This window comes from Anser brachyrhynchus (assembly GCF_964034855.1).
Source record: "Anser brachyrhynchus genome assembly, chromosome: 1".
Lineage (NCBI taxonomy): Eukaryota > Metazoa > Chordata > Aves > Anseriformes > Anatidae > Anser > Anser brachyrhynchus.
In genome coordinates this window covers 107,499,546-107,571,634 of record NC_137694.1, presented here as the reverse complement: position 1 = coordinate 107,571,634, position 72,089 = coordinate 107,499,546, and the positions used below count along the sequence as shown (strand labels likewise).

Below are 72,089 nucleotides of genomic sequence, written 5' to 3'. Positions count from 1 at the left end.
TGTAGCATAATGGAGAACAGAGATGAGATCTCTGAAATGGCATCTACCTGCACTAGTACTTCTGCAAGGTGTGCCCTGTACAAAACTAGCCAGATGTAGCAGGGTGGGTTGCAAAACTATTTAATTGCATCCATTAGCATAAGCAATAACCCTAAGGAACTTGAATTGTTTTCTGTGTCAAGTTTAGTTTGATCATTACTGGTTTGACGATCTGTGCACAGCTCTTAAATTCTGTGTAGGTGTACTTTAATAGATACTCAGAGGCACTTGTACTCAAGGTACTTGACTCTTATATGGGAAAACTGTGCAATTTAGGCATCTACAAAGTTTTGAGTTACATAGGTAGATATTACGAAGAAGTTCAACTAAAGGGCTACAGTCAAGATCTGTAGTTGATTTCCGCCATCAGAGATTGAGGGATTTGGAAGGAGACAGGAGCACTGTTTGATAACAAAAGGCTGTGTAATGCTCTTGCTGGAAAAGCTCAGGATTTTTATTTTTTTTCCCAGCAAATGCATTAAATGTAGCAATAACATTAAATATTGTCCAGTATATGTGCACTTTTAAAAGAAATGGGGGGTGACCTGGCAGTTGAAAGGGGACAAAAGCCTCACTTGGTCACTCCTGTTCAGGAAGAAATGATCTTAACACAATGGAATATGATCCGTGCTCTACAGATGTCCTTCCTTTAGCTGGCACAGGAACAACATTGTCTAGAAACTCCAGGCTGTCTCAGACTGATTCATATGGACCATTTCAATTCCTCTGTATGCTACAACAACACTGTAATTTAGTTTATAAAATAGGTCTAGGAACAGGAAAGCTGAATTTGCCCCAGTGGATCAGCCCTGACATCTGTCTGATCAAGAATCCTATTCCTGACAGTCACCAATATCAGGCATGTCAGAGGAAAGTAAGATTGACAAAGGAGGTCAGTTCATGTGATCTTCACGTGTGTGTCATGGTTTCTGCAGACTCAGTATTACACCTCCCTGTAGTGCAAGGCTTAATGTGCTTTCAGATTGTTATTCTTTACAGTCGTAACTATTGGAGACACATGGCAAATGTTTTCCCCGAAGGTGTCCTTTTAAAAACACCTAGAAAGCAGACTTTGCAGAAATCTGTCATCTTTATATGTGAGAAAACCCATATCTCAACATGACTGATTTGTGAATGCAAACCAACCTAAAACAACTACATCCTTTCAGTGCATCACTAGCCAGCTCTATCATATCCAGACGCTCCACTGCACGCAAAAGTTATATACACGCAAAACAATATTAATAAAAAATGGGTCCGGGCCAGATTTTCAAAATCTGGGGAGCAGAAATGAGCCTTTTTTTTCCTCCTCGGGAGGCGGCCGCAGGTTCTGCAGCTAAAATAAATATGCAGTCCTGCTGCCCTCCTGTGGGCGAACGAGATTGTAGGGCATCACGACTGCATCTCCTCGGCTGGCTGCTGGGTGGGAATGCCTGGCATCAGGGAAGGGAAGGGAACGCCTTAAAAAATGTATGAAGGCAAGTTTTCATATGGAAGTTTCCGTGCAGAATAAATCTAATCTGCAAAGTGCTCTCTGCTCTGCTATGCCTTTTCTATGCATAACAATGTGATGCTGCTATATATCATACAATAAATTGTTTCATTATTAAATTTAGGGGAAAAACTGTTTTAACAGCATTTCTATTCCTGAAACATTCAAGATTGCTTGTTGCCATTAATAAAAAAGAAACCAAACTGAACAGTACCCTTTCAAATGATGTTGCCTATTTCTGCAAGTTTTATTTGAAGGAATAAAAATGCCCATATTTCCCATAGGTAGCTGATCTATAAAGTCGCCAGAGACTGATTCATAGTGCAGACATCTCCTCCCAAAATACTGAATATGATTTCAACTTTGGGAATGTCTACACCTTTATAACTCAAATGTTCAAATTACTTCAGCTGAGGTAAGAAGCATATGATGACATTTTTGGCAATTCAGTAGAGCTTGCTTTTTTTTTTTTTCCTTCCCAGTCCTCTATGTTTGCACTTCCTGTTTCTGGAGGAATACCACTTCTGAAATACTATGGGAACCTCTTCTTTGCCTGGCCAAGATACAGTTGCACCGGAAACACAGCAAGAAAATCTTCTTTAGCTGTTTCTAGGCCAAAGGTGTCTGGATAAGCAACCATATTTTTCCAAGTTTATCTTGGTCTTAAATTTCATGCAAATAAACCACTGGTGTATTACTGATGAACCAGACACAGGAGCTCCACATCTTTTTGAGACCTGGAATTTTACAGCGGGGATGTCTTAAGGAATTGAACCAGCTGATAAAAGCTGAGGGGCCAGAGCTATCCTTTATCATTGTTTTTAAACAACATAAAAGAGCATACCTGATTTTCTTCTTTTTCCATAGTTTTCAAGGAGTCTTTGCTGTTTTAAGATCCCAATTCTGCAAATAGAGTAATTTAAGCAGTCCATACTGGACTAAAAGTAAAGCTGTACAGTGGTGAGTGGAATAGCCTACAGCCTTGTTCTCAATAGATATGTTTGACAAAATTGATCCAACCCTTCCATATCTCCATTTCTGTTCATGAAACAATAAGGTTCAAGTATCCCACCATTCACAGGGGTGTTACAATATAAGGGTTTTTAATGACGGTAAAATTGTCAGAATAATTAAGGTCACTTACATGGACATTGATGGTGTGAAATTGCAAGAAATGCAGCCTTCTGTTTAAATTGTTAAAGCCTGGAGTGTGACTATGTACTGCTTAGCACACAGCACTACTGAGTATTACAGAGGAAGAAATAACAAGTACTATTAATATTAACTGGTCATTAATATATAACGTTAAGTGATTTCTCGGGTTATTCTCTTAATTGAGTAAATTGAATCCTTTTACATTTACTTGTTAGCAACAGTGAATTGCTATGGTGCCAAAGAACTACTTAAATAAAATCTATTCTCTCACTGGAGTGAAGTAACTGGTCTTGTTATCCATATAATCAGCAGAGGGCAGAGCACATCTTGGAAAATACAGAAGAGGATTAATAGAGTCAAGAATATTGCCTGAATATTGCAGGGTTTAGAAGTCATTACTGTGGATTTTAAGTAGTATTTTTTTCTTTCTCCTTTCAACATTGTCCTTTTATTAATAAAGCTTACAATACTAAAATTCAACGCTAAATGATCACAACCTGTGTGTGTTTAAAAGGATCAAAATTAATGAAATGAAGGATTAAACTGTTGCTATTGATAGTACCAATGATTTGGTTGAATAAGTATCAACCAGGTTAAATATTAAACACTGAAAGAATTAAGCTTAAGTGACCATATTAAATTACCAAGTTAATTTTGATTTCTTTTTACCGATCAACTGGAACTACTTAAAGGCTATGTTGACATAGTATTCACAAAATTTTTAAACAGGAATGACTAAATGTGCACCAAATCTTTTTTTTTTTTCTTTTTTTCCTAAGAAATAACTCCCATTCTCTCCCCTCCCCCCCCAAATGTCTAAGGAGATTGAAACATTTTTCTCAGACTAACAGCCTACCTAACCTATATGCAGGTTTTCATATGTTTTGATTTCTTTTATCTACTTTAAATTCCTCTTACACTCAAGAAAATGTAAGGGCTGACAGAACCACTGGTCTTATTTTTGTATTTCTCCTAAATGCACTTCAAGTTAATAGCAGTATATAAACTAACATACACTTATAGCTCTGCAGAGAAGATTGAGCGCAAAAAATATTGCAACAAAGGGAAGTAATACACTCTAATTTAACAGATAAACTTTGCCTTTCTTATGTATTCTCTATGAATGTATGACTTTCTCAAATGCTTTTTAAGAGGCTTGTAAAATATTGATAACCTTGAGACATCAAATTCTTTGATATTTTGGTTTACTTTTTATTTAAAATCCATTTTTAGTATCACAGAATCACACAATTCCGTATCATTCATTTAAAAACTGCCAGTCTTGTGGGCTAAATGCTTCATAGGTAAAGTTAATAAAGATAATAAACACTTTTTTTTTTTTTTAAGGGACCCAAATTAAACAAATAATGTACTGTACCTCAGATTAACAGCTCCTGGCTGAAATGTCAATTTTATTTCCTTCTGTAAAGATCTGCAGGTTTTTGTTATGTGTATATAGGATGAAGGTTTCTGTCTAACAACAACAACAGGAAAAATACATCTTAGAAGACCACAAATGGTTTATAATAACATGGAAATCTGCAGTCATTTATGAACCTGTTCTGCTGTAACACATTACTTTGATTATTTCAAATCTTTGTGTATCACATTGCATACACACAGGTGCAACTCCAAAAATATATGTCAAAGTTGTGGGTCAAAACCATAAACATCAGTTCTAGTTCTCCAGAATCTGGACCTCACATTTCTGTAAAGCCCAATGTAGAAGGAAAGCAACAATGCATAAAGCTGAGTGCCTTGGCACTTCCATGGAAGTGAAGTGGACAAAATCCCTGCCCCAAAGAATGGAGAGGTGAGTGTCCTGGGGATTTGGATAGAACACATAGCTAGATATATATGGATCCAAGTGTGGTGTTTTTACTGTGCTAGGCAGCTGAACACCACAAGCACTCTCTCACTCCCCCTCCTTAGATGAGGAGGGGAAGAAGTAAAGGAAAGAACAACTCACAGGTTGAGATAAAGATGATTTAATTAAAGGAAAAAAAGAAATAATTATTAAGGAAAGATTATTATTAATTAAAGAATTTAAATAAACAATTTAACTAAACAAATAATTTAACTAAAGGGGAAAGAAAAACAGGGAAAGGAGAAAAGGGAGGGGGAAAGGGAAAACTAAACAAAACAAGTAAAGGCTATGTGGAAGTGCAGAGGAAAGAAATGACTCTCTACTTCCCACAAATGAGCGATGCTTGACCATGTCCTTGAAGCAGGGCCTCAACACACATAGCTGGTGTTTGGGAGGACAGACGTTTTCACAACGAGAGCCCACCCCTCCCCTCATCCTTTTTCCACCTTTTATTGCTGAGTGAGACATCATATGGTCATATGGTATGGAATATCCCTTTGGTTGGTTTAGGTCAGCTGCCCTGGTGATGTTTCTTTTCTCACATTTTTGCCCACCCACTAGGAGGGTTAGACAGAGTCCTGGTGCTGTGCCAGCACTGCTCAGCAGCAGACACAACACTGGTGTGATACCATTGCTGTTTTAGCTACAAGTGCAGAGCACAGCACTGTATGGGCTGATGCAGGGAAAGTTAACATCCCAGCCCGACTCAGTACACTAAGCCAGGCGTCTTATGAATACGCATGTAACTCCTAACAGAGCTCTTACTACCTTAAGCCTGGCCTTCAGCCCCAGAAAAGTGGTGTAGCACCATTCATGTTTTTATGCAACCCAGGCAAATGGTAACAGTTCTGTATGAGACTTTGAATAGTGTTAAAGAGATTTGGAACACAAGACCTACAGATTTGCATTCAGGGTTGGGTTCTAAACTCCATAAAGTGCTTTACAAAAAATTACTATATCATTATGGGCAAAAATTTTACGTGAAGATCTTTGCTCTGTTTCACAAGTGTTATTTAGAATCATTAAGTAAAAAATTCTGACAGATCATGCCAATGTGAAAAGCCTGTCTTTTTGTGTAACACCAACTGTGTTGCAAGTGATGTTGCCTCTCTTTTTTTTTCTTTTTTTTTTTTTTTTTAACTGGAAAGAACAAATGCAGAACTGAAGATGTCTTTAGAGGAGGCATAAGTGGTTAACAGATAAAGTGAGAAAACAGGTGTTATTTTTCACAACCAGGTTAGTTGCCTGCCTACAACCTTCTGCTTTGGTTTTGCTTCCCTCTTTTGTTCTCTTTTGTTAATTTCAGGTATAACATCTTGTGTTTTCATCTTCTTGTGACAAAGCAATTTGACATGAACTCTAAATCCAGGAATTCTTTGGATCTAAGATCCAAGACAGCTTTTTAATCTACCTATCTATCTTCTGCTATGGTGAGAGGAAAGGAGAATTTAAAATTATTCAGCAACCTGTATGGTAGCCCAACCTTACATCGTAGCAGTTTTAGGTGTTCATTAAATTATCTTCCATGTTCTTTGTCATCCTGGAACTTCTTTGTTGGTCACCAGCTTGATCAATAAACTAAAAAAAAAAAAAAAGGGGGGGGGCGCATTTCTGTCTGGCTTTCTGCTAGGGATTTTAATACACTATCTTCACAGCTACTCTCTAAGTTGCTTCACTGTTGCCTACATTATACAGAGAAGTGTAACAAATTAAATCTGATTTGCGTGATTTCAACAGCTTTCTTGAGAAGTAGAATCAGCATTCATGTCCAAAGATAATCAAGCACTAATTTATCTGGAATTTACAGGGTAGGTCCTGTTTAACAAATTTGATTCCCTTTTATGATAAGATCACCCATTTAGTCGATCAAGGGAAGCCAACCGACGTAATCTTTTCGGATTTCAGTAAAGTTTTCGATACAGTTTCCCATAGGATTCTACTGAAGAAAATGTACAGCATACAGCTAGATAAAAACATCATAAAATGGGTGAACAATTGGCTGAAAGGTAGGGCTCAAAGGGTTATGGTAAATGGGGTTACATCAGGCCAGTCATCAGTGGGGTCCCCCAGGGCTCCATTTTAGGGCCAATTCTTTTCAATGTTTTTATAAGCAATTTGGATGTAGGACTAGAAGGTGTTTTGAGTAAATTTGATGATGATACTAAACTGGGAGGAGTCATTGACTATGATGAGGGTGGAAAGTCCTTGCAGAGAGATCTGAACAGATTGGAGAGCTGGGCAATCACCAACCACATGAAGTTTAACAAGAGCAAGTGCCAGGTCCTGCACCTGGGAAGGGGCAACCCTGGCTATACGTACAGACTGTGCGATGAGACACTGGAGAGCAGCCCGGCAGATGGGGATCTAGGGGTTTTGGTTGACAGCAAGCTGAATATGAACCAGCAGTGTGCCCTGGCAGCCAGGAGAGCCAAGCATACCCTGGGGTGCATCGAGCACAGCATCACTAGTTGGTCGAGGGAGGTGATTGTCCCGCTCTACTCAGCGCTGGTGCGGCCTCACCTCGAGTACTGTGTGCAGTTCTGGGCACCACAGTATAAAAAGGACATGAAACTGTTGGAGAGTGTCCAGAGGAGGGCTACAAAGATGGTGAAGGGCCTAGAGAAGAGCGGCTGAGGTCACTAGGCCTGTTCAGCCTGGAAAAGAGGAGGCTGAGGGGAGACCTCATCGCGATCTACAGCTTCCTCACAAGGGGGAGTGGAGGAGAAGGCGCCGGTCTATTCTCTTTAGTGACCAGCGATAGGACCTGCGGGAATGGTGTCAAGCTGCGACAGGGGAGGTTCAGGCTGGATATCAGGAAGTGGTTCTTCACTGAGAGGGCTGTCGCACACTGGAACAGGCTCCCCAGGGACATGGTCATGGCACCAAGCCTGTTGGAGTTTAAGAAGTGTTTGGACTGTGCTCTTAGTCATATGGTCTGAATTTTTGGGTAGACCTGTGTGGAGCCAGGAGTTGGACTCGATGATCCTTGTGGGTCCCTTCCAACTCGGGATATTCTATGATTCTGTGATTCTACTTTCTACTAAGCAGCGTTCTTTTCCTGTTTGTTTTTTTGTTTGTTTGTTTGTTTCCCCGCCTTTGTCACCAAAGTAATTGCTAATTTTATCCACAGGAGGGCAGCAAGAAGCTGAAAATCCCACATGACGCATGGTTGTGGTGTTGCAGTGAGCTATTCAAATTTCTAATTTACATTGCAAGGAAAAGTTCATTTAAAATCTTATTTTCATCCCAAGTCATCACAGGGAGTTCAGTTGTCAGTCTTTTTGTTTGTTTGTTTGTTTGTTTGTTTTCCTCAAAAGGAAGGATTTCTGAGAACATGAATTTTAAAATGTTGTTTTACTCTATCCTTATGTGACAGGTTCTACTCTTGGGTGTTCTGCAGTTTGGGTTCTTGGAGTCACAGTATTCCATATGGAATAGATATTCTGTGTTTCTCTTCTAAGTTGTTTTAACAACAAAAGAGAAGCAACCAACACAATTATTAAGACCATACCACACTCAGACCATAAAGACCAACAGAAGCATGGGAAACCAGGCCTGCCTTCCACAAGGCAGTTCAGCAAGTCACACAAAAATGGATCCTTGGAAACTACCTAAGAATCCTAAATATCTTAGCCTAGTCTATTCCAATCCAACATTAGATATTTTCTGGAGAGACAATTTAAAAATAGGAGAAAAATTAAAATATCCTCAGTTAAAAATCTCAATAACTGAAAAGTACCTTGTCTATTGAAAAAAAAAAAAAAAAAAAAAAAAGCACTGATATGAAATTCATAAAGATGTTCATTATAAAGATGATTTTCACCATTATTCAGTTAGCTGTACTTTTCAAAATGCTGTGTCATCCTGTGACCACCAATATTTAGGTTTATTTTAATAAATGCGCCTTCATAATCCCAATTCATACTCTTTTACTAATATAAAGGAAGAAATCAAGACATTATGGAATGCTGAGGTAAAAGGTTTAATCCATTCAGGATTGTTCAAATGGTCTCCACTATAATTTTTATATGCATCTGGTTACATTGGCTTTGTGCAGTACTTTTAATGAAAGAATATTGGTTTTACTGATTCTAGTAAATCAGAAGTGATGCATCATGCTAGAGCTCAGTCAATCCATAGCTCAATCTAACTCAGCTTCTTACCATTCACATCTCTCATTTCTCTTAAGTTCAAGCAAAGTAACCTACTTAAAGGAGTGCTGATAACTTCTCAGAACCAAATTCCACATTATAAATGTTTCAGAGTGCTAGCAAATCACTTATTAATCGCAATAAGTGCACAAGGTAGAGAGGGTTACAGCTTGAATATTGTTCCATATTATCCAGTGTGTGAATTGCAATCAAAGACCACTGCTCAAAGAAAAGCGTTGTAAATTGAGCTGCTTTGTTTATACTGCCATTACAGTCTCAGCTTCTGTTTGGTTGCTGAGTTTCAGAAAAGTCACAAGCAGTATTGATTCAACTGCTTGAGCAGGAGGCGCTTTTTTGATTCGTACAGGTCTTTCACATATCGTGTCTCAAAGCCCATGCCAGCTCTATTCTGAATAGAGTGAATGTCAGCAGAGCAGAGACCTCAACATGTCAATTCTCTCAACGTGAGAATTGCTTAGCATGCAGTGTCCAGAGCCATCCTACAGGACAATACAGTGACCGGTGACTGTATGCTTTGTTTTCATTTAAGTAATGCGCCAGTCCCTCACTCTGGATCATCGAACACCTTTGCAAAATGTTTTCTTGTTCTTCTGGCATTCAGGATCAATTTTGTTAAATAATGTAACTATGGAATTTGGCTGTAGGAATCCGTCAGGAAAAAAAAAAAAACTTTGGTATGCAACATTGTTATCTCATGCAACATTGTTATCTCATTTTCCCCTGTTTTTAAACAAAATTGGAACAGAGGCACTGAAGGGACAGAATCTACTTAGGTACATGACATTGCTCATAATTCATTTTATACACGCCGACAGAGAAACTCCAAATTGGCAATGACTGCTGCACATTTTACATTTAAATATCTGAGTTATTTGCTCATCAGTGGATTCAGTCATCTTGTATTAATAGATTTTTTTTCTGTTATTCTATACACAAGCAAATATGTAGTATGATCTTTAAGTTTTCCTGTGCACTAGAAGAAGCGTAGCAATAAACATCTTACAGTGTTTTTTCTGACTGGTAATGACTGAACCTGGATCCCAACATCACTGCCAAGCCATGAGGGAGCACATATTTGCTATGCTTGGGCTGATATTTCTCAGTTTAGACAGCAGCATTTGAAGTTGTATTGTCAGTGAAAATACAGTAAGCTTAACTCGAAAATTGCTGAGCCCTTTTAATGAGTCCATGAGGATGTCAAACATAGTTTGTCCAGTTCCAGTTCTCAAGCGCACACCCTGACAAATCTAAAAGCTGGTACTTTCATCAAAGCAGCCAACTACCATTCCCATGGGACTTTAATATCACAGTGTCAGTGCTTAGCTCCAAGTACGCAGGATCTGCCGTAACAGATCAAACAAGTGCTCCATCTGTCCCAACAGATTGTCCCTGGCAAGGCCTGACACCAGAGACCTCCAAGGAGTCTCTGTTGAGGACAGCTATGAATAACTTCTTCAGCAAGGGTTTCTTCTGATTCTTCTGAAATTCAGACATTTGGTGCTTTGTGCACTGACGTATGAGTGTATGTGTCCCCCATAATGAAGGAGTTTGAGGCTTGCTTGTTCTTTTACTCTTCCTTAGTGTACCTTGTGGCTCTTCGTATTATTCTTATGATATTTTGTTCCCTTGCTTTTAAATAAGTTGTGTAAGTGCCTATATTTTATTTTTTGGCAACGAGTTCCAAGGAATAATGTGTGTGTCTGTGTGTGCGTATTCTGCTTCCTATTTTTTAAACTACCATGCTTTATTTTATGCGAGGTCTATATCCATATACTTTAAATATCCTGTATATTATCCTATATATAAAGTATGCATTTATTAAGCTTTCTCATACCTCTTTGCTTTGTAGTCTAAAGCATTCTGACCTACCCGTTCTCTCACTGTAAAAATAGTGTGTTGATCATATGATGTATTTCTCAGTATTGTTTTAATTTGAATATTTTATTTGTGGGTTTTTGTTTGTTTTGTTTTGTATTTATTTTGACAATATGACTAGAAGTCAGCAGAATACTTGGGATGACATAAGCAGAGATGATGAAGCTCTCTACAAGGAGCTAACTTATTGAGGGAGAAGAATTTCGTGATTTAGCTGATCTGAAAGAAGGAAAGGCCGCATTAGCCTGTCTTCACTGATGTATTTACTTCTCAAATTGATGGTCTTTTTTTTCTTACTCTCCATTCCTCAGCTCTCTTAAAAGCAACGGAATTTTGCAGTTCAGGAGAGCCAGGACTTCACACTTCAGGTGCAGTTGATTCCTATAAGTAACAAAGAAACTACATACTCTTTTTTTTCGCAAGCACGGATACTGGAACATCAGCTATGGTTCAACAGATTATCCATCAAGATAATCTAGATTCAAGAAGTATAAATCCATAAAATGTGTTGGCACCTGTGTGAAATACTGCATATATAGGGGTCTAGTCCTGTTTAACATTTTAACATCTTCATTAATGATCAGGATGGTGCAGCAGAGTGTAACATCAGCAAGTTTGCAGATGACACAAAATTGGGAGGAGTAGCTGATACATGACTGGGTTGTGTTGCCATCAGACCCCAGCAGGTTGGCAAAATGGGCTGACAGAAACCTCACATAGCCCACCAAGGAGAAATGCAACATCCTGCACCTGGGGAGGAACAACCCCATGCACCAATACATGCTGGGGGCCACCCAGTTGGAAGGCAGTTTTGCAGAAAAGAAACTGGGTGTCCTAGTGGACACCAAGCTGAACATGAGCCAAAAGTGTGATCTTGCCACTTAGTATGCCACCATGGCACTCTAATGATGTCCTGTGATGCACTAGGCAAAGTATTGCCAGAAGGTCAAAGGAGGTGAGCCTTTCCCTCTTCTTAGCACTGGTGAAGTCCTGGGCTCAGTGATGGAGCACTGGCACAAATTGCCCAGAGAGGTTGTGGAGTCTCCCCCCTTGGAGATCTCCAGAAATTGTTTGGCCACAATCCTGGACAACCTGCTCTAGGTGACCCTGCTTGTGGAGGGGTGTTTTACTAGATGAACTCCAGAGGTCCTTTCCAACCTCAACCATTCTGTAATACAAATAAAATTTATGTTCTCTGCTCAATAACCTTTTGAAGCATCGGAATACCTAGTTCCAAAGACTGTTTTCCCTGGAGCTGCCTATAGTTTGGCAGCAATGTCCAAATAAGCTGCCCAATCGCAGACTAAATGTGAGCCAGAGGCCTGGATTTTCACTCCTTCCATCAGCTGCAGAGCCAAGTGTAAGGCAGTGATCTCACAGCACACCCATAGCATCAGTTTCAAACACTGCTTCAATTACAGCTTATGTAGTTTAAATTAAACTGATACATTAGAGGATATTGAAGGACAGAAAGTCGTGTCTTTGTCCTGTGCAGGGAAATGTTCTCATACAAACCTGCCCCATTCTATCGGGAGAGATGCAGATTTACAATCTCTCAGGCAGAGAAAGAAAATGATCCTGGATTTTGTACTGATAATTTTAAATACTGAGCTACTAGATTAAAAATAATGTTACTGTATCTGTCTCTTTACATGTTCTTTATTAAGTCTCTTCTTCATAAGAGACATGGAGATAGCTTAAAAAAGAAGAATAGAACTTGTGAAACCCAGAATAAATTGTTTTATAACCAAGGCAAGAATAGACTTGTTTGTTTTTAGTATTTCCTGTGGTTGTTTTCTGCTAATTCATCGGTATCATCCTGGGTGTCTAGTTCTTCTCATGTATCATAGAGGAAGCCTACACTCACAACTGAGTACTGACTGGGAGAGGCCAGGTGCCCTCAAGGTTACATATTGCACTACTAAGTGTTGTGCAGCTTCAAAGCTGCAAAACTTCTGGTTCTTTTATGTTTCTAGCTTTGAAGGTGTTTGCAGCATAATGATAATGATAATAATATGAAGAAGAAGTCAGGTTTTATTAGACTGATGGATATTGCTAGAAAAAAAAAAAAAAAAAAAAAAAAAAAGAAAGAAAAAAAAAAGGCCAAAATCCAAAACACATAAGCTTTACCAGTCTAATATATTACTTTTCCTCACAAACCTTGCTGATTATGTTCTTGCCAATGATGCAATCTAACCAGGAGATCTGGAATGAATCTTGAAGGAAAGAGAGAGACAGACAGACAGACAGAGAAAGAGAGAGAGAAAGAGAGAGAGAGAGAGAGAGAGAAGAAAGAAGAAAGAAGAAAAGAAAGAAGAAAAGAAAGAAGAAAGAAGAAAGAAGAAGAAAGAAGAAAGAAGAAAGAAGAAAGAAGAAAGAAGAAAGAAGAAAGAAGAAAGAAGAAAGAAGAAAGAAGAAAGAAGAAAGAAGAAAGAAGAAAGAAGAAAGAAGAAAGAAGAAAGAAGAAAGAAGAAAGAAGAAAGAAGACAGAAGAAAAGAAAGAGGAAAGAAGAAAGAAGAAAGAAGAAAGAAGGAGGAGGAAGGAAGGAAGGAAGGAAGGAAGGAAGGAAGGAAGGAAGGAAGGAAGGAAGGAAGGAAGGAAGGAAGGAAGGAAGGAAGGAAGGAAGAGAGGGAGGGAGGGAGGGAGGGAGGGAGGGAGGGAGGAAAGAATGAAGGAAGAAAGAAAAAGAAAGAAAGAAAAAGAAAGTAAGAAAGAAAGAAGGAAAGAAAGAAAAAAGAAAGAAAGAAAGAAAGAAAGAAAAAGAAAGAAAGAAAGAAAGAAAGAAAGAAAGAAAGAAAGAAAGAAAGAAAGAAAGAAAGAAAGAAAGAAAGAAAAAGAAAGAAAAAGAAAGAAAAAAGGAAAGAAAGAAAAAAGAAAAAGAAAGAAAGAAAGAAAGAAAGAAAGAAAGAAAGAAAGAAAGAAAGAAAGAAAGAAAGAAAGAAAGAAAGAAAGAAAGAGAAAAAGAAAGAAAGAAAGATTGATTCTCTTTTAAGTAAATCTGGTACAGATAAATTCTCTTTTAGCACATAGGATTATCACAGCTCTGGGCCATTCCTGGATGCTGTAACATATCCCTTCTTATGAGATTTGATATTGGAAAGAGAACACTCTGCTTTTGCCCTTAGGTAAACAATAGTTAATCTTTTACAGAGGTCTTACATTTATCTCCAGACTAATTACCATTAGCTGCAGTGTATTACAGGATGGTAACTCACAGTGCAGAAATAATGTACCTGGATGGCTGAAATGTAATTTAGTTATGTCAACAGCAAGTGAACAATGTTCAGACCCAAGAGCAGCGATGTTATGCATGTAGTACACAGTATAAAATAATTCTACACATAGTTGGATCTTGTTTGTATTTGCAGCATTTTTCATGATGGAGACACCCTTGCACCGGAAAAATGAAAGCAGATAAACTTATCTTTTGCTAGATGATTAGTAGTAAGCAAATCAACAAATCTATGTATGTATAATTGGGTTTTGATGCATTGAATGATTATGAAAGAACATTTGCGTTCAAGCCAAGATCTTTGCTTGAATGAAAAAAATATCCCCAGTGGAATCAAATGAGGTTATTTGATATAAGTATAGAAATCAATTCAATATCTCTCTCTGCCGAGGGCCTCTGGGTTTAGGCCTGCTGCTGTTGAGCTCATTGGGCAGATAAGGCTCATTGTCCTGTCCTTGTAGGAGATTATGGGCTACATCTATGGTCCTGCAGAAGGCTTCTCATCAGCACAAAGACCTAAATGCTCTGATAAGTCACTTTCACTTATGCACAGGCATAACATTACAAACACTTCTAATGCTATTTCCAATGCTGGAGCAAAATCCTACACTCAGACTTGTGTGCTATTGGATCATGCTGCGGTTGTGTGAAGAGAGTTTATCCTTGATATGATTTTTTTCTCTTCCTACTGTTTCAGTGGGAGGAAATTGCAATTAATCTTCTTCAATTTCAAAGGAGAAAAAAGTATTTATAAAAATTATAGTAATTGAGTCATTCAGCTGCACTTCAAAGGATATTCGTTCTTTAAAATCCTTGCAGAAATGTAGTTTCACATTTCCTAACAAAATGTCATTCCACCTACATCACTGGTCTTCTTAAAAAATGAATCTTTTAGAAAGGATTATGCGCTGACTATGAAGTCACTGAAATCAAAGGATACAATCCAATGACTGTGTTGTACTCAATAATTCTTGATGTAAAAAAAACAGCAGGGGGTTACATAAAATTCAATCCATATAGCTGGTGTAAATGAAAGCATCTTTGAGCTTTCTGCATACTCAGGGCCTGGATCGAAATTTCACTGAAATCATGGGAAAGTCTTCCTTAACTTAATATAGTAATATAATGTCCACAGGTTTCATGAGAACAATGCTTCTTTGAGCAATACAACTATTAAGCCAGGTTTACTACAGAACTATGTTCTTTTCCTTGAAATAATTTCTTATCACTCTCGTAGCCCCAGTGCCTCCCACATTGCTCTCGAGTTCCTTCCACACGTCCATGGGGTTGCAGCAGAGCACTGATTGCCGCCAAGCAGAACAGATAACAATGCTGTTCTCTTGTGTTTTCCACAGTGGGGGAATTAAAATCTTCTGTTTGTTCACTGATTTTCACCAAACTACTAGTAGTGACATGGTGTATTGGAGACTTTGAGACTTCTCTTCAATTTTGTCCAAGCTAATATGTTCAGAAATTACTTGATTATGGTGATGATGATGATAATAATAATAAATATAATACAGTTTAAAATGTTATATGTGTACTTTTATTTACCTCTTTCTCTGGTGTTGTAATACCCTGTCACTGCCCCTCTGAATCCACCCTTTAGGATCAGCTTAGGGTCATTTTTGTATGTTTGCTAACACACAGTATCCTGTGCTCTACTTCTCAAGGCCTGTTCTGTTGCACCAGGGTTGTTTCCCTAAGTTGTGTCCTTGTGTTAGTCATAAATATTTCATTCTGTACAGAATAGCTGCTTGTTACTACTATCTACATAAAATTATGCAAAGATAAAAACAACAACAAAATGATAATAGCCACCTGGTCATTAGGAAGATTGCTGTTACATCTAAACCTAGCAGAAACAAAGTTCCAGGCAAGACAAGACAGGTTTAAACAGAACACGTCTGACAGGCTTTGAGGTCTTTCAGCTTTGAGGTCTTGCAAAGTCAGTACAAATGCTGTAGCCAGATACTAGCAACAGTTCTTACCAAGCTACAAGGCTGCAGTACAATCACTGAAAACACTTTTCTTTAGAAAAGCAGGGTAATGTAGAGACAGAGACACAGCAAATTGTCTGTTTTCTTTACTATATTTCTGTTTATCTTTCGTGTATAATTGATTTTTCAGTGGGAAAAAAAAAAACGAAAACAAATAAACAAATAAAACATTTAAAAGGTTGGTATTGGTATGAGTAGGAAGATAGCCTGAGTACAAAACAGAAATAAATGTCTAATGGAAATCTCAGAGATGCAGCAATAAGACTATAGAACAGCATGAAAATTTGCTACAACCTTTCTCCTCACTTCTCCCTGCGTTTAGTGCCTATAGGTTTGGTGATGCCCAGACAGATGCTCCTGGGGTTTCAGCTGCAGGTGCTGTTCCCTGGTTCCTCTGAGATCAACATCAGAGACTTCTGTGAACCACAGATATTGCTGGACCGACCTTCTTGATTCGCTCCTCTCAGGATAACTCTCTAGATCTGATTCTCTCATCCTGGAAGTCAGGGCATGAGCTGTTTCTCTAGCACTTGCCTCGCCAGCACTGCAGCATGCCCAGCCAAAGCAGCAAGCATTCCCACCAGCCAGTCCTTCACACCACACCACATGCTTAAGTTCTTATTCCACCCCCAGACAGCCCAGGCTCTGGGAAGGAGCACCGCCAGGGCTGCTTTTGACCTTCCTGCTGGTAACCCACAGCACTGGCTGCTTGATCAGGATTTCCCCTTCGACATGGATCATGATATGGCCCCTACAGGGGTGCTGGATGGATATTAAAAGAGCCGGCCCGACCAAGAGCCTGCCCCCAGGAAAGGACCACCGGCAGAACGCCCCCGCAAGGCTCAGTCCTTGAAGAGACCTTTGAATCAGGAGGGCGCTGCCATTGCATGCAGTTCATTTCCTACTGATCCCATTCCATAAGTGGACGACAGATCTGTTGGCCCTTAATGCGGATTTTTGTGCTAATCCTTCACAGAGACTAAGGCAGCTGTAGGTAGGTGAAGGCAAAGGAACTGGGTTAGGAGAGATCCCTGGCAGAAAGCTGCTGTGAATTTCCTTGTAATTTATTCCATTTTCTACCTGGATTGTTCTTCAGACCTAACAAATAGGAAGTAAATATAGTTATGGGAAGGAGCTGCAGACTGCAAAGCTATTTAAAATTAAGAGACTGCTTTTCATGGTCTTTGTGAGAGGCAAGTAACAATTTTGACACTTTCTGTATATTCAAAAGGTCCATTTCCAAATGAGAGCAAACTTCTTGTGGTTTTATGGGCCCTGAAAACCTGATCTCTAAAACTGATGAATTACCAATTAAAAGCAGTAATGGCAACTGCAGCAAAGAAGACGGGTAGCAATAAGATCTTCTTTGTTTAAAGAAGAAAATGAAAAGCACATTTGCTCTCAAGAAATGGTGATCCTCATAAGGCATTAAGAATAGCTTACCTCAAGCTCCATGGGGAGCAGATGGAAGGAATAATAACACTTAAGCTTTGGGAACGAGTCCCCTGGGGGGCTGGTCTGCTGGAAAGATCTAGTTCATCATCCGTTGAAATGTAAATGTTATGTCATCACTACAGGGGAAAAATGGAGTGAGCCTTTGTTTTAAAAGACCGGGCCTCGTGTTTTCTCTAACCTAGCTGCAGGAAAACTAGCTTCAGTCTTTATTCTCTGTTAAAAATTTGTGCTCCAACATCTAAGCTTTTAACTAATAGATTATGTTTCTACACCTCTGCAGTGAAGCAAGTCTTCAAAATATTACCTTAGTCTAAACTGACAGAATATTTTTCTCCTTAAACAGCAAACATGATTTGAAAAAAGACCTATCTTAAGTCTTATTTTATTTTTTTTCACATTACTAGATGTCACAAAGATTCCTCAGAGGGGGAGGAAGTGGCCTGTGCACAGAAAATTTCCTGGTTTGAGCTTAGCTATCTGTTCTTCACTGGCTTTGCCTCAGCCATCTTTGTAAGGAACAGACCAAGTTTGTGTCTGATGTATAACTTGAGCACAGTGCATTATGATCATGCCTGCTTCCACAGGTCCACAGTCCTTGGTGTACAAATGGACATCACAATACACATATTTGTTAAGGCACCTTGTACACAGCATATGAATTAAAATAAGTTTTGAGGTTTCTTATCTCTTGCTCCCAGTGCTTTACATCTAAACCATTTATCACACGTGCTTCATCAGCTTCAGAAAAAAAAAAAAAAAAAAAAAAGATTGCATTGGTCTATCTTCTCTTGTAACTTATTTGTAACTTATCCTAGCAATGGCTGATAGCTAATTGTAAGTTAATGACCAATATTGAAATGCAATTATCACTTCTCCACTGCTCTTATTTTTATTCACTATATTAAGTAGAAAATCTGTCTTGCTGAATTTGTACATTTCACAGGCAATTTGATGTAAATTTATTACTTTAAAGTAAAAAATATTAAATAAAGTATATCATTACGTTAAATTTCAGCTCAGAATTTCCTGGTGTTATAAGGATTAAATTTAAAGTTCCTTCATAACAGGTTTTTGTTCTGTTTGATTTTGACTACTTCTTTTGTCAATGTTGTTTAATTACATGTGATATTGTTTAAGCAACTCCTTTTTAATTCTCTGAGAAAGTCATGTTCATAAAAAAAAAAAAAAATGTTTATTATGTCCCCAGCCAGGTGCCATGCAGAAGTTGAGTAAGACTTATTGTGAATGGCAGTTGTAGTGTTATGCATGCAGGAAGATGCTATAAATAGAGCAGCTAAACTCAGAGACACACCTGTTGCTATGCTTTAATCCTCCTGTGAGATGCTGAGCACTACTAAGTACAAAGCTCATAGAAATCACTTGACTTTAAGATGATCCATGTTTATATTGCAGAGTGAGGGTAATGCCAATGTTGATGCAAGACCACTGAAAAGAGTTATTTTGAGGCATACAAAAACAGTGTGCACTGAGCTCTGTGGCATGGTTCACAGTGCTTCCTCCTCTATTCTGAAAAAGCCTTGTACAGAAGACTAGAGGATGCCCAGTGAACCATGGCACCTTCTCCAGTGCAGTGCTATTAGTGCCTAAGTGTGAAATTCTCCCATAGTGCTTCCAAAAGCATCAGCTCTTCCCAAGAGTAAGCTACCTTGGTGACAGCCAGAGTTGAAATGCCCTCAGAACCGGTATTGAAAGCTTCTGTCTGGATCTTCATAGAAAAATTCCCATCCTGGTACCTTCAAAAGTTCAACATTTCTTTTCTTGGTTGTCAGTTTTTCAGCCAGTACAGTGCAACCTTGCTCTTCATTGGGATTTATAAGCCTGCACTTTAGCTTACAGAAAATACAATATCACACACATCCCAAGAACGGGGGATTAAACAGAAATGTCAGGTGTTGTAAGAAAGGGGACGCTGAAATGTGAAAAAGAAAAAACAGTGAAAGGGAAAAAAAATATTGCCTATATCATAGTTTCTTCTCTTTTGTGCATATGTGTGTGCGTGTGACAGTATGATGGTAAGGACAAAGTAATACAGAAATAAGGTAAGAATGGAAAAATTCAGTCAGAGAACCCAACACCCTACCCTCCCAGATAATTATATAATTTCTTCCATAAACTTCTGAAGCTCCTGTCTGAGAACTATATCTAGTGGTGGTGGTGATGGTGGTGGTGTTTTTTGTTTTTCTTTTTTGGTTGGTTGTTTTTTTTGTTTGTTTGTTTGTTTGGTCACACTTCTTTAAGTAACTTTTTTTTTCTCTAAGGATTAGAAACATTCTGCCAGATTTCAAGCCAAAATGTACTATGCCAGTTTATATATATATATCTTTTTAATACATCCACTGTTGTTCAGTTTGAGCCTTTCCCACAGAATTCATCTATTCATTCTAACAAAAAGGAACAATTGTATTCCTTTAGGCCTTCCTACTGCAAAATAAACAGAACAAAAGCTTATTTTCATACCTGCTAATAAACCTGTTATAATTAATAGGAAGAGAGACACATAGGGCAAAACACTAGTTCTGCCTAGAACAATGGCAAAACTATAATTTATTTTGCTAGGTTTAGAGTGTTATCTATCACATCCATAAAACACTCATAGGTCAAATAATCAAAAAAGGACAATGCAGAATCAAAGATGAGTATTTCTGTCAAATGCAGAAAAACATATTCATCTTATTATGCGCTTGTGTTTAGTAATTTCTAGCTGCATGAATAGGCAAGTATAATCAGGACTTTTCTGGTAACTCAGAGGCTAAAACCTTGACAAGCCAAATGAAATAAGCAAGCTGTGAATGCTTTCTGTTAGTCTTTTCACAGTATGGAAGCAGGGATGGAGCTTTTTGTTCTCAAAAGGAGACGAGGGGTGAATGCAGGTGGCTCTGTACGAAGACTGTGGACTGCCATGCCTGTGTGGAGCATGCATCAATCTGTTCATGCATCAATCTCTCCAAATCTGTTTTTCCTATAGTTATTTTGGCCTTTATTGTAGTGATGGAGAATGTCACCAGGAACTGTAAATTCACTCAGGAACTGAAGAGTGTCTGAGAGTTTTATAACACTGATTGGAAGAGTATTTTGTAGCAATCACTCATATACCAAGCCCGACAGCTATTACGTCTTCCGTTGCTTGACAGAGTCCCACAGAGCCTACCTGGGAGTTTGTGGAGTTCTCATTTCCTAAGATGGAAGAAATTGCATTTGGAAGAAACCCATAGGGACTTCCAAACTCAGGGAAGTAACACAAGTCAGGCAGCTAAGAAATCAAACAAGAAAAGTTGGACATAAATAAAAAGTTGTGGCAGAGCTTTTGCTACAGCGCATCGTTATCAGTTTCCAAGAGAGAAGTACTTTTGTGCAGCAGGTCAGAGTTGAAGGAGGAAGAAAAGGTAGATTGCTTTGACTTTCCTCCCATGAGTATCCGTGTGTCATCTCAATTTAAAATTGACATCATTTGGGGAAATTAACTTGTAAGTTACACAGTGCTTTATACTAATCAAAATATGTGAAGAAAATTAACACAAAGTCTTTCGCTCTCCTCAAGGGAGACAGTTTTTAGTGTTGTTTCCAGTTGATTTAGTTTTTAAATGAGTAAGGTTATAATTGGTAATTAAGCTGGCTGCATTTTTGGCATACAAATGAAGATGAAAAGTGGAGTTGCAGCTTCTGAAGGGAAAATGAGAATAAGCATATAGGAAGCAAATGAGGCTAATATGACACAATTCACAGCTTCATTAACATCAGTATGCAAGTCAGGCAGGCTCCTCTTGATGTTAACGCTACACATGCTGAAATTCATAATCAGATGACAAGCTCTGTTGCAACAGAAAATAAAAAGGTAGCTCCTAGATGAGAAATAACCTAAAAATAAAATAGTGACAAGCCTCATTCATACTCTGAAATGTAAAGCTGAGCCGGAGTCACACTATTGACTAGCAGTAGATCTGGAATTCTCCAAATCTTAGATGGCATATAAATCATGGCTGTATCTGCTGCAGTTACAAAATAGCCTTGGGTATCTTTATTCCTTCTGTTTTATACAATAAAACATTTGAATTTTTCAGCTTTGGTCAAACTTCCTTTACTAACACACTGACTGAGAAGCCAAATGATTTGCAGCAAGAAACAGGAAGTGGCAATACATCCACATGACAGCAAATAGAAAACAGAAAGATAAAAAATGAACATATTGCTAACTTTGGGCCAAAACCTACTGAAACGAATAGGAATCTTTCCATTGACTTCTTGAGGTTTTATGTGAGTGGACTGTATGAGTACCTGGCAAAACAAAAACTTAGGCTAATCCTGGTAGAAGTTGCTTCCTGATAGTGTATTGTACCTCCTGCTGTACTTTCCTAGTCCTTTCAGCTACGCTCTTCCTATATTTGGTTCTTCCTAACTTTATTCAGCCAGGCAGTCTTCACTAGGTTTTGGTATTAACATTTCTTGCACACTTTTCCCAAGGTGAACAGCTGCATTCTGGATCCTGTTACGTGCAAAAAGAAAGAAGAACCCAATACCTTGTCCTCTCTACACTCAGTAATATCTTTATTCTAGTCATGAAACAGATTTCTAAACACTAAAGATCTAATAAATCTCCAGCTCAACAATATTTTTCTGATAGCTTTTTTATAGATTGTTCAAAAATGTGTGCTAGATGATTATATCAGGAATGATAGTGAATGAGTGAAGTAGACTTTTTTTTTTTTAAGTTCTAACCAGAAATATTAAAGCTTGTAGGAGTATCTTGCAGACTTGTGAAACGTTAGATCTGAATCCTGCATGTCTTGTGAACATAAACATCATTTAAGTTAACCTGCACTGAAAACTAAGAGAATTTTCATTCAAGTTTTGTTCGTGGTCCTCAAGATTTCATTAAGCCAGTTATTACTTTTCCCTTCAAAAAAGAGTGGCAGTGCCATTTGACATACCTGCTTACTAGCTTACTTTGCCAAGACATATCCTAAGGAATAAATGGAATAAATTTCAAATTATTTCTCACAGTAAGACCGTTCCATATGGTCAGTACATGTCCTTCCTTTTTATATATATATATATATATTTATTATTTTTTTGTCAATAAAGCTGTGCTTTAAGTTTTGTTTGTTTGTTTATTTGCTTATATATGGGCAGGTGAAAGAAAGAAAGAGAGAGAGAGTAATAAAGAGGGATAGCAGGTACAGTAAGGAAGTCAGAAAAAGAAATAATGAAAATATCTCACCCTTGGACATGTTTGTCTCTGTTGTTTTTTATTTGTTTGGTTGGTTGGTTGGTTTGTTTTTGGCAGCCAGTGGCCTTGATTGGCACAAAATTGACTTCAGTTAGTAGCTGTTGCATCACTCTGATGTAAGAGGTGGCCTTGTGGGTTGTAGATACAGCTAACAGTTTTACAACTGAGGTTGCAAAAAGATGTGTCTGGTCTTTTTATGTTTCAGACTGCATGCTGATTTGGAGGCCACATATTTTTTCACTGAAAAAGAGCCTAACTAACTAACTGCATATAGTTAGTATACAGGTGCTCAAGTAGGTCCCGAGGTAGTACTGTTGTGCTGCTATTGTAGCATGTCTGTTCTTTCAATACTGCAGTCCATAGAGTAGGACTTCTGTTTACTGAAATATAACTTTATAGGTGATACATATCTACAGGTAGCAATCTCCTGTAGTCCATTTACATTTATGGATTCTGACAAGCATGACAACACAGTTACAAACTTTTACTCTTTTCTGAATGTTATAATGTTTAACATAACATAGAGAATTGTTATGCTTTTGATTCATCCATCTAGAATGTTTTACCTTTGAAGTTGTTGAGTAGAAGAAGGAAGAATCATTCAAACAACATGGAAAACTAGCAATGATTTGGAATGATGATAAATATCTTCATCGGATCAACCACACATGAGTCACTGCAATGAGTAACAATGTTCAAACACTGAAATGCATGAAAAATATCAAAACTGAGATGCTGTTTTTATGAATCCCATCAATTATGTGGTGAAGAGTCTGAATGGACTAGCCTTATTTAATTGATTTTTAATGGAGAAGTCACAAGTTCTCTATTCATGACATTGATTGTTATTAGGACATCATGTATTTTGCAAATATGCTACTGCAAACATTCTTTTGGCTGCTTGTATATGTGGACAGGCTGCCCTTGCCTTAAGATTAAACAAATAAAACAGAGGATGCTGAGGATGTTTAGGCTGAAGAGCTTGTTGAACTAATTATTACTGCAGGCATTCCTTTACATAGACAACTGTATATGCAGATTTTTATTTTTATTTTTAATTAAGTCTCAGCCCATTTTAACATGCTCTATGTTATATCAACATGTTTCTAGACTATACCTAAGATAAAGACATTTTTGAGAACGAGGATAAGTTTTCCAGAAATTCTGAAACAGGAAATTAGTGACAGTATAGTAGATACTGGGAGAATAAGGAGAATAAAGAGAATTAGGATGACAGTTGGTCTGAAAAATAAATAAGTAAACAAAATCAAACTACTGTGTTAAAATGGAAAGACAGGGAGCTTTGTGCTGTGGTAGGTTCAGGAAGGAACTGAGTACTCACCCTGCTCCTTTCCTAACAATTGGTGAGATTGCACTTGGAAAACTCTTCTGTCAAATGGTTCCTCACAGGCAAGGAAGAATAAAATAGAAAATTCTCTCCTAGCATAGATGTGGTCACACTTGCTTTTGGAGATTTCTGCCAGTGGGTGTAAAACATTAAAGAGCTGGGCTGTGTCACAATAGCAGTTCGATCAGTTTAAGAAGAGGAGTTGGTTCAAAGTTTTCCTCAACATGAAAATGTTTACTACTTTGTTTAACAGCAAATGCTGCTATTTTCTGAAATATCTTTTTCCATCTCATACATATATAATGATGTAGGTCAGCTATAAAAAAATGATCTTTGATGAGTGCCAGTATAAAACATTGTCTTTTATGTATATATTTATATTACATATTATATAATATACTACATTAAAAAAGGCATTGTATAAATACGTTTCTATTTCCTCTAATATCAATATATAGCTATCAGGCTAGTATTTGCAGTCAATAGAATCAGATCATGAAAACCTAATTCTTTGTTATTCTGGGCTGTGTACAAGCACTGATATCAATGGATGTAAACATTGCCAAATTAAAATGGTACACTGAGCACTCACTAATTTTGCTAACATGGCCTTTGGCATAGGGCAACAAAAAATGGCTCCCCAGTATTGTTAATACTCATTTTTGTAGGTTGCCAGTTGTTTATTGTTTTCCATTATTTGTTAAAGTTATAAGACAGGAAGTATGTTATGATGACAAGACAAGCAACATTCAAACACTGTTAAACTCATGTAAATGTTGTAGTTTAGGTCCTTGGCTGAGGTTCCATGTAGGAGTGAGGAAAATTGTCATGGTTTTTGATACACTGGATCAACTCAATAATATTCAGGAGCTAGAACTGGGTATTTTAGACTAGAAATAATCTGTGTATTTTTAACAGTGATCATGATGATTAACTACTGGCCTCTTTACTATGTGATACGTTTCTATAATAATGGAAAAACATCTGTCTTAATAAAAATTGGTGATCTTTCTAAAGTCTCTAGCAAGTAAAAAATCCATGTGCTTGAGAAAAGAATTTCTGTATTTCATTCCCCAGCCTGGGTTATGCATGGCGTCAGACTAGACTACTGCAATCATCTTTCTGTCACTAACAATTTGAATGACCTACAGTTAATATCTGTTCAATTACCTGAGTATTGTTCTCCATAATCTGGATAGTCTGTGCTTTAATGCATTACCACTTGGGTGGCATCACTGTCCATAGCAGGCGGGTTGGAACTAGTTGATCTTTAAGACCCCTTCCAGCCCAAGCTGTTCTATGAATCTATGATCTTCCAAGATCATTTGGTATGCAATATTGATCTTGTTAACTGGTTAAGGAGACAACTGGTAGTAGCTTTGTTTTGTTTTGTTTTGTTGTTTTTTGGTTGGTTGGTTGGTTGGTTTAGTTTCTTTTTTGAGAATTTTCTTTAAAAAAAAAAAGTGAATTGTGTGATCTGGAATGCCATCAATCCTAATGGCTTTCGTAGCCTTAAGTATAGTATTTAATATAATATAGGAAATAACATATGTAGTAATCACCATTGATAGTATGTTAGTAGTGCTATAGAATATAAGAGTAACTAAGACATTTTAGCATTAGTTAAAATAAGAAAATATTACAGTATCCAGAAATATCAGAGGTACAAGAAAGATATGAGTTTAGGCTTTCCACAGGCATAAGATTATTTGCAATAGCCTGTAGGCCAAGTAGCAAATAAACTTGTAAACTATTCCAGCATAAGTCAATTTGTAGTATCTTCTTTAGATTAAGATAGTACAATCATGTCTGATTATATTTTTATATAAGTAATATTTTTGTATTATTCATTAAGACAATCTAAGAACAAGTACCCCAAGTTTTCTTCTGTCTTTAAATCAGTTCTAGACCAGATTTCTTTCCCTGTGGGAAATTTTCTCACTAGTATTTTACTAAAAATATTTTTTTTTCACTTTATTGAATAATACATCCTTTACTTTACTCGTGATCTACTTTTCATCTTTCACATTTCATTTTCATTCTAATTTCATGTAATCATTGTTTGTTTACATTTCATAGTACTGAAGAACATGAATTTATTGTGTGATATCTGCATCACAGATATGCTTAGTGAAACTGGTAAAATTCAATATATCGCATGACTATTAAGTGAAAAACTTTTAATCTATTACCATGAAAACCAGATCTCTTCAGCGAATGTTTGCAGAGCACATGTGATTTCCTGGTTAATTTCTGGGGACCAATACCTTAGAATGCTTCACTGTATATTTCTGAACAGCTATGTCTGTCTGCTCAAAGAATTCATCTGTCTATTCATCTTCCATAACCACCATTAATTTTTCAGATCTTTCTCCAATTTCAACCACATTTGGCAGAGAGACAAAAGTCTCAATTTTTGTTTTTGCAAATTTAATGAAAACAGGAATCTATGATGGAAAGAACTTAACAGTACCCTTGTGCAGGAAGAGTGGAGTGTGAGATTATTAAACATATATTAAGTACTAGAGATGTGTGAAGACAGAGGTGTTTTGAATTTCTCTACCCTAAGACAGTCTTCAACATGGCTTTATTCCTTCTTACACACCAGAGAATTTATTCAGTAGGTACAAATTCATGGGAGATTTCATTAATACAAATGCTCACAAAACTCTATGCTAATTTTGTTTTCTGGGTATTTCAGTAGGAATGAAGTCTGGCATGCAGTTTGGTAATTAAGATGGTAGTTAGCAAACCATCTGTGGGCCAGTTAGAGAAGTAAGTAGCTTACCTCTATAGACAACACATCAAACGTACATTGCAGGAAATACGGCAAATTCGTTTCATTTCAGAAATCTATGATATGAGAATACAAGGAGGTATAGTTATCTGTGATGAGGCTTTTCTTACATCCTAAATTGTTGCCAGAGCTGTTCAAGAAGTAAAAAGTATTGCTACAGACTGAATTATTAAACTAGATATTTCGTGATTTTCTAATCCAAGGATGTTTTGTTATCTTCTGTAGTCTGGCTTGCACCTCATCAGATATACCTCTTTTGAGTATTTATTCAAGAAAACTTAATTCAACAAACACCTAAGGTGTATGTTGAAAGACAAATTTAGCAGCCATCACCTCAAAAAAGTTTGTATCCTTATGACACTACCCACAATGACAAGGAGAGTAACAGGTATCTTGCTGCTTCTGAATCAAGTACTAATTTGCTTAGCTTGGTAAGACTGTGTAATACAGGAATTCTAATCCTGGATCCCACAGCTGCTTGAGGAGATAGCCATATACTTACCAACCACTGCCCTTTCTGTTTCGGAGAATTCTATAGAGCTGGGAACTCTGCACTACTGGTGTCAGCAGTCTCTTCCCTGAGGCTGTGATGGTTGTGGTGATGAGTATGTCGGCAAGTCTCTTTCCACATGACTGTCAGACATAGCTCTTGGAACTTCAAGGGGAAGAGTGACCACTGTTTCCTGTCCATACCGCAAATTCTTGTCTTACTGCAGAAAACTTCATTCAGTAAAATGGAATTGATGATAAAGCCCTGCCCTATTTATATAATTATGTCATCTTAATAGAGAGATAAATACATAGAGACACATCCCCAGAAAATGAATCCAGATTTATATAGCTGAATAAGAAAGAGAGAAAGAAAGAGAGAAAGAGAGAAAGAGAGAAAGAGAGAAAGAGGAGAGGAGAGGAGAGGAGAGGAGAGGAGAGGAGAGGAGAGGAGAGGAGAGGAGAGGAGAGGAGAGGAGAGGAGAGGAGAGGAGAGGAGAGGAGAGGAGAGGAGAGGAGAGGAGAGGAGAGGAGAGGAGAGGAGAGGAGAGGAGAGGAGAGGAGAGGAGAGGAGAGGAGAGGAGAGGAGAGGAGAGGAGAGGAGAGGAGAGGAGAGGAGAGGAGAGGAGAGGAGAGGAGAGGAGAGGAGAGGAGAGGAGAGGAGAGGAGAGGAGAGGAGAGGAGAGGAGAGGAGAGGAGAGGAGAGGAGAGGAGAGGAGAGGAGAGGAGAGGAGAGGAGAGGAGAGGAGAGGAGAGGAGAGGAGAGGAGAGGAGAGGAGAGGAGAGGAGAGGAGAGGAGAGGAAAAGGAAAAGGAAAAGGAAAAGGAAAAGGAAAAGGAAAAGGAAAAGGAAAAGGAAAAGGAAAAGGAAAAGGAAAAGGAAAAGGAAAAGGAAAAGGAAAAGGAAAAGGAAAAGGAAAAGGAAAAGGAAAAGGAAAAGGAAAAGGAAAAGGAAAAGGAAAAGGAAAAGGAAAAGGAAAAGGAAAAGGAAAAGGAAAAGGAAAAGGAAAAGGAAAAGGAAAAGGAAAAGGAAAAGGAAAAGGAAAAGGAAAAGGAAAAGGAAAAGGAAAAGGAAAGGGAAAAGGAAAAGGAAAAGGAAAAGGAAAGGCTTTTCTATGTCTTAAAATATTTTAGGGTTAAAAAAGAAACAGACATAATGCTCATTAAGTGGAACCAGCAGGCATCTGATTTGAAATGGGATTAGTTCCCCCATCCTGCTGTGCTTTTTCATGTACATGGATGGATTAACAGAACAGGTTGGGTTTGGGCTTTTTTTACTCCTCATTTCAGTTCACGACTATCATTCACTACTTTTCATGACTAAAACTTTTAATGAATCTATCAGTGGAAACTAGGCCACTATCAACAATGAGCCTAATACTAGCTGACAATTTTTGGAGATTAAGGCTCAGCCTGTACATACAGTGATGCATCATTTTTATTTTAATTAACAAAAAAGAAGCAACTAAACACAGTCTTTACTTCTCATTAAGTTAAATAGAAGCAACATGAATTTGGCAGAAGCATGGAACACTACTTTCATTTTTCGGTCTGATAAGCTGAATCAGTAAAATACTCAGAAATCTAGCATGTTCAGGGAGGGGGATATGAAAGTCAATGAAAAAGAAAGTCACCTGGAGATGAATCAGGTAAGGAATATGAAAAGCAACAAGAAGGGCTTCTATTGGTGCATTATCAGCAGAAAGAAGACCAGGGAAAATGTGGGCCCACCACTTAACAGGGCAGAGGCTGATGACAAAGAACATGGAAAAGGACACTGTACACGATACCTTTGAGTACTAGTAAAGACCAGGCTGCCATTCAGATGGACCTCAACAGGCTGGAGAAATGGGCTGACAGGAACTTCATGCTGTTCATAAAAGAGAAATGCAAAGTCCTGCACCTAGGGAGGAACAATCCCATGCTGGAAGAATAACCAGTACAAGATGGGTATTGACTGGCTGGAAAGCATCTTTGTAGAAAAGGAATTGATTTTTCTGGTGGGCAACAAGCAGAACAAATTCCAAAAATGTGCTCAAGTGGCAGAGAAGACAAAAAGCTTCCTGAGCTTTCTTAGGCAGAGCATCGCCAGCAGGTCAAGAGGGGTGACCCTTCCCCTCTACTCAGCACTGGTGAGATACACATGAAGTATAGGAGCACAGTACAGGAGAGATATAGAGCTACTGGAGAGAGTCCAGAAAGGGGTCAAAATGACAGAGGGCTCAGAGCATCTGTCATATAAAGAGAGCTTGACAGATTTGGGACTGATCAGCCTCAAGCATTGAAGGCTCAGGGAGATCTGATCCATGTGTATAAATATCTGATGAGGGGAGTAAAGAAGATGGAGGCAGACTTTTCTCAGTGCTGCCCAGTGACAGAGGCAAGAGGCAATGGGCATAAACTGAAATTTAGGAAATTTCATAGAATCATGCAATATTGCTACTTGGAAGGGACACAAAAAGATCACCAATTCCAACTCCTGGCTCCACACAGGACCACCCAAAAATCAAACCTTATGTCTGAGCGTATTGTCCAAATGCTTCTTGAACTCCAGTAGGCTTGGTGCCATGGCAACTTCCCTAGGAAGCCTATTCCAGTGCCTGAACACCCTCTTGGTAAACCTTTTCCTAATATCCAGCTTGGACCTCCCCTGATGCAGCTTGATGCCATTCCCTTGAGTCACCAGAGAGATGAGATCAGTGCCTGCACCTTTGCTCCCCCTTGTGAGAAAACCGTAGACCATGACGAGGTCTCCACTCAATCTTCTCTACTCAGGGTTGAACAAGCCAAGTGACTTCAGCAACTCCTCCTTCATCTCATACATCAGCCACTCCTCATACATTTTCTGCTCTTGACCCTCCACCATATTTGTAGCCCTTAAACACCATCTTTGTTTCACTTAAGCATAAAGAGAAACTTTTTCATTGTGTGGGTGGTTGAACACTGGCACAGGTTGCTCAGAGAGGCTGTGGAACCATCCTTGGAGATACTCAAAACTCAAGTGGTTACAGTCCAGGGCTGACTCTGCTCTGAGCAGAGGCTTGGAACAGGCAATCTCTAGAGGTGCCTTTCTGTCTCAGATGGTCTCTGATGGTGTATGTGATTAGAAATGTTCCAAAGCATGTAGCACCCAGACAATTCTCAAATCAGCAGGCCACATTTATTGAACAAATTCTCTTGACTGAGTTTTCCTGTCTCACTTTCCATCTTCTCATACGTTTAGGCGTCAGAAGTGAATTAATACTGTTTTCTCCTAACACTGTGTTAGGGCACTAACTGATGTAAGTAGTTTCTGAGTGTATAATTAGTGCAAATGCACCACCAGAGCTGAAATGAGGCAGGGCTAAGTCAATAACAAGGACACAGGGATGCTAACAGTGATGCTACAGCGTAGTTATGTATGTGTAGACAAAAAGTCTTTATAGCAGGGAGCTTCAGTGAAGTAAGTTTTCTGGCAGGTCGACCTAGTGCAAATTCATATGGCTGCGAAGTGCTGTTTCCTTCTGCATTTCCTCTGATGCCCTATTGATTTTTTTTTCATTGAAGCAGTAACTTCCAAGTATGTGTATATATATAAAACACCTAAATGCTGACAGCAATAAGAGGCAGGAGTAAGAGCAAACATTGTCACTGGATAAATGAATTTCCAAAGAGGATGATTCTGCTGTACCAGTAATTGGAATGAGTGTTGCAGTGAAAAACTCAGGTACTTCAGCTCAGGTATATACTTCCTGACGCAAACACTATCACCACAGAAGCATCCTACAACACAGAGGATTATTCTCCTTAGAACATTGAGTGTAGAGAAGAAATACTTCAAACAATGGCATTCAAAAGTGTCTTCTTTTTGACAAGCTTCCCTAAATGTTTTTAGTATGTTGTATGAATACACACATTGAACAGGCAGATGATTTTTTTCCCATGTTTATTGTTATTTTTGTTTTTATTTTGTTTGGCCTGAACTTTAACTCTCTTCTCTGTTTCAACAGAAGAGGGAATGAAGCACTTAACAAATCATCCCCTACCAATACCCTGTCAATGAGCAGATCCATCATTAAAAAATAATAATACAGAAGGAGATCACTATGAAGATGTAATTCTTGTGTTTGCTGCTACAGAAGACTGCAATATGAAGACAATAGCCTGGTTTTGTATTCTGAGTACAACTAATGCTATCAGTTCCTAAGGTGTGTATAGAGCATTGGCTAAGATATTGAAACACCTATATACTTCAGAAGCAGTACCTCAGTCTTTTCTAGTAGACAGTGACATACATCTTACTGCTCTCTAAAGAACATAACTATCTTATTGTATGCTTTTCAGGCTGATATTTCAGCCTGAAAGCTATTAAAGGCCACTAAAGGTCTTTAATGCTGTGGGTAGGAGTATTACTCAGTGGTCCTCACATTTGGGAAGGCAGTGGACATTTGGCTGGCACTTCCCCAGATTGCTCACATATTATATACCTGTTAGCCAAAACTTGAATGAAACTTTTACTCAAGCAGCATGAGACTGCAGACTACTTAAGATGGTTTTCAAGACCACAGTTTAGCAACCAGAAGGCTTTGGTAACAACTGTGTAAGTATTTATAATAAAAAGAAGATGAGTTTATAGGATTTCAAAAATACAAATTGAACAAATGGATAGTACCAGTGAAGAGAATGAAAGGTACAAAGCATGAAGACTGTATTTTTCATGTTCAATTCTGGGCAACAACTCTGTCCAGCAATGCAGAAATAAGTCTTGGGTGAGTAACAGCATGAACTAATTTCTTCAGAGTTTGTGAGGAACTTCCAGCAAAGGAGGAGGCACTTTGTAAAAAGGCCAAAGGTGATTGCGTGAGAAATGCACTAACGAGACAGTGAAGACTAGTATTACTGACAGGGAATACATGAGGGCTGATGCTCAATGAGACAATAAAGCTGATTCAGTATAGAGTCAATTGATCAGAAACTTTGAAGAGGACAATGAGTTTGCCTTTGATGCTGATGAAATGAAAAGCCAGAAGAGAGACAGAGACATTATGTCAGCAAAGAAGATAATCCTCACAATGCAATTTTGAATGAACTTTAGAAGAACACAGTGAAAGGCACAGGAATTAGAGAAAGAAGCTGATAACAAATGAGGTGTGAAGTGACAGGGGCAGCTGAGACCGTCAACAAGGCTGAATCTTCTCATTCATATGTAGGAAGAAACAAATAATATAGACACAAACTTTATGTTTAGATCCAGAGAGAGCTATGCTGCCAGCAGTATTCAAATTAAAGGCCTAAATGACTGGAAAGATAGTTTGTCATTCACAATAAAAACGGGGAGAAAGAGAGAAAGAGAGAAAAAAAAAAAAAAAAAAAACATGACCTGAATGTACTGTGCCAAGTTAGTTGTGGTAATTGCCCTCAAAGAGGTGGCAAAAAGGTACTGATTTGGATCGGGTGAAGAAAGACAGATCAGCAATGTAGGTGTAGAACCATGAGTCACCAGAATAAGATGTGAGTTTATGTCAAGTTAATGGATAAGACAAATAGAGACAGGGCTCACGGCTGTGAGAACTTCAGGAGATGCATGACTGATCATGATTAAAAGCTGACTGACAAGAATCCACAGCTTTAAGAGAAATAGCCAGGAATTAAAAGGAAAATCAGACACACACACCAAAAAAAAAAAAAAAAAGGCTATATGAAAACTTTATTTTAGAAATGATGGAATGACTTACACTGTCAGAAGATATTGACTGAGAGGTCAAGGAAGATTAATGTGGAATAGAATTGTGCTGGAATTTGGGTAGGAGGACGGTGTCCTTCACTTGTGAGAGTACTTTCAGTGATTGGTAGAAATGCACAAATTTGTAAATTGTTTGGTTATCAAAGAGGAAAACAAGGCTGTGCCAGAAATAAGGCTGTGGCAGCAGACAATACATTCAGCTAAACTGGAAAGAATAAGTGTAAAAGGCTTTGGTTGATCACTAAGGGGGCAAGAGGCATTGCAAAGGATAGTTAACTCTATGGATGAAACATCACTTAGAAATTAAGTGCTATGTCATCACTACAATTAATCACTGAGGTCTTATTAGCATTAGGAAACCTTGTGTGTTCTTCTAAACAGAAAATCAGGATAAACAAGTTCCTAGGAAATCGTTTGCCATAACATGAGGGCAGAGAATTCATTCCTCTCCTCTGTCTGCTGTTCATGACTTGTTTGAACAGCCACAGACTGATTTATCGCATCTCTGATCCACTGTAGCCAGCAAACTGCCATAAGCCTTTGCTTATAAGGCACAAACATTTGTTGCTCCACCTTCACATTCTGTGACTGAGGAATATTTTTACGTTGGCTCAGCTTCCTCCACTTTGTGGCCTAGTAAATGTAGACAATTGGAGATTTCTTCTTCTAATCTCAGAAAATACAGAACATGTTTTTCCAGGGACTGATTTTTCATGCTATCTGGATTTTTATTTTTTTCTGGAGCAATTGTGAAGCCAAAAACCTTAACAATGAGCAATCTGCTTTTCTAGATTGGTCAGAGCTGTGATTAGACCATTGGTACTGTGGTTAGCTTTAAAAGCTTTCCTCAGCAATGTCTTTTCAAGTTTGGTGCTGAGTTTGCCTACTGTCCAGAACAGGCCTACATCTCCTCCTATCACTGATTAATGAACAAAACTAAATTTTCACAGGTGAAGATCTCAGTTTAATGAAGTTATGTAAGTGAATGAGTGGAAGAAGAAGATGTAAGTGATAAATACTGGTGGTGTGACATGACCATGAAACACTCTTGTGCCATAGAATGACACAAATACTCCACAGAGTGAGCAGTGAAGGAATTTCCTGGATTTGTATAGCAGAATAGGAAGGAAATTGAGAAAAGGAACTGGAGGAAAATGGCAATAAGGGGAAGAAAAGAAAAGCAGAAAGAGGCTGGAGAAGAAAGACTTAGGCTGTCATTACCCACCTATTGAGGAAGTCGGTTTAAATAGTTTCTGCTGCTGCTTTCCACTCCTCCTACCATCTTGACACAACTGCTGTGCCAAAATGAATGTTTGGGCAATCATGCAGTGAATTGTACAGGAATCTGGTTGATATTGGTTACTTCAGCGCATAACTCAAATTAAAATAACAGGAATAAAGAGGATAGAAGCAGAGAACACTTAAGCTGACACTGCTGCCAAGAGGACTATGGGATCATAGCCTGAAGGAAAAGCATAGAAAAGGGACTGGATAAATGTACAGAAGGACTGGGAGCAAGGGCTAAGACTGGTGATGCTGCATCTAGTTTAATGTAATTTCAGACTACGGAAAGGTCAGCCACATCCCCACCCCAAAAACCCTTACTCCAAATCTAGCAATAATGTATCTGAAGTTATAGTCATTTCAATGAGCTCACAAAGAGAAGTCTTGCTTTGTTTGTTTTCCTCTTCCGGGTCACCTCAGTGACTCAGTTCACCTTAGAGCTGCCATAAGGTCCAACGATTTTCAGATCCAACGAAAATTAAATGGCCAGATGAGGGAGAGAAGAACTGCCTCTTTGCAGTTAGGTTTTACATCACACACGAAGAGGGGATAAGAATAGTTAGTAAAGGTTTAAAATAATACATTACAGAAAATGTTAAAAACTGAGTAAAGTTAAAAGAGAAAGAATGTGAGTGAAAGAATAAGAAGAAACAAGAGATCACAAAAGAAAAGAGTCAAGACAGGGGATACAGCAAGGTATTTCTATCTCTATATATTCAGTCTTCCAGAGGTGAAAGCTAAAATAAGCAAGGAAAGTCTAGAGAACACAGAAACATCTGATTCATTAAAACAGGAACAAGTAAAAGAAACTATGGAAAACAAAACAAACAAAGAAACACACACAAAAAAAAAAAACACAAACAAATCAAAACAAACAAAAAAGAGTTGGAGACAATGTATTTGTGTTTATCAGCTGCAGACAGAGAACCGCCTGAAAAACATTACGATCCATAGAAATGCCTAGAAAAGCCCCAGCTGCCTGACCTATAGAGGGAAAGAAAAATATAAAAAATAATCCCCCAACCCAGGGGACAGCAGAATGAAGAGAACAGAGAGAATGAAATCAGGCTGATTTTGGAATGTTACTTTTTAGATGTTTTCAAGGTGGGAGACCTCACCTAGACTATGAATTCCAAATTCAAATTCTTTATAAACTTTTCTCCTTTCCTGCATCTCTTTTAATATACACACACAGATCTACACAGGTACTTTCACTTGAGCAGCGCTAATGCTACTCATTACCTCCTCTGGGAGTTTGCTGCAGTATCTTTATTAATGCCTAACATTATTGCTCTTCTCCCTGGACTCCTGTTTGTCACTGCATTTTTCAGTAAAAATATATTTTAACTTTAGAACTTCTGCATCTTCACAAAGAAAGCTGTAACTAGCATGTCCTCAAAAGACTGACACAAGCCTTCATTTCTAATTTTTAGCTCTTTAGAGTGAAGATACCAATGAAGTCAAAGCTATGATTTCATGATACAGGGGGCAGAGTACTGCTTTCAGCTGTGCATTATCCCTTCAGCTGCCTTTCCACCACTGCTTGTAGGGCCATACTGTGAAGCAAAACAGGGAATCAATCTGAGTTAGAATTAATTTTCTTTCTTTTAAATCAGTTATCCTGTCCCTTGTGTCATCTCATCAAGACTAAAACATGGTGAGGAAATAGCTTGGGAACACAACCAAGCAGCTAGGGGAAGGTGAAGCAGTGGGAATTACTAAAACATGCCTACTGCCAAAGCCTCCCTAAAATGTAAACACAGTCTCAATAAGGAGGGGGAAAAGAGAGAGATGACACAGATTTTTTTGTTACTAAAGTAATTTTCCAGTGTAAGTAAACTCCTAGCTAGAACAATGTGCAATGAGGAAGCAAGGGACTTGGGAGGAAATATGTATAGGTATACATACATACAAACAACATCATGAGTACTAATTAAGGTTGCTTGGGGTTTTTGTTTTGTTTTGTTTTCATAGTTTTGCACCTGAAACTTTTCCCTTCACTATTTTCAATGCAATGACCTCTGTATTTTAAAGTGATTGTTCTTACAAGGAAAGCAGTTCAATTGCCAAGAGCCATACTGTTTCCCACACGTCATTTGTTAACAAGATTCATAGCTTTTTCGCCATTGGATTTCACAGCTGCGGATACACAGTGGCAGTGGGGTGTTAAGACTCAATAGTCTTTGGATTTATATCAGATTCTGGAGGGGAAAATACACCCATATTTATAGATAGTATAATCCCTTCTCGTCATCTGCCCAGTTTCTCCTTTCTGTTTGTTTTGTTTGTTTGTTTGTTTGTTTGTTTAAATCCTCTGCTCCAGGCTTACATCTCTTTCTGTCTGAATATTACTTTTGCAATTAAGCCAGGCTGCTGCTTCTTTGCCACCCTTCAGGTGTATGAAAAAAGCAGCCAAGGGAAATGGAAATGCCATCCTTCTCGCAAGTCCAGCATCACGCAGTGGGAAAAACAATTGGAGGAAGATTTCAGGAAGTTCTGGGATATGTTCTGCTGCACTCCCACAGAAGCAAATCTAAAGTCTACGCACTACTTTAAGAGCTGTGAAGGAACGTAGTAACACAGAGTGACTTTTTTTTGTTTGTTTCTTTTTGATAGAGTTGCAAAAATGCCCTGAGAAAATACAGTGAAAGGAAAAATAAACTGTAAACGATAAGCTGTAGGAAAATGTGTTTAGAGAGAGGAGATTCTGGAAGATTACACATCTCTTTCGTACACAGCCCTATGTGACGTAACAGAAGCGTGCTGTGGGTGATTTCCTTGCACTGGGGAACTTCTCGGGAAGATATGCGCCACCAGCCACGGTTTCATGAGCAGAGCTACCATGGTTTTACTTTCCACCCCAGTACTTGGGGCTTCCCATTACGCCCAGCACGCACACTGGAGGCCCCAGCGCTGGTCGTGCCCCTTGCATGCTCCTGTCAAAACTCCTAACCCTGTTGTGAGGGAACTTTCTCCTTCCTTCCTTCCCTCCCTCCCTCCACAGGCACAAGGAGCGTGAGGCAACAGCAATCCCCAAGGACCAAATTTTTTATTATTTTCCCTAGAATTAGGTTAAAACAACAACACCACGCACACCCACTCACACTCACTCCCCACACACACACACGCACACACGCACACAGGCCCTGGGCGAGCCCAAGCGGCGGCGGCGGGCAGGGGCGCTCTCCGCCGCTGCAGCTGCTCGGAGGCCGGGCGGCGGCCGCCTCGTCCCGCCTCTCCCTCCCCGTCCCGGCCGAGCCCTTGGAGTCGTCCGGAAGCGGCGGGCGGCGCCGGGGCGGCGGACAATAGCGGGGCGCCGGCAGCGGCAGCGGGTGGGTGGCGGCGGTGCTGGAGCGTGGAGGTGAGCTGGGCTCGGCTGGGCTGAGGGGGGGACTCGGGGCGGGGGGCTGCGGGCTCGGGGTTCGCTCCGTGGGGGTCCCGCCCCCGTCGCGGCCGCGCCCCGCGGAAGTTCCCCGCGGAACTTGTCCGGGACGCTGCCTCCCGGAGGGGTTGTGCTGGAGCGCGTGGCGGCCGTTGGTCGCGCTGCGGCCGTTATTAACGGCTTGCGTGCCCCCCCCCCCCTCCCCCCAGGGTCAGGATGAACGAGGAGCAGTTCGTCAGCATCGACCTGGACGATGACAACGTGTGCAGCGTCTGCAAGCTGGGCACCGAGAGGGAGACGCTGTCCTTCTGTCACGTCTGCTTCGAGCTCAACATCGAAGGTAACGGGTGGTGCGCCCGGGGCTCTCTGGGGCCGCAAACCCCGGGTAAAGCTCGTGGTGGGGAGACCGCCGTGTTCAGAAGTTTTCCTGCTGAGCCAGCCGGTTTGTTAGGTTTCCAGCCGGTGGTTTTTCTGGGCTTCCTAACAGAGCGCCTCTTCCCTCCCGTCGGGTGTGAAGGTGTGCTCGTGTTTCACCAGCCTCGGCAGCCTCGCGGTGTTTTACCTTCTGGCGCTGAGCCCTGGGGTCTGTTCCGATGGAATGGAGCGCCTGTGCTGCCTTTATCAAAAGCTTTTGCTCAATGATCAGAGTGGGTTATATATGAAACTTACACTGCGAATTTCAAAGCAAAGTTGTTCTTGGAAGCAGATCAGTGTTTCCTTTTAAGTGGAAATAATCAAAGGTCTGTTTTGTGCTTTCATAAGATGGTAATACATGCAGCATGATAAAGACTGGATTCATAGTCAAACCTCCTTAAAATTTGCCAACTGTAAAGTAGGAGTTTGGGCTCTTTTTAAAAGACTGACCTTGTAAGCGTTGTCACTGGCCTCCAGAACAGTATGGATTGAGTAAAACTTGTGTGCTTCTAGAGCATGAAGCCTCATTTTCCCAACAAATTTACCTATCTTGCTCCTTGTCTTCGTCTGAAGTAAGTGTTGGGCATGAATGAACAGACTAGAACAGAGATTTACTTTCTTAAGTCAGATAAGTGTTTTTTTCTTCTTTTAATGCTTAAACGTTCTCTCTTGATTTTTTGGGGCAACAAAGTAAGATGTTCCTTCTTAAACAAGTGGTGTTTGCCAGTTCTGTATGTGTGACCACCTGGAGTAATCTAAACTTGTACGAGGCAATTAAATGTGAAGATCCTAAAGCTGTAATGTGAATAGTCTAATTTTCTTGATGACAGATAACAGTATTTGGTTTGTTTGATATATGTGAGAGTATACTGAAAGTCTGATCTAGTCTTTTTGAGGTGGAGTGCTGTGAGATATAAGCACCGTGCCCAGAGAGTGGTCTGGTTGCTTATTCTGAAACACAGAAGCATAAGACTGTCTGGAACGTAGGGGACTGTAAGCGTTGTGTTCAATGTACTGCTTCTATTGTGCATCTTACTTTTAGTGCATGTATAAGTAATAGAATTTGTTCTCACCTCACAGAAACCTGAAAAATGTATTAGCAAATTGGAATTCCTTTCAAACATAGACCCTGTACTTCTTTAATTAAAAAGTTGGGACTCTAATTTAAAAAAAAAAGTCTTCAAGGCATTTACTAATAGACGTGATATATATTTTAATCTGAACAATGCTTTCATGCTTGAGTAGTAATCTTCTTGCTTTTGTTTAGAAGAGAAATGCTTGTATATCTGCACTCTGTCATATAAAACTCAGAGCAACTGTCTAACCTAAATCAAGATGTCAGTGTGCTTTAATTTCCTTCCTGTTTTCAAATGATAGGTTTGCAGCAAAATTAGGATGCTTCTTTCTCTAGACTCTTTAATTAGAAAAAAAAGTGTTGCCATAATTAGAATTAAGTAAACCAGTTACATTCAGAATCTATTTTTGTAGTGGAAGTGGTGAAATAAATAAAACAGAGTGCATTAAATAAATTGCTGGATGGTTATTTGTGCTCTGTTTGAAAAGCTGTGGACTTGTCAAAGTTTCTTGTAATGGATATTACTTTACAAAATGATCATGTTTTTTAGCTGGAACCACGTTATATTTATTTTCCAGAATTCTAAATAGACTTGATAATAGCGAAGATGTAGTCTGTGCAGCAGTATACTCTGCATAATCTTCCAGATTTTCACTTAATTTAAAAAAAGATAACTTGAACAGAATACTGATGAAAGCTCACCTGAAACTGAGGACACTACATTCTTAATTTCTTATTTTGCATAGTTAAAGAAAAGTATTAATATCTTAGTCACTGCAGCATCAAAATACCTCAATTTCTGATATTGTCTTATGTGCTCTTTGAAAAGATGCACTGTTACTTTTATGGGGAGAGGAGGCTTAAGATCAGCAGAGGTTGTGTAAGTGACTTTGGAAAGAATCTTTAAAAGAATTTTTATCTGAACCACTGTATGAGCCAGTTCTTTACCGTATCCAGGATCACATTCCTTCTACTTCTGGCACATCTGTTGCATTCATCTCCTGTATTTGTCTATGACAAAGACAATGATTTATATGTATCTAGAAGAGCAGTCTTTTGAGAGCCCAGGGTAGGGAATGAAACAGATAATTCACAGTAACTCTGAGTGTTATACTGAATGTTTTCATACCAACTTGCTGCTTATATTGTAACAACCTTCAAATAACGACTTGTTGCACAGAATCAGCTGACTGTAAGTTGTCAACTCTGTAAACGTGCTATCTATCCCACACGTAAAAAAAAGTGTCATTCTTGCTAATCGCTTTTATTTGAAATCATATTTAAAAATCCAGGAAATTAAAACATTCTTTTTTTATTCATGTATGTTTTTAAGTGATTCAGGAAGTGAAACAGGCTATTTCACATTTATGCAATAGCTAGGACACTGCTTAAGGATCGCTCCTTTTTTGTATTGGTGTGCATCAAAGGATCTTGCAGGAGCTGAAGTATTCCTGCTGTTTGTGTTAAAAGCAGCCAGTGTTAACTTCTGTATATGAAATTCTGGAATTAGTTTCCCCAATTTCCTTGTTCAAAAGGATTTAGTATTCTAGTGCTTTAATGAAACCAGTGAGAAAATTCTGTTTCCGTTCCTGCCAGCATCTGGTTCCTTAAACTTGTCTTTGGTAAATCCAGGCACATGAAACGAACCTAAGCCAAAACTTAGCTGCTTGAACCCCATCTGAAGCAGACTTTCTCAAAGGTATATAAACAAAATCTGTTGTACAATAAATTGCACAGTCTCCAAAACACAAAATATAGTACATATATACACAAAATATAGTACATAGCTGCACATTATAAATAACTACTGGTAAATCTTTGTGGTTTTGCACATATGTGAGCACATATGTGTGTAAAAGTTGTAAAAGTTTGTGTAGATGACACAAACCGATTCTGGATTGTCCTGGTTAAGTAAGATGAGTACTTAGAAACAAATTTGAGAACACCCCAGTGTGTAATGACTGAACAGGCTTCTTCCTGGATCAGTACTGTGATGTACAGCCTTTACTTTCCTGATGTTTTCTGTTTTTTGTAACCTTTATTATGTTTGGACAATAGCTTAGTAGTGATGCATAATTGAAATAAACATTCAAGTTCTTTTTCTAGTCCTTTCATACAGACCCCCGTACAGAAAACTTAGTCTGTGGTCTGCATTAGCCAAGTAATTGTTGAGTTACTGAACAAGTAAAGCTAGTTATGTTGTCGTGAAAATTTTGTTTTTTGATCAGAAATATTGTCTCTATAATTTGTCTTTGAATACTAGATTTATAATGTTTAAATAATAGCTTATCCTAAGACCTGGTGGTTCTTACTGTGTACAGTTAATTCACGTAAGCTATTGGTTTGATTGCAGCTTAGAGTTGTCTGAGCTGTTATGTCTGTCGCTGAATTTATTCAGGAGTGGTGTGTATGGATTGTAGGGCCCGTTTCTCTAAAGTTAACTGAAAGATTGATATCAAAATAAGGAGAAAAGGGAAAACGGGCATACAGAATAAACAGAAAGCCAAGATGCAGGTTTAAACTGTCTCCTATTAAGTGTCATCAACTTTTCTTGAGGAACGGGGGAGATTGCTGTAGAGGAGAGTTTAGCAATGCTTTTGCTGTTATTCAGTCTAAAGAAGGGGGGGGACAAAAGGACAGTGTTTCTGTCTGTTGTGCTTGCCCTTTCAGCTCATTTAGTTTGAGGATTCATGCTCAGGGAAATGATTAAAGTATGTGTAAATACCTCATTTATTCCCCAACTAGCCAGAAGGATGATTATCAGGTGATTTAGCATGTTGGGATACTAATGTGATTACTTAGACTTTAAGATACACAAAGCCAATGCTCTGGGAAATGAAGCTGGTTCTGTACAGCAGTTTTAAAGTTGTAGATAGAGTTTAGAATATACAGGAGGTGAGGGTATGCTGGAATTGGATGTTGGCTTCTGTATGCCCTGTACAGGCAAAGTGAACATCGGAGATTGTTGTGTACTGTTTTGTTTTTCTGAGTAGGTGCAACAGTAGTAATCAACCACTGGAACAGGAAATGTTTTAAATTCATGTGTAAGTAGATTGCATAAGCCAGGAAGTGATGTGTTGTATCTCAGTTTGAGACCAGTTTCTTCTCAAGAACCATTTCATTGTAGCATGCGAAAGTGATTAAGTGGACCATGATAGTAAATATATAATACTAACAACAGATCTGAAGTTAGAACTGAAGACTGGATTATGGTGGTGAAATACACACATACACTTATTTCTTGTGTTTGCATATACATATAAACAAAAACACCTGGTAATGGCGTCCCTACAATCTGCTTTGAGATGCCAATTGCAGGAGTTTCTGTTTCCAGGTTTCCACAGGACAGTATCTGTTTGTGCTGTGCTCCTCCTACTAGAAGGATGTAGCCATCTAGTCCACGTTTTGCAGAGCATGGAGAGGTGGCTGGAGTGCTGGGCAGTCATGCTGCCTGCGGGGCTGCTCGGGGTTCTTTAGATACCTCTACATGGTAACACGTTGTGCAACACAGATGTGTCCCTCATTGATGCACTCTCTGTGATCCTCTGAACAATGTTTGGGGAAATCCCAGCTTTGGAAGCTTTAATACCTGAATGTATTTGTGCAGACATCGCGCTCGGCTCTGAAAGTTTCGAAGTTTGTAGTAATCACAGTTTAGTTTTCATTATTTGTCATAAATGGTGTATTTATCTTATCCTGTTTTATGCTATCATGTCGTAAGGCAGAATTGTTTAAAAAGTGTCAGTTTGGGGTTTGTAAGAGAAATGAAACTGTAATGAATGGGAAAAATCTGTTTGAGCTGATTTTTATGTACTGTTTCGCTTATCTGTCACTGCTGACTATGATAACATCTTGGAGAATACTAACTGACAAGCAAACTGGCTTGCTTCCTTTTGTGTTTAGAGGTGAAAAACAGCTGAATTGTAAATGACAGGAGTTGAAACCAAAATCTGTATTGCAGGCCTTCTAACATGAAAGAGGATGTGGGGAGTAGATAACCCAGCAGTTACACTGGTTAATGTTAAGTACAGTTACATTTCCATGATCCTTTAAAGTGCGGAGAGACTCGCAGCATTTTAAGCAATTTCAGCATAAAATCTAGTGCATTCTAGTCTCAAGACTGAGGCAAAGTTGCTATAAACAAATCTGTCTTAGCTTTTTTGTATGTTAAGGTCTATAAAATCTTGTGTAATGTTCTCAGTGTTCATCTTTGAAAAATGTGGTTTTGTTCTTAAAAGTTGCAAGCACTCAAAATTCACATTTTTTTCCCCTCTTATGCTGTACAGAAGAATATCTTACTGAAGTAAATTAGGTTGTAAGATGTAGCTGAGAGGATTGGAAACTGCTGTCTCTACTTTCATTCTGTTCTAAAGTACGTCTTTTTTATGCTAATAAAATAACAAAACTTGTTATTCTGGCAACAAAAGCTAAAAACTTTCGTTGTTGTCCTTTAGGGTAGACGGATGAAAACTTGTTGTAAGGTAGCATTTGCGGTCCAGGGGCATGACTCATTTCTGCAACTTGAATGGACTTGTGGAACTAGCTGCAGCTTCCAGTAAACCTCTTAGCTATGAGTTCAAGTTCAAACATAGTTGGAGATGCTTTCTTAATCCTTTGAGTGCCATATAAGTATTGCTGAGTAAACAGAGCTGTGTGGCTAGTTCTGAAACTACATTTTTGAACTCTCTAACTTAGGGAAGTTTGTACATGCAAGCAAGTAATTTGAGCAGGTAATGTTACTTACCCTGGCATCATCCCGAATACAGAAATATTGTCTCATGGCTTCCGTTCTCTTCTAGGTCAGCTTAGTAGATTTCTCTTACGAAGTGAGGCATCTCTGACATAGTAGTTTCTGTAGTAAAGTTTTCAGCAGAATGCATTGGCTCATCTCATACAGTAGAAAAATCTCTTCCTAGATAGTAGCTTATAGGGAATGTGAATTTTGAAAATATGCTTAAAGGCTCAGTTGGATTTACGTTGTCCTATATAGAATGTTTGCTATGTGGCAAAGTACACGTAAGTTGATAGAAATGTAATGGGAGGTTTTGAGTACACACTTGATGAATGGGGAACACTGGTTTTATCAAAAAAAAGCAAAGAGAGAATTTTAAGTTATGAAAAAGATAATATCTAGTCGTTACTGTTTGTCTGCTTTTGGAATTTAATGAATGGCACTGGCATTTTTCCTTCCAGCTAATCTAACAAATCAGAAGATTTAAATGAAACTGCGTGCATACACTTGAAGATACCATTCGGCTTTAAGTCCTGTGAGGCAGATGTATTGGAGATAAGTCTGTAATGGCCCCATTTTTCAGTGTTGGCAGGATTGTACAACTGGAGAATAACACGTCTCCCCATCCCCTGTCATTTAGATGTGAGGGTGACCTACTGTCACAGTTCGCCATGGGCTGGTTTTATTTAATGTATTTTGAAGAGGTCTTGTGGCAAGAGCCCTCCTCTTACAGCAGTCTGAGTGATCTGACTAGTGGATGGACACGAACATTTATGTCCATCAAGCAATTTTTTGGGAAGCATTTCCTTCCGTGTCGCACGTCCTAGTCCTGCACACAAGATAAAATCAAAATTGAGCTTGTCTGGTCTTAATGTTTTCAATGGAGATAAGTAGTTGTTCAGGGGTTGTTTCAGAGGCCGGTAAAAACATCGGTGTTTCAAGAGCAGTACTGTGTAGTCACAGAAGACAGCTGGGGAGAGCAGTAACTGGAATGTTTCAGGAAGTCAAAGCCAGTGCATCCTGTGAAAATCCCCAGAACTGACTGATAGACGGTAGTCACACATCCACACTGTGATATTACTTGTTGCGAAGTACAGAAGTCTTACTTTTATTTGTCTCTGTGTTCATAGTGTTAAAGTAGTCTGTTCTCTAAAACTGAATTATCTTTGTGTCATTTCATCCATGTCAGTTTACCAGGTGGTAGATTTTTCTGAAGTGGTGATGAAGAAAAATACAGAGTATTACTTCTTAGTAAAAAGAAATAAACATCTTTTCTGCCTCATAAAGCTGATGGTATTGCCCAGAAGAGAAGGACTTATGCCAAAGGAAAGTACTCTTAGTTGGGGCAATTCTGGTAGGTCATTGCTAGTCTGTGCTGGCACAACAGCTACTGTGAATCCTCAGATCCTGGGATAAGATTCTAAAATGTTAGTGGCAGATGTTATGCACATCCTCTGTGTGGGAAGGGACTGTCACCTTAGTACAACAGAGAGAATGTTTTTTGTGTATGTTTGTTAACATAGAAATTCACACCAGGTTTGTGAAAGCTGAAGCAATTCTGCTAGCCTAAAGACAACTTCCAAACCACTTTTATGTTTTCTGTTCCTTAGTTTATTGAAGAGTATCTAGATAGAACCACAGTAGGGTAAGAGAAGGAGGTGGTTGTAAATTCTGATGAGGGATGGGTTTTTTATTCTTGTAGATTGGAAGCTTTTGTAATAACTGGCCCTATGTTCAGAAATAGTGCTGTTATGGCTAGTATCCTGTGGCTTATAAACAGCAAAACTTAAACTTCTGAAGGAATGTTTTTTTCTTCTGTAATAGGTGTGCCTGAAATTAGCAACTGTTATTACTGCGTTCTGAAAACTTCATTTCTTTGAGCAGCATGCCTCTGGAGTGGGAAAGTTAACGATGCTCAAAACTCTTCTGGAAGATAAACTTAGCAGTAGGAAAGACTGTTAAATTGCTTTAAGTTCATGTCAGAGACATAAAAATCAGATGGGGCTTCATAAAGCCATGCTGCAGTTTCTCTTGTTCTGTATGACTGATAATTGTGTGTTTTCTATTTTGAGTAGTCTTACACCCTCTGGGAAAGAAGAGGTCATGCCTGGAAAATGGTCCAATTAAAGAATGATGAGACTTTCAGTGGTGTGGGTTTTTTTTTCTTCCTGTTGTTGTTTTATTCATACAATAGTCTTCTATCTCGTTGAAAGTGAGCAATAGGGAATTGTTTAACATCTGCAGTGAAGATGAAATGTGCGAGCCTTGGAACCTGATCTGTGTCCCTTAGCCAGCTGCATTTCTACTCTAGGATTTCCTATACGCTTTCTAGTAGAATTAGCTGGCGTTTGTCAGCACCTAATCCGGGCTGGGATTCTCTGCTTTTGTCTTCTGAAGGGTCAACCTCTGAATAAATGTGTTTAGAGTGTTTTATTAAAAAAAAATATCAGGATAGGGCTTCTTAGACCAATATATGAAAATTCTGTGTAGTGCAACGTACTCTAGTTCAAATGTGTTTCATATCTGAATTTATTTTGCAGAACACTTACAGAGAAGCTTTTGATACTTCTATATCATTAGCAGCCCCGTAAACTATTTTAAGACTATAGAGCTCATGTGTATTTGGCTTCAAATATTTTATATGGGAGCCTGAGGTTTTTACCTGTGCTTGAATATGAATGCATATGCAGTTTTGTGTACTCAATATCCAATTTTAAAAAATATTTAATATTCTTCTAGAATGTTTTTTCATTGTAGTTCTGTTTCTTACTTGCCTTTCTTCTGCTTTGTAAACAGAAGTTACCGTAGTCTGTCAATCAGTTGTTAGTACTTACTAGTTTATTTTCATACATTTACCATTTAATGTGTAAATCTTAATGCCCCAAAATCAAAGAGAGCATTTTAAAAGAACAACATTTATAAATTTGTTTGCTCTAATGCTGATTAGAACTTGTTTCTGGACAAGTAATGTGTTACTTTAACGGAAATAAAAAGGCAGAAATCCTCAGATGTGGTTTTTTAACTTATTTTAAGCAAAGCTGTAGTATTCTGTCATTTGTTGTGCGTTTCTTTTGTGATTGCCTCAGAGGTGATAGTGTGTATACACAAGGAAGCGTAGCCTCTCAGCCATCGGCTGTCAGCCATGCCAGACAGAGGAGCTAAGTGCAAGAGGCCATGCCTTGGGAACTAGTGCTTTCACTGAACTAGCAAGACTCTGTTCTTGTATTTTTAATAAAAACAGTGTTATAGTTCTTCCCCCAGTTTTGGGGGGATGGGGTGGGCTGGGAGAAGAGTAGAATCAGTCCGTGCAAAACTGTGTTTGCCCCAAACATCCTTAACTGTGCTTTCTGTGGTTCCCTTCTGTTTCCTTCACCAAATCTTCAAGTATTTGCTTTAGACTGGATTTCTCTGTCCTGTCACTAGAAGGCATTGACTTCATTCATTCATCTTAGGATGAAATTGTTAGGTGGGTTCCTGAGAGCTACTGTATGGAAAATTGTTCAAGACTTTTTTTCCTTCCAGTCTGTTGAAGTTCTCTGTAAGTTTAAAACAAAACAAAAAAACTACAAAGAATCACTTGGGTAAAGCAAAGAGCGTTGAACAAATTAGTCTTAGATTTTGTAGGGTTTGAAATGTGGCTGTCTTACAACTTCAGTTGACAGTGTTTTCTGTTTCTTCATGGCTTAAAGATTTAGTTTATATCATACTACCCAAGTTAAACATGTTTGCTATAATCATACTGATAAGCTCTGAAGATAAATGACTTGCCTTTCCTTGTTTTCACTAGAAATGTTTTTTTGTTTTTGTTGTTATTATTTTAAAGTCTCTAGAGGAAGAGAGAGAGGAAAATAGCCATTGCAAGCAGACAGATCATTTAGAGTTTAAGAAAAGTTAGTGTATTAGTGGGATTAGTGGATGTTTATTTGCTGAAAGAGGTGGAAAGATTTTTGAGGTGCTGGGTGAGAATCTTGACTTTATAGCTATGGAGGTGACACCTGTACTTTGTACTTTGTTTCCTTCTTGAAAACTGCCTCTGGCTAGGATTTGGTTTTTTGTTTGCTTCAATGCTTAGTTCCTGGACAGGAGGAATATCTGTTTTCATTACTTTACCTTTATCCTCTGCTGCTGAGCACAAAATAAATTCCACTCTCATCATTTTTCATTGTCCACTCTTGTCATTTTTGACCTATAAATTGTATGTACACTTCTACGAACATGGCCAGAACAGTAACACTCCTGAGTTTCACTGATGTTTACAGAGTAGAAAATAAAGAAAAATTGTAATGGCTCATCTCCATGTTTTACCTCCCAAATATGGAACATCAGTTACCAGTATGTGAGAGATTCAAAATAAAGTGCTTGGATTTGTTTTCAGGACTTTAATATTAAGAATCTTACCTTTGTTGACTTCAGTAAGCATTGGGCACTTTCAGCTAGTGGTTCTCAGAAATGCTTTTTGTTGTTTGTAATCAGGGACATAATTGTGTTACATTTGTTTTTTGTTCATATTGGGAACCTCCTAGTAGTGTACTGAGTGAGATAAGCCAGACTGCTCAGTATTCTTAACGCAGGTACTGAATCTACTGCATAGGTAAATCTGAACAAAAATAAGTATTCACTGAAGGTGAAAAAAGTTATTTTGTAGTGGAGTACTATTCACTTCATGAAATAGTAATTTCTCATGCCATCTGTCTTAACAACTGTTGATCTTCACAGATTGTGTTCCTTCTTAACATGTCAATCACTATCAATTACTTTTGAGGTTTGAGTAAATTACCTGCTGTAGCTATTTGAATAGTCTTTGAAGGAGGACAAGCAAAGAGGAGGACAAGCATCCATGTTACATGGAATTAATTTCAGGGCAGTTTAATGTTGGCAAATGCCAACAGTGCTAGAACTCAATTCTCAAGCTAGGCTACAGGCTTGTACTAATGCAAAATAATAAACTGTGACCAAAGTCTGAATTATGTTTCAGCACTCGAAACAAACCTGGGTGCTTCAATACCTGTGAACCAGATGGCTCAAAACATTATACATAGAAGATGGTTGCGTGAATGGCTGCTATCAGATTGCTCTTCAGTATTGTTCAGTGGAAATGTCTGATACATACTTAGAATTACTTAGGACAAATTATAAACGTCTGTATAGCTTTCATCCAGTATGTATGCGGCTGGCAGCTTGCTTCATCTGTGTTATCACGTAGGAGGCGCATGGAGGTAACCTGCGAGTCCCAAGTCGTGCACTAGAGATTACTAGTGTGAAGGATTTGAGATTGGGTGGGATTTCAGATCATTTAGGTTATCTAATCACATACCAGGTTTACTTCAATGATGAGACTGTTAATATGAAAGCATCACTTATTTTATTTTATTGGTTGCTTGTGAATAAAGGTTTTGAAAAATTAGTTTAGATAAACAGTAAGTGAACTCTGTTTTATTGTCTTTACAGGAGTACCAAAGTCAGATCTTCTACATACAAGATCTTTAAGGGGCCACAGAGACTGCTTTGAAAAATTCCACTTAATAGCAAATCAGGACTGTCCGCGGTCAAAGCTCTCTAAAAGTACATATGCAGAAGTAAAAAATATCTTGAGCAAAAAAATTAACTGGATCATACAGTATGCACAAAACAAGGATTTAGACTCCGACACTGAAAGCTCAAAAACATCCCAACACCCGTTTTTTAACTTCAGACATCAGACTGATAGAAAATTACTCCCACAGTTTGACTCCCCAGTACCTAGATACTCTGCAAAATGGATAGATGGAAATTCCGGAAACATCTCAAGCTGCTCACAAAATCTTTTAGAACAAAGAGAATCCTCTGATTTCAGACTTGGTATGTTACAAGAAACAGGTGCTACGTTCTGCTGCAACAATGTTTTGTGGTCTAATCACAGCCAAGCCCAGAAACCTGAAAAAGCTGAAAGTGATACACGCACTGGTGTTCCTCATCACAGGCATCCTCATTACAGCAGGGAAGAATGTAAGTATATATCTATTTACATGCAGCCTCGCAAGCTGGGGGGCACCTTCTGAAGTATCTCTTGACCACTGTATGTTACCACAGGGCATTAATTCACAGCCAGAAATGCATCTTTTAACAGTTTAGAATTACTGTAAAATCTGTGGGAAAATGTGGTTATGTAGTTAAGTAGATAGTTTTCGTGGGTGGAGAGGTGGGTTTTTGTTCACTTTTTTTTTTTAACTTTCCTGATAGTTATACACCAAAGCAATACACGGTCTGTCTAATTTTTGTTTTAAAGAAAGGATACAGTTGATTGCAGTCAGTCTTTAATACGTCAGTTGTGACAGTCACACTCCTGCTTATGCAGACTATTAAACTCCTGAAAGCAACCATCTTGTTGAACATCAGTAGTGTCTGGAGCTACCTTTTGGATAGAGCTGCCCTAAACAATAGAGGAAACTAGAGGTAAAGTAGCAGAGCAAACTTGTGAAGCAACATACAGAATTAAACGTTCTTAAAAGCAGTAGATTCTCCATGTGCACTTCTAGATTTTTTTTCTTCTGCCTGTTGAGCATAAGAAAAAAATAAGTTTTCCTCTTATTTCAGAAGAAGGTTACTGGAAGAGTCTTCAGACATACATTTAGGTTATTGTAGTCTTTAGAATCAAGTTACATAAGATGTGTCAAGTGCAGGTTCCTACAGATCCGCTCAGTTACCTTGATGCTTCTGAACAGTTCTTAGTCCTAAACTAGCATACATTAACTCTTTCTTTTGTAAATGAGGAGAGTAATTGGAGAGTGTTTTTGAATTTCAACAGACCCAAGAAAGAAGATGAAAAAGCTAGTAAAATGTTCAGTGGAAAACTTAGATAATGGAAAAAAAGGTAACAACAGAATTTGGAATGAGAGAGTGAGAGAAAGGGGTGCTGTAAAATTTGGAATTGGTTTCTTTAGACTCCCATTTTTAACAAACTAACAGAACTTGTCCTTGTAAAGTTTGGTTATTTCTCATTCCTTACAAGACAATTTTAACTGCTGTATGATGTTTTTTATTGTGTTTGTAGTAAATTAGCAGTCGCAGTGCCATAAATCAAACCAGATATGCTGTGCTGTTTGACCACCTGTTCTGTGGAGTCATAAATTGGAATTAAATCAGAACAGCATTTAACAGAGGAATTATGAAAGCTTGACCTGGTTTATGGGGTTATCTAACTGAAGTTAGTCACTTTGAATTTATCTCTCTGATCTTAGGACAGAGGAATATAAAACTCTTTTTGAGTGCAATAACTTTTTTTCCTATCTGCTATGACTGCATCATATACTTTTAAGGCATTTTTGCTTTGTGTTTTAAGTAATTAATTTTAACATTATTTATCTTTTCTGCCTTGTAAGATATTCATTTGGAAACTTTGTGCTTGTGTAAAGTTTATTTTAGAGAAAAATCTAGTAGGACTTTCTATGCCAAAATTAGGTCCATTCTTATTGCAGCACCAGCACTGTAACAGCGTAACATTCTATTTAAAAAAAAAAAATGTTGCTAATGTAACTGTAAATAGCTTGGTCAGTATTTCTTAAATTTCCTCAGCTGTGCATAGAAAAACTTACTTTAATTTAGTATTCTGTTCCTGTATCAGAGTTATGTGACATAACAAAGACCTGTCCTGATATACACAAAGAGGGGGGAAATGTGTGAACCTGCCTACCTGCTGCAGCTAATGAAATGTTGATGAAAATAATGAAATAGAAAGTGACTTCTTACCCCTGGGTATAGAAAGAAGGGAAGACTTATTGATTTTTTTTCTTTTGTTCCTTTGTAATTATTAATTACCATATTAAATCTGATCAGACCTTTCATGGACCTTAAAATGCATCAACTTAAAGTATGGTGATTTGTGAGAAAATCTGTTCTGTGGAGCTGAAGGTTAGGAGGAGCACTGCTGTAATCGGCTGTTGGAGGAGACAGGTGGATCTGTTCTTCTGTTAAGTGGCCTTATGTCTTGAGCAGCTACAAGCAGGCTATCTTAGCTGTTGCCAAATTCTTTAGTTTGGCAAGAACAAGAGAAAGTTAATAACCACAATTGCAAGATGTGAGAAAGATTGGAAGGGAAGGCTTAGGATAACAGAATAGTCTTTTGGGTAAGTAAAAGTCAGCCTCGTCAGAACTTATGTTTTAAAATTAACAATACAGAAACTTCTGGCATTCAAAAATCCCTGAACAAAAGCTGTGTGATTGCAGTATGGTCCCCGCCCTGAGGTGTGCAGTGAGCTTTGCTAAGCTGCAGCACTCAGGGGCAGGATTTACAAGGTCTTAAAGTTTGTTTCAGCATCCCGTAACCTCCTGTGTTGGCCAGGCTTGTCAGTTTTTACCATCCTGCCCTGGGGCATTTCAGCAGTAGATATGGCACCAAGCTCTGACCACCACACCCGGGTTGAGGGACTTCTAGGAAAGAGGCCTCTGCTTCTTTGCTTGCTACTGTGATTGAGATCTGTGTAGAATACTTTCAAAATTCCCTCCTTTGAGGTTTAATGTGCATTTTGTCTGAGGATGAGCAGCGTGCATGTCTTAGAATAGTCTTTATATATAGGAGGAGTTTTGAATGATGCAGAGGGTCTTTTAGTTCTCACTAGGAATGTAGCAGAAGAAAGTGAGAAATAAACTTTTTATTTTTTTCATTGTTTATCACCAAGTCACAGTATGGAAACTGTATACAGTATTTCTATATGCATAGGCACAAAACTTTATAGGTAACAGATGTAGCTGCATGCTGAAAAGTCTGTTCAGAAGCAATTTTCTAAGGGCTTGCAAATGAAGCAGGACTCACTTCAGTATTGTCCACTTGCCTGCAATTAAACAGATGTACTTGCAGGGATAACACTGTGGAAAACATGTTTTGCTGTCAGAACTTAAGTCCAAGAAGTGTTAAAAGGGGACAAGCAATTCTGATTCTAGACACTTGTATTTTGAGTGCCTGAGCTTGCATCTTCTTGATGCCAAGGAAGGGGCTTTCCTATGGAATAGATACTTGTCTATGTCAGCATAAGAAAATTTTCAAACTTTCCAAAATAGCTAATAAACAGTGTGGCCTCTAATTTACTGTCACACACCTGTTGATCATTTGAAAGCAAATAAAAACAATTTGATAAAATGGCAATCTGTTTAGAGGTACTTATGTTACTTTGGAAGTGATAACGGATTTTATTCTTACAGTGAATATGATGACTCCTGGAGAGTTAAAGCAACTTAATGAAAAACTTCTCAAGCAAATCCAGGGTGAGAATTTTTCGGTACTCTTTGTTTTGCCTTTGAGCTGCTTTATGGTAAATAAAATCTTGTTTAAAAAGAATCTAATGGCTTTGCTATCAGTTAATTTTGGAATTGAGATCTCATTACATCTAATTCCTACATAAAGCAAGAAGCTTCTGTGTGCTTTTATTATGTAACCTTACTGGGTGAAACAGATTTGCACTTAATGTGTATTTTTGTTATATATGTATTTTTTGCCCTGGGTTCAACTTTGTTTCAAGTTACCAATTGTTCCACTTTGACTTGGGTCACCTAAAACAAAACTGGAGATCCTGTTCAGTTTACAATGCATATACCAAGCTGTGCTGGAACTAAACAATGTTCTTGTGAGTGAGCCACTTAAATATCTGTGCCTTTTTAATAGTAATGTTCACCATTACTTGTTATCCCTATAAAAGTAGAGCGATGAAGTGCATTAACCTAATAATGTTCTTGCAGATGTGTTTGAGGAGCTGACGCAGCAAGTCCAAGAAAAGGACTCGTTGGCCTCAGAACTGAATGTCCGTCACATTGCTATTGAGCAGCTGCTGAAGAACTACTCCAAATTGCCATGTCTACAAATGGGCCGTACAGGAATGAAAACAAATGTCCCCATATAATGGGGATACAACTCGTATCCCCTGTATAGCTAACTTTCCCTGATGGCTTTGATAACTGCTACACAAATATTTAGAAGCTTTTGAGGAAACTTGGGCAGCTTGCTCTTTGCATTCCTAATCCATAAGGAGTCTTATTCCACTTTGGTTTTAACAGAATAGGCAAATATCATAGGTATTAAAATCACTGTAATAAGGCCTATTCCCACTTTGGATATTTTTTTTGCCCATAAAGACGCATGAGCCTTGAACTGACTTTTGTTTTGTTGATAATAAAATTGTTTCTAACAAGGAATGACCTGAAGCCTGTAAATCTGCCTACTTTATACAGAGGAAAATGAGTTTTGATCAGATCTGATCATATTACATCCAAGAGAGCTTTAAGGGAAGAACAGTATTAATGAAACACATTTTCTTATTTATTACAAGCAATATTTTATTATTGAAATTTTATACTAAATATTACTATTTTAGGTACTTTTCCAGATCTCTTTATAAAATGTTTGAATTACTCTGTGTAATGTTTATACCTTGTGTGTGATTGTTTATCCTTTTTCAGGTCAGTATCTTTCATGATACAATTAAAAAAAAAAAGTCTTGTTTCCCAAAGAGATGAATTTCACATGTTAATTCACATGAATTTCACATGTGCATCACTTATTTTTTATCAAATTTATAAATGAAGAATTTAGTTCATGAGATGTTTTAAAAAAAAAAAAAGAGAAAAAGCACAGCACTTCTGTTAAAAAAAATCCATAGTTTGGATTTAATACATAAAAGTTGTTTTTGTATGTGTGAAATTTTCAATGCTGAAAAAATGATTTCAAAGAAACTAAATAAATTTGTAATACTACAAAACCGTGTTGTGTTTTCTATAACGTTGGATCCAAGTGTGATAGTATTTTCATTTTTATATTCTAAAAAAGCAGAGACTATTCTGTTTTATAACTTGTATCAGTTAATCATACTGAAAAATTCAAGTTAATCTTTGCTGAAAAGACTGTAGAGTTATATTTGTATAAATGAAAGTTAGAGAGTTAACCTGAAAAAGTCAGGGATGGAGGGGAGAGACTCCCCCTTCCCCCAAATGTAGTCTTTGTGCTTTCAGACTTTAATGACTTCAAGTCAAAGCAGGGAATGTTTAGCGGGAAGAAAGGTTTAGATTTGGTTTTAACTTAAACTTTAGCTTAATTTGCACTTTTATTTTTTGATTGCTCTACCTGACATCTGAACTACATAGGACAGGTTTATTAATGCTTTCCTTGTAATGCAGTTCTGGATGGGCCCTCTGAGGGTTTTGGAGCAGCATGAGGGAGGATGCAGGGACTTGAACTTGTCTCTCCAAGTATTTAGTGGTGTAGGAAGGGAAAATAGGGGTGGTCGTGTATTGCTTGCATGCAAAAGTGGTCCTATATAAGTAAATGCGTACTAGCTAGTCTGTGATTATGGTTGTCAGAGGATGGATTAATCTCCATATGCAAGTTATTAATACAATACTAAGATGGCTGCAAGTATAATGTGAGAGCAGAAATACCATCATTGCTTACATCTGTGAAAACAATCATAATCATCACACAATCTGAAACAGACTGAATCTAAACATTCCCAGCTGTCTGATTAGACTGTGGTGAGGATTTGAATTTCGGTTCACATGGTAATGAGGGGCTCTGAAGGAGTAAATTGTACTTCCACTCTTGATGTTTGCTTCTGTAGGAATTAGAAGCATAGTAGGAAGGACTCCATGTAGATGCTATCTTTCCATGTATTTTATTTTTGTTACATTAGATTAGCTTTTTGATGAAAGCAAGGTGAGGAGAATTTGTTTTTAAGGTAGATTATCACAAGGCAGGATAACTTCTAGGGCCTAGAAGCCATGGAAACACATTTACTGTTTTTATACTTTGCCCTTGATCTGATTGTGAGTCAGGGGAAGAGGAAAGCAGAATCAGAGTATCATCTAGGTTAGAAGAGACCTCCAAGATCACCCAGTCCAACCTCTGACCTAACATTAACAAGACCTCCACTAAACCATATCCCTAAGCTCTACATCTAAATGTCTTAAAGACCTCCAGGGATGGTGACTCAACCACTTCCCTGGGCAGTCCATTCCAATGCCTAACAACCCTTTCGGTAAAGAAGTTCTTCCTAACATCCAACCTAAACCTCCCCTGGCGCAACTTTAGCCCATTCCCTCTTGTCCTGTCACCAGGCACATGGGAGAATAGACCAATCCCCACCTCGCTACAGCCTCCTTTAAGGTACCTATAGAGAGCGATGAGGTCGCCCCTGAGCCTCCTCTTCTCCAGGCTGAACAATCCCAGCTCCCTCAGCCGCTCCTCGTAAGACTTGTTCTCCGAATGAATCCCAGCATATGTGCTTAAAAGAAAACCTAACTATAGGTTAGCTGCCGCTGCTGCTTCTTAAGCCCAGAGGAAAATGCTGCAGGTTCAGAGGGGTTAGCGTGTGCCCCAGCTGCCTGGCAGCTCTGACCTAGAATTGCTGCTGCATATCATTTCTCTGTAGCCCCGAAGGAGTTCAAGAAGATAGATGTGGTTGTGCTCTTGGGTGTTCAGGTTCAAAATAAAGTGCTGTAAGAAAGTGCTCACACCATCACATGCATGGGATTTCTTTCCTCATGACTTCCCTGACTTTCACTGAGAAATCTATCTGGTGTAAATCTTGCTTCAAATTTTGAATTGTTTCTCTACAAGAAATGTAGATCCTTAGGGTATTCAGACACAAGGTTATGCATTTTGAGTGAGTGGTAAACAAGCTTTACCTAAGGGGAAAAAAACAATGGTGTTTGCAAAAGTGGTGTTTGTGGCTATGAACACCTATCAAATAATAGCCAGTGTGAGTGTCTTAGCAGCTTAAAATTTACTGGTTTTTATTTGCACTGCAAACTATTGCTTACTGAAAATGGTAGCAAAAACTGCCCGGAAAATGGTGTACCTTAAAAATAAATAAATAAATAAATAAAACCTTCATGAAGTGCTCTCTAAAAACAGGCAGAATTGCTACTGATTCCTCCTCCCCAGCCAATTCCTAGTGGTAAAGGGCAAAAACTGTGGGTTTTTTTGTTTGTTTTTGAGGGGGACGGAGGGAATGTCATTTTGTTTTTGTTTCCTTTGTTTTTTCCTTTTACAAAGGGATGCATTACTGGTAAAAATGTTCACTGAAACTGAATCTGAAAACCTTTTGTTACTTTATTTGTATTGCAGTGCCTGGAGACCCCAACAATGAGAACACAGCTGGATCTAAGGCTCAGTAAGACAGTAATTAAATTAATGAGGAGGAGTCTTGTTTGATCAAAATGAGATCCGTATGAGTATAAAAGAGCAGACCACAAAGTTAGATCCATTTAAGAGCTTAGTCTGTTATTTCCATGCAGATTTTTTTTTTAAATTTTTTTGTTTTTTAGGACCAACTCAGTAACTGCATTATGAAAACATTGCTCTCTCCCTTTTTCCTTGGTTGAGTTCTCATGTTGGGCATGATATTCAGTTAGCACCCCGAATGGTAATGCATGCTCTGGTTTCCATGCCAACAAGCCATTTCCAGAAAGTGGGCAGGGGGTTGGGGCTTGTTTCTGCTTTTTAATTAATCAAACCCTAGGAGCAGAATTGATTTTTTTGTTTTTGCTAGAAATATTTCTTCCATATAACGTTTTCTAGATAATGCAACTGTTCATGTCAAAATTGGAAATGCAAATTACATATAGTAAATATGTATTAGATTGCAAGGACAATAAAATTGGTTTTGCAGTTGTAAGATTTAGGTTGACTTATACATATTTAAATACTGAGACTTAATTTTGAGGAAAAAATAATAAAGCAATCAGTTAATTTATTTTCATATTAACATATTGCTTGCTTTATTGTTCTTTCCCCACAATTGTTGTTTTTTAAAATGAATAAAATGTTAATTTTCTAGGTTTTACTGAATATAAAGTCAGTGATGTACATCTGAAGCAACATTAAGGAAACTCTATTAACTGCATTAAAGCTTTCAAATTAAGTTGGGTCATAAGAAAACTTCCACAGGATAGCTGTGGTTTTAAAATGTCTCAAAATCATCATTTTCTAGCTAAAGAAAGAAAGGGGTTAAACTTACAAAGACTAAAAAATGTGTTTTTTATAAAAAGTTCTTTTTATTGTGTTGTGGGAAGCATCCATCTGTTTTGCAGTGATTAAATCTTTGCATCTCTTGGTTCAAGATTTTTACATGTTGATTTCATAAGAATATGTTACATTAAGAATGGGTATTTGGATAAAGGGAAGTAGGAATGCAGGAAGCAGTAGTTCTGTAGGCAGATTAAATTCTGCACTAGAGGGGAAGAAACAAAGATGCTGCTAAATTACTGTTGTTTGGTAGTGTAATAATAACGTGAGTCAATTGTGGATCCCACTGTGAAATGAAAGGCAGAATTTTATTGCTTTTTTCTCCATTTATTTCCTATACAGTGCCCATCACTAGAGAATTCTGAAACCTGCAAGAAATGTCTTGCAGTCACTTGTTTATCTACCATCTGCTTAAAAGTTTATTAAAAGGATTGTTTTCCTCTATTAGTGAGAACAAGTTAATTTGCCAGTTGAAAGCACAGTTGTGTAAGTAAGTGTTGAATTCTTTTCCACAGGCCCATCCTAAGGTAAACATTTTCGACACCTCCTTGTGGTTGCCTGTACTGACTTTCTCCATTGACATGAAAAGCCTGAGAAACACCGTGTTTTTTCTGTTAGCACAAACCACAAGAAGTTCAAAATTATAGTTAACTTCTCAGTGACTGTAATACCTGAACCTAATTTCCCCTTTGCCTCTCCAACACGTAACTTGCCGTCTCAGTAACCCACCAGCTCTCCACAGGTCCCCAGCACAGCTGCCTAACCCAGGCACAAGCTCAAAACCTCACCACCATGTGAAACAGCTGTGAGAAAGTTTGTAGACAGAGGAGAGGTAAAATTACAGGCTGAGGTAGGGCTGTTGACAGGTGACACGTTGGTAGCTAAACAATTCAAGAGTAAGGCATGAATGTGAAAAAGTACAAAATCCTGAAGAAAGGAAGGGTGCCAAGTCCACGTCGGGTTGGTCAGGTTGGTGGTGCTGGCAGCATCGGTGGCTGTGGGGGACGTGCAGTCTCAGCAGTCCCCATGCTCTGCAGCTCCCCCTCTGCTCCCAGCTCCACCGTTCCTCCACCCCCGCCACGCGTGATGCCTGCCTGGTCAGCACAGACTCTTTGGGTATCTTACCGGGGCATCGTCATGCTGATGCTGAGCCAAGGAGCTCATTAAGCATGTGAGAGAAACAATAAATAATTGCTTTATTCTTTAAGTTGTGTGTATCTCATTTGCAGGGCTACAGTTGGCCAAATACACTGGCGCAACTAGTAAAAGCTGTCTGCATTTGTACAACAAACACAGTAAGTTTGCAGGTATCTTGCAGGTACATCTTGCAGGTATATTATTTCATGCTGGCTGAACCTGAGCTAAGCACGCAGCAAATGTCCTTGATGCCACATATGCATATCCATGCTACAGGTCAAATACTTCAGAAAACAAACAAACAAAAAAACTGACTGCTATGTATGGGTCATGCAAGTTTGCAGTGAAGGTGATCTCTTACAAAAAGTTAAAATTTGTTTGTGTACAGAGACAAAAATATTCTAAAGGTGAAATTTAAAGTTGGCACTAAATGTGCAGCAGGTGTGCTACTGGTGCATCTGAAAAGCAAAAATCTTGATATTTCATTTGCAATAGCGTACCTACAAGCGCCTACTCTAGCAGAGTTAACGTGCATTTTTTGTGCATTCTTTATCTTTTGAAGTTATGTGGTTAAACTTCAACTTTGTTGTTATTATTATTATTTATTATTATTAAAAAGAGGGAAAAAAATGGCAATATTCCTTCATAGTCTTTGGCTACTGGAAGTGCCTGAAGGAAGATCAGGTCAGGCAGTTTATCATAAGACAAAAAAGAGCCTCCATGCAAGCTAAAGAAAATGTTTAAATTGCATTATTTTCAGGAAGATAGCATTTGGCACTGATGAAAAGTGTGTGTGTTCTTAAAAATCGCCTAACACAGGAAGACTTATGCAGTTCTATGTGCATCTGTCCTGTTCTCTCATTCTGCCCCAGTAGCTCATGACACCGGAACAGGCAGCCCAGGGAAGCTGTGGATGCCCCATCCCTGAAGGTGTTCGGGCCAGGCTGGATGGGGCCCTGGGCAACCTGGTCTGGTGGGAGGTGTCCCTGCCCATGGATGGTCTTTAAGGTCCCTTCCAACCAGAGCCATTCTATCATTCTATAAATATTTGCTAATTTTACTTGATAGAAAATTGACAGCTAAAAATATAATAGAAAGCTAAAAATCTCACCATCTTTACAAGGTTCTGTGACTCAAGGAGATTTTTATGAAGCCATCTACAGGTGTTCCACTTAGAAGGAAAAAAAGTCTGCAGGATAAGGTCACACCAGAGCATCCACATAGAGAGCATGCGTGCATGTGTGTGCACGTGCCCCAAGCACAAGGAAAGCTTTGCTCAGTGCTTGGGATATTCCCAAGGAGTCGTCACAAGGCTGTGAGCAAAAAAGCTTCATTCCTTAACCGCTGCAACTGTGGTGACATCATGAGATGTTCCAATGCTCACATGCCCAAGTGCAGTCCCGTCAAGCCAAGACCAATGCGCTGCGTTTCTGATCGATTTCCTGCTGCGGGTTGAAGCAGCAGCAGGGCAGCTCCTGCTGGATTGCCGAGACAACCTTGTGATGTCGCCTTTTCAGAATGCATTGGATCTATAGGTCATCATGCCATCAGAAAGGGGCATTAAGTGGACCAGCGATGCTTCACTTGAGCTGCCCTTCGGCAGCAGCAGAGTCTCTGTTAAACTTGCACAGCTGCCCTTGGCCATCTGTAAGGAATGGCAGAGGAACACCAACTTACCAGGAGGTACGTCCCACTAAACGCTTTTCTTTTCAGGATGTCGCACACAAGAAACGAGATTAACAAGAAGAGTACTTAATAAATCTGATGCAAAAGCACCATGAGAATTTGGACTGTTTTGTAGGATCATCATTCCTCAGCAGGTTTAAAATCTGACAGGACCCAATGCTGCCTTTTCCAGTTCTTTAAAATGTACTCTCTATTAGCCTAGCATTTGAAACACACCCTCACTATAGCATGTAATTTTACTCACAACAACGTAATTAATGCAAGTTCAGTCCAAGCCTCAAATATTCCTAGGGTGCTTCATTGACTCCAGATAAAGATGCCTCTGAGTAAAATCCTCAGCAGTAACAAAATGCCTACCAAGACTGATCCTGGAGCAACTTGTCTGTAAACCTCTGTTACAACAGTTTCAGGATCTTTATCATCATCTTCATCCGTATTGCAGAGGTAGATTGCAATGCTGAGGGACCAAGCAGAAACAGGTTATTGGTTAGAGGTGACTTTTGCAATCTCAGTTGCATGGTACAGTCTAAAACAATTTGTTACTTTTTTTTTTTTTTTTTTTTTACTTCTCACTTGGCTGTTTTAGTTCATTGATATTAGTATAGAGAAGAGTGAGTGCAGGCATCTGCATAGCTATATTCATAAAACGAATGATATAAATCATGTAGTTAAAATTAGAAAATAAGACTTTTTTTATACCTCTTATCTTATTTGCAAGTGTTTAAATATTTATTGTGTTTTCTGCATGGGAATCAATGTGCTTGTTGGTTCTGTGGTCAGTCTAGAACATAGGAGAATTTAATGGCTTCTGGTAAGGATACACAATACCCCTGCATATAGCACGTGATTATACATAGAACAGTAATTGTTGCAAAGCATTGACCTTTATATCCCATAAGTGAAGAAACAGGGTTAAAGATTGGGTTAGGCAGCCAAGGGCAGCCTAACTTTTTTCATTAGCAACACTGGTTTGGTACAGATTCCTCAGCAGAATAGTTCTAATAATTCCTCTTTTTAAGATTTAATTTTTTCCTTCCCAATATAGTAGGAAAAAAAGAAAAGTATTTTGCGAAGCCAAATGCTGGCTTTAAGTGATAGGATTTCCTTAATCCTCCTAAAGAAAGATGAAATATTGAGAAATACTTTCCCACTTCTGATTTTCAATGATTTTTGCTAATCTACTGAAGCTAAAAAATACTGTGGGAAGACAGTTTTCCCTGTAACAGTTTTAAAGTTGTTTTTTTTTTTTTTAGGTAGGAGTCTGTGGCTTCCAGTGGGCTTTTTAATTAGAATTCAATTAGAATTCAAATCCAATGCAGCTAGACTTTCAAATGAAAAGATCATAGAGTGCAAATTATTCTGTTTAGAGTTGTGCATTGAAATAAACAACAGGGGATTTCTTTCTCAAGATGTTTTTTAAAAAGTGATTTTTAAAAAGTGAATAGATGTTAATGTGGGCTGCACTTTTGAAAAATAGCAATACTTCTGTTTAACTATAGGTTTGTTTGAAGTGCCATTGCTTGAAGTTCTTAGTGTGGCTAGTCTGGAATGAGGCTCTTGTACAGGTGACAGTATTTAAGGATAGATAGGTCTTTCAGTATGGAGATAGGTGAAGGAATAATAGTACGAATGTGCAATCAACTTGGGAACATGCAATGTTTTTCTTCTCTCATCATGACTTAAAGGACTTTGATAAGGAACAGTGTCCTCTGTAACGCTGGTGCAGCTGCTGCTCAGAATAAGCTGGACTGTATTCTTTGTCCAAAAGCTCCGTCATGCAAACATAGGATGATTTGCTACAATCTTTTGATAATTACTGCTGCCACCAATGTGCAGCACAAGGCAGTGTGCAGGGCAGTGCCGGCTGGCATCTGTGAGTACCGTGCCTGCGGATGCTGGGTTAGAGGAAGCGTGCTGATCGCCGTGGGGAGCTCACCAAATATCCTCTCCTCTTGCTGCTGGTGGGGTCACACTACCGGGCTGAAAGGACCACACTTCCGCACAGTAGGGCATTTCTAACATTATTCTCCCTTTTTAGGCAGATTAATTGGAGCACAGCAATGGCCAAGTAACATACCTGTTTGCCGTGACTGAAGCTATTTTTTTTTCCTTCCCACCCTCCCATCCCTAACATCCCCTCCTCCCCACCCACCCACCCCCCCCAAACAAAAAAAAAGTATGACTTCCCTCTTTCTTCAAAGACATGCTTGAAAAAAGTCATCTCTTCGTGGATTCATAGCTATTGGGAGAAAAACAACAACAAAACAACACCCTAAAGCTTTAAAAAGTGCTGAATCCAGTCATAGGAAAGACACACTCACCTACAATATTAACCAGTAGGCAGGTCAAGCTGGTCTCCATTAGCATGGAATCATCCCGTATGTTTGTTTTTTTTTTTTCCAGCAGCAAATAAACACTTTTTTTTTTTAATTAGTATATGTACTTGTAAAACATTTCTTTACAATAGTTCTGACCAAACTGCTTGGTTCTCAAAAATCATATTGTCTCTGCATAATCAACTCTTGAGAGGGAAAGGAGTAATTTTTGAAGGTACTGTGATGCTATGTATTTGCAAAGCAAAGGAAAGGGAAGCAAAACACTAGGCAAAGGTTTGTTTGTTTGTTTGTTTATTAAAAGATTTTAACAAGATTCCTCACTGCAGTGTCTAGCAGGTGATCTTAGATTGAACCTTAGCAGTGGCTGTCAGCACAGATCCCCAGGGAGCGTGGGCTGGCCTTCAGCAAGCCCATGTCAACGTTAACTGCCTTTGTGGCTAGTTCCACTAAGTCTTTCCCCTGAGAGGAGCGAGATGAGCAGGACTGGGAGAAGTCTGGTCTTTTCCAGCCCCCATCCCTCCCACATTAAGCTCTAACTCTCCTGCACGTGAAATAGCTCTGTCTAGACCTGGAGACTTCAGATTGAGAGCAGCAGGCATGCTGGCTCACTCAGCCAGGCCTGTCCTCCTGGAGGGGCTGCTGTCACCGCGTGGTGTCAGGCAGCACACCCCACATGGCCGTGGCCTTGCCCAAGGAGGAGGCTGGACACGGAGAAGAGGCTCTACACAGGGCATGTTTTTCTGTTGGGTGAGGGTTGCACCATAACATTCAGACTCTGGACTCAAATACACCACAGCGGAGCCGTGCAGAGCAGTAGCTGAAGCGCTTTGGCTCTTGCACAGAGACGTTATGCAGATCTGTCCTGTTGTTCATGAACAATCCCACTTGTTTTCCTTATTGTGGCAAACAGCCATGGTTCACTTATGCTCGTTTTTTTTTGTACTTGTTAAAATAACAGCATTTACAAAAGAATTTGATTTTTGGCATGCAAGTCAAAGACATTGATCCAACAGCAAAAGCAGACCAGTTATTACTGCCAGTAATGTGATAGTGTCTTTTAGTGCCAAAAAAATAAAACTGGTAGCCAGATGCTTTTGTCTTTTTTCTTATTTCTGCTCTGTTGTATTTGATCACAACAAATCTGTTAATTAACTGCATTTATCAAAATCAAGTGCCTAATGTTTAAATTCAACATTTTAGTTGTGTGACATAGTTAATGTAATCTCCTTGTTAGTTCTAGTTTTGTATTTATTACCTTAAACTGCACATCATTTAGCAGATGAGGTTTTTCACACAGGAAATAGCAGATCACAAAAGTATTCTCCTAAAAGCAGATAATTTGTACTCAGTAATAGTTAGTGTTTGTATAAATAAATCACACCTACACTCTGCTAACATCAAATTTCAATCACAAGTATATTTGATGTTTTGTCTGGCCAAGGCACTTTAAAACAGTTCCAGCAGTGATAGCCAGGCTGCTGTGTGCTCTCCAGCAAGATACCATCAAGCCCGGTTCAGAAGTCAGTGTGGGTATGTTTTCCTTCATACTGAAGGTCAGCTCAAGGTTTTGTCTATTTAACTTTGGTACTCTTCATGTTGTTATCAGAGAGGCAAATCCTAGGGAACGCATTTATATGTGAAATGCAGCTTTTCGTCCTGCTGAAAGCTCACGGCTTAATCATCATTTATGTTATTTATGTCAGCCTTCAACTTTGTTGCATCAATTCTTCAGCATGCAGTGCCATTTTCTGTAGGGCTATATGGCAATTTTAGCTTCATTTGCTGATCACAGACCTATTTTAAAGTGTGGCTAGGGCAAAGGTATTCTCATTAAAAAAAAACTCTTTGCAGCTGTATAATATCTCTTGAAAACAAACAAACAAAACTACATTTTACTTAATATAAGCAAGGAAAATAGTATTGCCTAACATTACAATTTTCAAACTCACCCAATCGTAACATTCTGCCTCATTTGCTAGCATAGCTGCTAAACATTATCCTGTTGGCACTAACTCCTCGATGCTGGGTCTCTGCTTTAGAGAATGTCCTTTCTTGCTTCCACATCCTGGTGACAGTAGCTCTGAAGAGCTCCAGAGCATTTTTACATTGTCATGAGGACAAAAAACAGACCTGGGACCTTGCTTTTTTTGGAAATTCGCTTTCCAGTACCCTGCTGAGGCTGCACCCAAAGCTGGCTGACTTACAGGCCTCTGAGAAAGCTCATGTTCTCCATGCTGGTGTCTGAGACAAACACTGAGCCTTGCTGCCAGGGCTGGCCATGCTGTGCTGAGTCCTGCTGAAATCCGAGTGAGGTTTGCTGTGTGGTTAGGCTGGGGAGCACTAAGGCACGAAGTCATGTAGGTCAGCTGCATCTCCTGTGCACTCAGGGCTTGGCCTGGAAAGGTGACAGGATCTTCTGCCCCAGCAGACCTTGGCCACAGACAGGGAGCTTCTGTTCCCAACCTATTCACAGCCATCCCGCAACAAAAGCAACAATTCCTGGCATTAAATGACATCAAAATTGAACTGGCTCATCTAGAAAGCAAACACATCAGAGGCTAGCTGATGTGGGCTGTTACCCTGGCAAAGCTAAGGAGGCTGCAACTGCCTGACGCACTAAGCAGCTGGAGATGGCTGGGACTAGCAGATGCTCAGTAAAGCACCCCAAAACTGTCATCAGCTCATTGCACTTCTGTCCTCAAAGAGCTGGCAGGGCACCAGTTGACACTGCTTTGTACCAACACCAGTGTTAGGGGGTGGCAGCCTCGAACCTGGATGATGGCTCCTATTCCAGCTCCTCCTTGTCAGGCCCTCCCAGCCACCAGCTTCCCCAGGCTGCAGCCCTGTGCTGCAGTCCTGAGTGCCACAAGGCACACACTCTTTCCAACCCAGAAGGTGCAGTGCTTCTGTCCCTGACCAGCCCCATCCCAGTCACAGCAAGGTGTGCTGGGCTATGCCAGGGATGGTGACTGGGGCTGGCCACAGCCTGGCCATCCCCAGGCCCTGCTGCAGGCCCCGGGCCTGGCTGGGAAGGTCAGGTGTGCATGGATGGGTATGGGCACGGGCATGGCTGGGGCTGAGCCCAAACGCTGCTCCTCAGGCACTGGCTGGTGGGTGCAGAGGTGGGTGCCCAGCTGAGGCCTGGCACAGCTCACATTAACAGCTTGGCTGTTTCCACAGAAATCTGATCTGAGGTTTTACAGCTGCTCTGTGTCAGACCTGGTCTTGAATATGGGCAGTTGAGGTAGGGCTAAGGGGGACTGCAGGAGGGGAGTCACCCAAAAAAGAGGTCAGAAGGTGGCCAGGGCAAACAGAGCCATAGTTATACACGTGGATCAGATGTTGCTGCACCTTCTCTGCTCCAGGCCAAACAACCCCAGCTCTCCCAGCCTCTCCCTATCAACAAGAGATGCTCCAGTCCCTCAGTCACCTTTGTGAGACTTCACCAGCCTCACTCCAGTGGACTCTCAGGCTAAAGTTACTAACAGTAATGAGACCCCAATACCATCCATGTTGTTTCTTTGCCCTGCTGGTGCACAGACTGGATCAAACATGAATAATGTTATAAGACAGTGTCTGATTGCCCATGAGCTCCATCTATCATGGGAATGAGGGGGAGGAGGAGGAAGGCTTACAAAGAAAACATATGCGATCATCTCAGCAATGACCGTCTCGCACTGGCTAACCACAAAGAGACAAACTGCACTGCTTTGCTAGCTTTATCTCTGCCAAACCAGAATACCTGATTTCGCAAGCATAGCTGCATGTCCTGTGTTTTCTACATTGCCTTGTTGCTGTTTTTAAGACACTTTTAATTTTTAAACTAAAATAGGGAAAAAAAAAAAGAAAAAAAAACATATTTTGTTCTTGCGTCATAGTTTCTTCTTGCTGATCAGATCTTTCCAGGAACATTTATTACACGAACATCTTTACTTACACTCATGGGAAAGGCAGATTCAGAGTAATCTGACAGAGCTCTAATTCCCAAGTCAGGCTTCAGGCTTGACCAGCAATCATCTTTGTGGCCTTTCCCTAGACTTGGTCCAATACCTCTCCTGTACTGCACTTTCATTGGCCTTTGGCTCACTGGAGCCAAAGGTGGTCAGAGAAGGTCTGAGAAGCTGTCTTCAACTGTGAACTCTCTTTCTAGCTATGTTACTGAATTTTGGATGATGACACAATGCAAATCCATAAAACTATTTGTTCTTGTTTTTTCAACTACAAAATGTGGCAATACTGAATTTGATTGCAAAGATTGATTTGTTTACATCTGAGATCCTCTACAGCTGTATGCTATGCAATCATGCCATTACTCACTACTTATCACCTTTGTGGAGGATTAATCCTTCCAGAAAATCTCTGAAATGGACTGCAGGGTTCTGCTGACTTATTTAGAAAATGTGGAGCCCAGAACATGAACAGAAGTTGCTTTGTGCAGTACAGTCTTGGCGATGATAAATTCAAAATTGCTTGAGACCCAGTGGCAATTACTTACTTTTTGCAAATTTTAAAGCAGGTTTGCTGGACAAAATGTCATCAACCAAGTGCAGTGCCTGGTCGCACATAACAGGATGGCTTTTTCACCACCTTAAAGAGGTAAATCTGCTTCTGTTGCCGTGTAGTTAGAAACTCATAACCTTCTTCTCCCCCTCGCACCCACCAACTGATGAAATTAGCTCTAAATATTCCTACTATTTTTCTCTCTGATGTGAGTCAGCTATTTGATATCACAAGGCTGTATGTCACTTCTATTCTGAACCACTGCTCTCTGGATCCAGTTTTTACCTTGTGGCATATCTTGAGCTAACAAACATGCAGAAATTGGAAGCCTTGGGCTAAAGCACTGACAGGAGAGGAAGAAAAGTTTGGTTTTTTTTTTCAGTCCTCTGTTTCAAGAATCCGAAGTAAACTCTCAAGCTGGCACTGGCATTTGTAAAACCAGGGCAGAGCAGCTAGACTAGTGTGACACTTTCCCTTTATAAACTCTGCAAAGGTACAGTTAGAGATGATGGTGGAGTCATTGGCAGGGAAAAGTGTTGAAATCTATCAAGACAGATCAGACACGCTGGGAGTGACAGTGTAATTGAAAAGACGTCTTGAGAACTGAAGTCTCTGTTGTTTCCAGGGCTTTTCTTCTCCACTGTCAAATGGAGGATACTTTCTCAGCCAGGCAAGCCCTCAACAAACAAGGATGCTGATCCACTAATACCTCACTCTCTTGGCAAACCAAGAATTTGCAAGTGAGGCAGATGTTGAAGCCTGCTACCCCACTCCTGCATGGTGCCTTCCTTGGCATCTGAGCCAAGTGAACACATCCTTGCCACCAAGAGTACCTTGCCACCAACACCAGAGTACCCTGCCTACCTGCAGCAGGAGACTTTGCCCTGGCTTTTGCCAGCCCCTTCAGGGAGCCGCTCATTAGAGAGGCAGAAAACCAGCTGCAGCCTTGGTGGTGGTCTGGCTGGCCAAAGGGGCAGCGAGAGGAATGCCTAAGCCAGGGCACGGTGGGGGAGGTAGGGCAGGCAACAGCAGTGAGTTGCTGCACTGGTGCCACTCATCAGCTGAGGCTCTGTGCCTGCCTGGAGCACAGGGCAGCTGAGGAGGTATATGCTGCCAGCTCACACCTTGCTTACTGTGCTGGCTTCTCTTCAACAAGCAATGTAAAGAGGCATAATGCTGCTTACATAGAGGCCCATTTTAACATGCGGGGCTATGTGCATTTCCTGGATTCTCTTCTTCCCATTTTTTTCAACATCTCCTTCCCTGTGCAGCCTCTTTGGTTTTCGCAGGTATGTAGGCACGACTGTCCACAGTGCTGTGTTTTGCTGGGTTATTTTTTAAGGAAATCAGTTCCCTGAGCTGATTCGTAGTGCAGTCTGACAAACAATTGTGAGTCAACACTGCTTCAAAGGACAACACGGCATGGCTGGCCTGAGAGAATGTGACATTGGGCAGAGGGAGAGGACATGCCTTGGGTAATATTTCTCTCCAGTATCACACCTTGCCATACTTTACAGCTGGAGATTGCAGAGCAATTGCAATAGCTCTGAACTGCATCCACAGAAATAGTTAGACAGTCAGTCTGCTGAGGTTTTGACAGGCTTTGTTTGGCACCCTGACATCATCACTAAAGAACCTGGTGACCTCAGGAGACTTCAGCACCTGCACGCCCAGGTGCCCTGAACACAGGCACTTGCTGACACGTCCAAGGGCATCCTGACTATTTTCCTAGTGAGGGATCCCCTGGGGCATGTGCTTTCTCAGCTGCATACTTAATGTCATGAGTGAAGGAGGACTTCTGTTTTGCTCATACGCTGAACCCTTCATGAAATTATCAGAAAGATTGCAGAAGACTGTGAAGGCAGACTGTTGACAGGAGTAAAGTCTTCTCTAATTATCATTAATTCTGAATGACAAAAGTGGCTAAGAGGAGAATTTCACGTTATCAAAGATGTTCAATATCTTGCAGGGTCAAATCCTCTATTATCTAAAACAATTTTTCACCTTTTCACTAAAGCAATCTTGAATTCTAACAACTCTAAAACCTCACTAGGCACTGCTGAATTTCTGATATGATCAGCCCTGATTACATATCTGGTAAATCAAATGGTGCAGCAATGTGCCTGACCTAACTGATGTCAGGGTGTAAAATACCACAGCTTTCACAGCAAGCAGCTAACACAACACTCATGGATAAAGAGCTCATGTTGGGGTCAAGATTAGGGTAGAATAAATTTAGGATGCCCAAAGTTACATTTCTGTTAAAATAATTTTTTTGAAAATACATTAGAATACATCTACTCTCATGATGTTTTTCTGAGTAAGCAAAATAAAGCAGAGTCTAATTCGTTAACAGGATATTTTAGCACAGTCAGCCACTACTAGGAGGAACCTCTGTAGGGTTTTTATATGAATCCCAAGCCAAAATTAATAGCTTAGTTTTTCAGGACTTCACAGAAATTGTTGGCTGTCAGTGTTGTTACTTATTTATTTATTTAGTCACACACACACACACACACACACACACGATCCCAGAACATAGCATTAAAGACAGCCTATAATTAAGTTGGCTTGATGCAGCCTGCCAGAATAATTCACCACCTGTAGTATGCTTTTTCCCTTTAGGGCTTCTTGGATACCCACACGTATGTGTGGTCAGATCACGTGGACTTTTGTTATGTGTTCTGCCCACTTGGAGGATGTGTGTTGCTTTGGCGGCTACTTGATATGCTCTTTGATCTGATTCAAAAAACAAAACAAAGCAAAAAACATGTTGAATACACTTGATCTTTACGATGAATAATAACTAAAAGACACTAAGAAATCCCTAGATCAGACATTCCTGGAACCAAACAGTTCCTGGAAGAGAGCAGAGGCAGCTGTAATTATTCTACCTGCAGGTAGAAGTGTTTCTTGCAGGCCCGAACATGCATAGTCCTCTGCACTCCCTGAAGTTTTATGTGAGAAGGACCAGCGAGGGACAGTTAAGCAAAAGGATTGAACTAGAAAAGTCTTCCTATTAGAATGAAAGACATCACTTCACTGAAAGTTTCCATACGTTTCTGCGTGGATCTCAGGAGGGTCACTCAAAGATGGAGCCATTCACGTTCAAAATTGCAAATACTCTTTTACAATAAGAGTGGAGAATGGATATTGGATGTGGGAAGGGTGAAAAGGGGGCTACTTCATCTGAAACCACGAAGTTGGTGGGGCTGCTGGGCAACAGCAAATGTCTGTTTTGACCGGTATCCTATTTGCGATGCCATAGACCCAGGACAGAAGCTGGGAACTCTGCAAATCTGCTAGGACGTGTTCCAGAAACAGCTTCAGAGCTTTGCCCCACCTGCTGTTCTTCCTGAGCCAGTGCTGGTGTTTTTGCCACAAACAATATGAGACATAAGGTAAAATACACTCCAAGCTCTACCGAGCAGATAAATAAAAAGAAAAACAAAATTTTGTCTGAAGTTGTGTCCATTTTATAGAGACAGGTTTTCTATTTCAAAAATTCAGAGTGATCAATAGGGGTATTTTTAAAACGCAAAGAAGTTATCACGTACATGGAAGAAATATCTTGTTATTATGTCACATGTTAATGGTGGAAACCAAAAGACATATTTCCAGAGCAAGATTACGCACATAATTTTGTAGCAAAGGAGAAATGTGGGGCTTAACCCCCAACTCAGTTCAACTCTGGGTGCAGGTCTACCCTTCTCAAAGCACCCTTTGCTTTCTCAGCCATGCCAATAGATCAAGTTAAAATCCAAGGAACTGATATCAAGTCAGGACCTTTATAGATACAAGTCATTCAGTAAGTACCAGTTTGCCCCCATTTACACTAGTTTTATGGTGTCCTGACAGATGTCACAGGACCAAGTGTGCAATTAAAATGAATATAAAATTCATGTGTACACATACACGCACACACAGCATTTATGTTTTCTGCTGGTGCTGTCGATTTTGATTCATTATTTTCCTCCTGATTCTTAAAGATGAATAATATAATACTTATGAAAACTTCCATTATGACACTAGATGAAGTACAGCTTTTTTGCCGTCTTCTGTTAATGTTAGCAAGACAAAAGCTCTCTCTGGTGGTAGATTTCAGTAATTACAGTTTTCTTTTTTCCTCCTTTTTTTCTGCGGCATGTCAAGCAGGCTGGCATTTTAACTCTGTTATGTTACTAAACCCAAAGTATGCTAGTGACAGCACCAGGGGAAAGAAAACACTGCACTGGCCTGTTTGAACAGCAAAACTTGAGATATGATAGCATATAGGTGGTGAACTGGAAGTTAGATGTAAAACTCTGATATCAGAAAACTCATTGTGTATTGATGTTTATGACTACTTGGTACATATCACATTAAACCTAAAGACATTCAGGAGCTCAGAAAATAGAAACTAACCTGGATTTTGTTGATTTACTTGTTCTTACAGGTCGGCTTTCTTACCATAGCAAAATATAAACTGGTCATGTTTTCAGCTTCAGGAGGAGGCTTGGAGCAGAAAACATGCTTACCTTCAAATCCTATTTTTACACATATCCCCAACTGCTGAGCAGCTATCAATCTAAATTAAATTGCCACTTCCCACATGGAAACATAACTATGAGTAAGTAAACAACCTAGGAGAGAAGAGGGAAAGAGATATCCTTAGCTTGTAAAATTTGC

At 39.2% G+C, this 72,089-nt stretch overlaps 1 protein-coding gene and 1 long non-coding RNA gene across 2 annotated transcripts; both read left to right on the top strand.

Annotated features, from left to right (window-relative positions):
- The first annotated feature begins 37,303 nt into the window (after positions 1-37,303).
- On the top strand, positions 37,304-54,499 carry LOC308176262 (protein EURL). Its single transcript, XM_080551799.1, has 5 exons — positions 37,304-37,533; positions 37,764-37,894; positions 49,224-49,760; positions 52,950-53,012; positions 53,484-54,499. Exons 2-5 carry the CDS (start codon positions 37,771-37,773, stop codon positions 53,642-53,644), a joined length of 885 nt encoding a protein of 294 aa, XP_080407925.1. The 5' UTR covers positions 37,304-37,533; positions 37,764-37,770; the 3' UTR covers positions 53,645-54,499.
- On the top strand, positions 49,767-50,088 carry LOC308176325. Its single transcript, XR_013938230.1, has 2 exons — positions 49,767-49,953; positions 50,041-50,088. It is a non-coding gene; the product is annotated as an uncharacterized lncRNA (long non-coding RNA).
- Positions 54,500-72,089: the final 17,590 nt, after the last annotated feature.

Bases quoted from the DNA above. Each gene is read 5' to 3' on its own strand.
- LOC308176262 (XM_080551799.1), top strand. From the start codon at position 37,771: ATGAACGAGGAGCAGTTCGTCAGCATCGACCTGGACGATGACAACGTG. The intron at 49,761-52,949 runs GTAAGTATATAT...TTATTCTTACAG, and splicing joins TCATTACAGCAGGGAAGAAT to TGAATATGATGACTCCTGGA. The intron at 53,013-53,483 runs GTGAGAATTTTT...ATGTTCTTGCAG, and splicing joins ACTTCTCAAGCAAATCCAGG to ATGTGTTTGAGGAGCTGACG.